Source organism: Colobus angolensis, unplaced genomic scaffold (genome assembly GCF_000951035.1).
Source record: "Colobus angolensis palliatus isolate OR3802 unplaced genomic scaffold, Cang.pa_1.0 Scaffold92, whole genome shotgun sequence".
In the NCBI taxonomy this organism is placed as follows: Eukaryota; Metazoa; Chordata; class Mammalia; order Primates; family Cercopithecidae; genus Colobus; species Colobus angolensis.
The window spans coordinates 10,366,656-10,438,744 of record NW_012123154.1 but is presented as its reverse complement, the minus strand read 5'-3'; the positions used below and the strand labels follow the sequence as shown (position 1 = coordinate 10,438,744).

Below are 72,089 nucleotides of genomic sequence, written 5' to 3'. Positions count from 1 at the left end.
TTAGTGCAAGCAAGTTTACGTTTCTCATAATATCTCTTCATTTTCTGACCCATAATTAAAGAAAGAAAGAAAGAAGTTAGCATTTTTCAACTTTCTGATAGACAATGTAAGACTGTTGGCAATGGTGTGGGAAAAGAAGCTCCCTCATATACTGTGAGAGCGTAAATTAGTGCTAAAGTTTGCTAGTAATTTGATAGTCTAACAAAAATTTAAATCACACAGCCTTTGGCATGGCAATTCCAGTGTTGGAATCCAGTCTACAGATACTTTTGCACAAATATTTATTGCAGTATCATTGGTAATAGCAGAGACAAATCTGGAAACAATCTGCATATTATTAATATAAGACTGACAAATTATAAGATAACAATATAGAATACTATATAAAATACTATGCTGTCGTTTTTTAAAATAACATAGTACTGTGCATACTTAAAAGATAACGTTATTTAAGGAAAAGAGCCAACCTTTGCTTTATGTGCGTCCTGTCATTTCACATGTGTAAAAATATGGAAATTTATAAATATTATATTTATTTATAAAATTAAATCCCATAGCGTCATATATTAATATACTTTGTATTTATTATATTATAAATAAATGTTCGTATATACAGATGCTCCTTGGCTTAAGATGGGGTTACATCCTGATAAACCCATTGTAAGTTGACAATATCATTAAGTAAAAATGCATTTACGACACCATAGCTTAGCCTATCCTACCCTAAATGTGATCGACTTACATTTGCTGAAAGTTAGGCAAATCATCCAGCAACAATGCACAGGGCAGAGCACCAGTCCTTCGCTCTTATGATAGTATGGCTCACTGGGAGCTGTGGCTTGCTACTGCTACTCAGCATACACCACATATCACTAGCCCAGGAAAACATCAAAGTTTAAAATCAAAGTACAGTTTCTACTGAATGCCTATGGCTTTTGCACCATTGTAAAGTCCAAAACTTGTTAAGCCAAACCATGGTAAGTTAGGGACTGTCTATGTGTGTATGTATACACGCAAACAAATATGCACATTTGTTTATGCACAGAAAGGTCCCTAACATAATGCTTTACACCTTGTTCAGGTTACAACTCATGTAGCAAAATAATTATCCCAAACACTGGGGGTAAACTAGAGGGGATGTAAAGGTATCGATATGAAGCTTGGTATTTTTGAAAATCATGATATTGTCTTTATATTACAAAATTATGATTAAAACCACATAGTATTTGGGAAGATACTAAATACTGATTTAAACTTCTGAAAAGTTGTTTTTAAATATTGACGTATTTTTAAGTTTGTTATCTCCAATATAATTTTTTAGTGGGCGATTTTATTCTACAAATGGCTACATGCAATTTCTGGTCAAAACTCTTCCGAAATGATTTAATTGAAGCTAGGCACAAAAAGATAAATATCAAATGTTCTCACACATATGTCAGAGTTAAAAAAGTTAATCAAATGGAGGTAGAGAGTAGAATGGTGGTCACCAGAGGCTGGGAAGAGCAGCAGGGAGAAAGGGATAAGGAAGGGATGGCTAATGGGTACAAAAATATACTTTGATAGAAGGAATAAGATCTAGTGTTCAGTAGCACAATAGGATGATTACTATCAGCAATGAGTTATTGTACATTTCAATGTAACTAGAAGAGTTGAACTGGAATATTCCTAACACAAAGAAATTGTAAATGTTTAAGGTAATGGATGTCCCAATTACCCTGATTTGATCATTAAACATTGTATGCTTGTATTGAAACATCACAGGTACCCCATAAATATGTACATCTATCAAGTATCCATTTAACTTAAAAATAAATAAAAATGTTCTTAAAGAATTTAGCCTAATTCTTCATGGCCTCCATTGATGTAAAACTTTAATTTGCACTTATATATAAATTAAAATGTTAATTACCTTACAACTTGCAAAAATTGTAATATAGCTGAAAGTCTGTTTTTTAATTGAATGTCTTTTCCTTTTCTTTCATTGATAAATGCAATGTTAAACTGTATTAAATGAGGTGAACAGATTTCCAACATAATCAAACATTTTCATACCAAGGGTTTCACAATCTAACAAATCTCTAATTTTCTAAAAGAAATTTGCCTTTTTATAGCAGTCATCCTCAAAGTAGTCTGGATGCCCCTAAAAGGGCACATCATCTCCAAAGAGACACGATATTTATGATATAGTGTACTGGGTTAAATAGTGTCCCCATTCCCAAATTCAGGTCCTCCTGGAACCTCAGAACGTGACTTTATTTGTAATATGGATCTTTACAGATGTAATAAGGTGAAAGTGTGAGATGAGATCATCTTGGATTAGGGTGGATCCTGAATCCCATGAGTGTTCTTATAGAGTCAGAAAAGGAGAAACCATAGGGACACAGAGAAGGCAATGTGAACACAGGCAGGGACTGCAGCGGCGTGTCTACAGGGGAAGGGGTGCCAAAGATGGCCAGTGACACCTGAAGCTCAGAGAGAGCCATGGAATGACTCACACTCAGGGATGTCAGAGGGAACCAACCCTGCCCACGCCTCAGCTGTAGATTTCTGGCCTCCAGAACCATGTCAATAAGTTTCCCAGTTTGCAGTAATTTGTCATGGCAGCCCTAAAACATGAATACATATGGAGACAAAAATTGGAGGCCCCAGCATACACCAACAGCCTTCTCCCCTTCTTCCCCCGAGGCTTCTCAGGTATTTGAATCTGGAGCTTTGGGCCTCTGGAAGCTCCATGGGCCCAGGCCCACCAGGGAGTTGGAGGCCTATCTGCAGAAGCCAGTGCCAGGACCACAGAGGTCTCAGTCATGCTGCCCTCCTGCTCCTCCCCATCTTCTCTGGGCCTGCACCAGACCCCACCATTGTCAGATGTCCTCCAAAATGCCCCAGCCTGGAGGCTGCAACTTGGGAGCCTCGGGTGCCCCTTGCACTGAGGGAATAGGGACCTGTAGGGCCCTGTGACTCTTCTGTGACACTCAGTAGTTATTTATGGCATGTGGGCTTGGTGTGCCCTGCACAGAGAGAGAGAGGATCCTATTTTTACTTTATTCAGTCTTACACTGATTGAATAATTTTAACCATCACCATGTATTTCATAGCTTGAAAAAACTAGTTTATATATAATATAAAAAATTAAAAAGATATGTCACATTTCAAGGGGGAAAAATGTCTCTTTCTTCTGTATTCTCGTGTCCCCATTCCCTGACTTCCCTGGATATGCCACACCATCCTTGCTCTCCCCTTCCTCCTGGAGCCCTTGGGCTGCTGGCCCTTCCACAGCAGAGAAACTAAGCTAGAGGATGTGCTGTACTAGCAGTTTACAGTGTGGAGAAAACGGCAAGGAGTTTTGGCCAGTCTGTCTCTTTCACGCAACTAGGTGGCCAACCTTGGCCAACACTCCACTGCTCTAAGCACGTTTCCAAGTGTGGACATCGTGGGGATGATGCTACTCACCTTACAACAATGCTGTGAGAATCTGATGGCACGACACATGCACATGTGCCTGCCACAAAGGGGGAAGTTCGCGTGTGCTTACAGGACAGGCAGGGACTGGAACTCGCAAGTGGAAAGATGTCAGAAAGTAGAAGGTGCTGTCACTACACCTCTGCTTCTCCCTGGAGGTCTGCTCCCTTTATCTCTCTCTGTCCAGCAGTCCTTTGGGAATGCATGTCTCCATGGCAGAAAATGTCTGCCTCATGGCTTGCATGTTCCCATTCCAGCTTCTGAGACATTGTGTACCTGACGCATCTGAATCCTAACTCCATATTCTGGGAGAGAGAACCAGACTGGCCAAGCTTGGGTGACAACCACCAACTCATTGATCCGTACTCAGGAGGCAGGGTCCTATGCATGTTTGCCATAACCTGTCTCCAGGTGGGATGCGATCTTTGGGAAGGGGAGATGGTTTATGAACTAGGAGGCACCCCAAAACTGAGCTCTGTTACTGTGCTATCTGGTGCATGCCTAATCTGTCTGTTTTTTCCTCAGCTGTTACATAAAAGAATTGCACTATGATTGCTGAAGTTTCTTTCAATTCTAAAAGTCTATGGCCCGATGATTCAATCAGAGGAATTTTAGGAAGCATAGCTGATCAGCAGAGGCTGAAGGTTGGGAGAATAGAGATGTTAAGACCTAGCATTCTTTGAATGACACAATAGCCACCCTATGAATGACAAAGTAGCCATCCTATTCCATCTGTACATAAAATCAGTCTCTCCTGAAGAAAAACAAGCCAAAGCACATTTGCTCAAGGATCCAAATAGCCTTAGGAAATACGTAGATTATGTATCCCCAAGGTCTTCCTGTACTTCAGGGGTTGGAGCTTAGCATCTCTCAATCAACCAAATATCCATGATGTCTATTCGTGTGTGCTTAGGACTGGGCTAGGGGTAGTGGTTCAAAAGGAATTTAATTTCTATAATATAAAAATATTTACACAGTATCACTTCTTTAACAGCACTTATATTTCTAAAAACATGCACAAATCAATCTTTATAAATACGTTTATATTATATATAAACATGCTATACAATGTTTTTAATTTGTAAGGCCCATAGAAAATATCCTTTTGAAAGTAAAAGATCCTCCTGAAATTATACATAATTATTTCCTTATTCATCTCTTTTGTTTGTATGGACTTTAATACTTAAGTATCCTTAAAGCAAAGAACCCTTAGAATATGTTTTTTGGCATGAATTACTACCTCCTGATCTCCCTGGGTGATACTCACAGTAACCAGTGATGCTCTTTGAAAATCTAGGACTTGTGACTGGGCCGACAACAAAGGGAAATAGCCGTGACTGCCACTTCATAATACATCCACTTACAACCGGCCATATTTAGTTAATTACTTGTCTGCCTAAGGCTGTTACCCCATAGGGTGGCCACAGCGCATATATCATTATGCTTTGTATGAAGGCACTCACTGATGCCTCTGCTGATGGCTAGTGAACAATGGGGGCCTGAAACCTAATTGATATCAAATTAATTCGTATTACCTGGAAAAAATGAAAGAGAAAAACTTAAGGAATCAGAAAAAGTTTCTTCTCTTTTTTCTGTACTATCAAAATCAAAGAAATATAGACAGGAATAATGTTGAGGCTGTTTAACCTTGGACATAGATTTTCTTGGCTAAAGTCAGAGTCAAATGGCAGCAGGCCCAAGCCAGTCTCATCCAATTTCAAAGGCCAGATATATCATTATAATTAAGAATCAAATTAAGGCAAGTACCTCATTATTCACTCAAACATGGCCTGTTGGTTTTTTTTGTTTTGTTTTGTTTTTTAAATTTTACAAGACTAATGCTTTACTTGGACAATGATGAGTAAACTCTTGGGTTCCGTGAAATGTGCATTCAGCTGTAAGGCTCACTTCTCTAGGCAGGGGAGCCCTGACGTAAGAGTAGGGACTCGGGGTACAATTTCATTTGTTGCATTCTTGTTGTTCCTATTCACTGCCCTGCCTCTGGCTGGTCCTTACTTCTGAGGACAGTGAGTGGCTGTCTTTGTATTGAGGCTGAGGAAGAGGAGTGAAGGGTGGAAACTGAGGGGGCCTTGGGAAAATGGAGAATCAAAAAGTCAGACATTCATTATACCTCCAGCGTTTCTACAAAGAGATGAAGATGTAAAGAATCATCTGCCTACAATTTTCCATCAAATCACTTAATAAAATCAAAATCCAATTGTGCTAGGTTCTTTAAAGGTTGCTTTTAAATGTTGTTTCCTGGGCTGTTAGAAAATGAATGAAAACGGCAGCCAGAATTTCACATCAGCAGTCTCTCTCTCTCTCTCTCTCTTTCTCTCTCTGCCAAATTCAACTTGACATTTCTACATAATAGCAGTCACAGTCATATAGTCAATCCTCTAGTAATGTATATTTTAGATAATACTGTATTTCTGAGGATTTCATCTTCTAGCGCCCAATAAAGATTAAAAGGAACCTGGGGATGGGACTGAATTCTCAGGGCACGTTACACTTGAACTCTGTGGCCTGGTGCTCCCTCTGGTGGAAATTTGCCACTTTGCAAATTTCCTTCTTTCTTTTTCTTTGTTTTTTTTTTTTTCTTTTTTTTTAGTTGCAGGAGCATTTCATAGCCCAAGAAATACCTCGCAAAGCCAAGAACAATCAGGAAGTAATTTCAAAACATCCCTGCCTGGTCAAAAATGCATGTGTTCAATGACACTGAGTTGATTGTATTCACCAGAATTCTAAGAGAATCTGTGAAGAAAAAAATGACTTCATAAAGCTGCAGGAAATGGCTCGTTTATAATCGTTGATTTTTTAAAAGACTGTTCTACATGGACACGTGCAGGGGAACAACAAACACTGGGGCCCGGCGACAGGAGGGAGAGGATCAGGAAAATAACTAACGGATACTAGGCTTAATACCTGGGTACTGAAATAATCTGTACATCAAACCCCCATGACACATTTACCGCTGTAACAAACCTGCACCTCCTGCACATGTGCCCCTGAACTTAAAATAAAAGTTAAAAGTAAATAAATAAATACAACGTTAGTTCTGGTTCATAAAGGATGGGGAATTTAGATTTGAGAGTTGGAGAGGAAGAAATTTCAACCTTACCCTGGGACAGTATAGCACAGAACAGTAGGAACCGCAGAGAAAATATATGTTGAAGAGAGAATATTCTAGTTAAATGCTTTGTGCAGTTTAACATGTTGAGCAGTTCCTGGCACCCTACAAGTCTTCAGCTGGTATGTGTAGGTCCTACCATGGAAAATGGCAGAGGCTTAATTCTATGTCTCGTGTAATTTGAGGGGTTGCAATGTCCTGACCTGTGTTCTCCAATATACGTAAGTTCAACATAAGAATCCCTAATCCCAAAGGTGATGGTATTGGGAAGTGGGGTCTTTGGGAGGTAATTATGTTGTGAGAGTAGGGTCCTCATAATGGGATTAATGCCCTTATAAGAAGAGGCACCACCTCTCTCTCTCTCTCTCTCTCTCTCTCTCTCTATCTATCTATCTTCCTCTCCACCATGTAAGGGCACAGCAAAAAGGCAGTCATCAGCAAGCCAGGAAAAGGACCCTCACCCAAACCGACCATGCTAGCTGGCATCCTAATCTGGGACTTCCGGCCTCCACAACCCTCACTAAATCTTGCAGCTGTTAAAGCCACCCAGTGTGTGGTACTTTGCTGTGGCGGCTGACCTAGCCAGGGGCTGAAGAGGGTTGGCTGAAACACAGATCCAAAGGCTGAAAGGACGGGTGAATGCAGGAGACCAGTGTTACCATACAAAGCACCATGGTCCTTCATCGGAGGGATTTCAGAATCCAGAAAGCTTAAATATCTCTGGATCTGCACTATGGAAGTCACTGAGAAAAGGCAAAAGCAATGCTATAGGAATCTTTTTCACAAGAAGGTAACCACAGGAAATGACATGTATACGGCTCGCTGACAGAAGTAATGTTAATAGCGTCTGGCCACCCTGTCCTTGCACTGCATCTTAAGAGCTGCGAGGCGACACATCAGCACAACCGCGGCCAACTCCAGGCACACCAACAGGAGGTCCTGCAGTAGGTGGGCTGTGTGGGACTGGAGTAGATGGTAGAGATCAGTCGAGAGGAGCAGCAATAAGCCTCTGGGAAGCAGCCGGGTCTCAGGCCTGTGCCTGGCCTTGCTCATCTTCTAAAATCTGCCTGTCTGAGCTCTCCTGTTCTGTACCATCCTGTCATACTGGAATCTAGTCCTGCATTGCCCTCTGTCTGGGTAGTTTCTACAGGGCTTTTAAATTCCTTCAATGGCTCTATACTTAGATAGTGATGAATAGAAATGCTGCCATTCTGGTGTCTGTTACTCTTTCTTTGTTTTTATCCCTGCTGTATCTGGTAATTTTTCTATGTCTGAACACGTCACTGACACAGACAAAGACAGTAACACATTGCACAACTGAGAACTGGGAAGTAAGCAAAAAGAGAAGAAAAATGTCTCTGAGCAGCCAAAATAGATATTGCAAAGTCCATGTGTGTAAGATTGATGTGATGTTTGTATAACTCTGAAGCTGGGAACTGAGAACAATTCTAACTCCTTTTACTGCTATGACAGAAGGAAGACATTAGTGGTGTTAGAGATGAAAAACAACAGTTTTCTGGGAATCTTTTAGGGATTACTACTCCCAATTTTGTAAGTATGGACTGTCCCCAACTTACCGTGTTTCACTTTCAACTTTACAACGTTATAATGCTACTTATACAACCATTCTGCTTTTCACTTTCGGTACAGTAGTCAATAAATCCCATGAGATATCCAACAACTTAAATGTAAAATAGGCTTTGTGTTACATAATTTTGCCCAACTGCAGGCTAATGTAACTGTTCTGAGCTGGTCTAAGCTGTGATGTTCAGTAGACTAAGGGCGTTCAATGCATATTTGACTTAAGATATCTTCATCTGATGATGGGTTTATAGGAACATAGCCCTGTTGTAAGTCCCGGAGCAACTGTAGTTTTTTCTTAGGTGCATTTTCTAGTCGGCCATGTAGTATCCCTGTTACAACTTCAGAATAAGATGAAGTCTCAGGACCAGTGCTTCAGGACGACTGTAGGAAAAACTTTTAACACCCCCCTGCTCTGAATGTGTAGATTACACTGAAATCATTGTTGGTGCTACTAACTGACACTTCCCATTCTACCTTCTAGAGCCCTTGGGAGGGTTGCACTTCCCTAATTCCATGATTATTAGGTATGCCCATGTGACTTGCTCTGGTCAAAGAAATAAGAATGGAAGTAATGTGTCCCTTCCAGTCAAAAATATCAAGGCCTCAGCATAATTTGCCAAATTTCACCCCCGTGTGGTGTCAGGGATTGTTCCTGGAGGGTGTAAGTGGTATCAGTCTCCATCTCTGAGTGAAGACAACATGGGAGAGAGCTTCCCATCAATGTATCAGCATCCCTGTTGCTTATAAGACACTGAGATTCATGGATTATTTATTACCATACTATGCTTTCCTTACTGATACATACGCACACCCTAATTGTACATGGAGAAGAACTCCAATATCACTCCTCAAAGGGTGTCTTCTCTTCACATGGTCATGCAGACCTAGATTATCTAGTACACAAAATTCAGTAAATTATAAGGCCCTTACTTCTGTAGGTAGATCTACTACATATCTTAAAAGGAAACAGTTGATAGCCAAAATGAATTTATATAAACTATAACAGAAGGGAAAGAAATTATATCAATCAGGTTATTTATCAGAAGCCCACAGACCTACACACCTTAGTGGACTCTGACATTATCCACGATTTTGGTGCACTGGTCTTGAACCATCCAACCCCCCAAATTTTCCCCAAATTTCTAATGGAAGTGGTTTTACTTTGTATTCCTTTATGCCAATGATGAAATTTCAGATTCAAGAATATGTAAATATCTAATCATATTTTTGGAGATACTTTTTAAAAGGTAATTCCACATGTTAGGAGTAGAAAGGGAAGCAAATCAAACGACAGGAAAATAGCAATCTTTGCATTAATCCTAAAGTATATGTAATAAACATAAACCTAGAACTTAGATGTGCACTCTTCTGACATTTCTGAATATGTAGGAGGTGAGATGCAAGTAAAAGAAGATGATGGCATTTGCTTTGGCATGAAGTCATGGTGGGGTTTTGAGGAAATATTTTTGTATTTCTGCAGAGTTGAGGCTTTCTGAATAAATTTTACTCAAAAATTTGGATCCCAAGTGTATTAATCCGTTCTCATGCTGCTATAAAGAACTGCCCGAGACTGAATAATTTGTAAAGAAACGAGCTTTAATTGACTCACAGTTCTGCAACACTGGGGAGACCTCAGGAAACTTGAAATAATGGTGGAGGGGAAGCAAACACATTCTTCTTCACATGGTGGCAGGAAGGAGAAGAATGAGTGTTGAGTGAAGAGGGAAGCCCCTTATAAAACCATCAGATCTCACGAGAACTCACTCACTGTCATGAGAACAGCATGGGCAGCATGAGGGTAACCACCCTGTGATTAAATTACCTCCCACTAGGTTATTCCCATGACACGTGGGGATTATGGGGACTACAATTCAAGATAAAATTTGGGTGGGAACATAGCCAAACCATATCACTGAGCTAACAGTAAGTCTTGAGAAGTTAATTTATAACTCTGTAGTGAGAGGACTCCAGAGATTCTCATGGAATGTGTTTACATTTCAAGGGAAAGTGAGACCCAAGACCCTGGAGACATCTCTAGGTCATGACAGAGACACCAGGGCTTCTGAGGCCCTTGAGAGATGTCTTTCTAGTCCAAAAGGTTAAAGTGAGAGCCCAGGACCCTTCCATCCCTTCTCCAGGAAACAAACATTTCTCTCCCTCCTTTCAAGATGGAAACAGAAGGTCCTGTACATAAGCAAAGAAAATCCATTTCCCCATCCCTCACCTATGGAGCATCTTGGGCCATCGGACACCTCAGGAGTAAGCACTGGTGTGTGCAGGGGAGGGGCTGACACAATTATCATAATATAAGAAATAATAACTATTCTGCTTCTGATCCAGAACACTCCATATGTGGGTTCAGGATAAAATTATGGACGGATATGAAAAACCCAACACTCATCCTAGCAAAGCTAAGGCAAAATGTACCCAAACGCCATGCAGGGTTACTTGAGTGCTTAAGATCCTGATATGAGTGGCTGTAAATGTCCTAAACTCCTTTGGAAAGTCAAATGTTCTTTTCAAGAGTTTGTGAACTGCCTGGGTGGGACGTGGAGACAGAAACGTGGGTTATGTTCTCAGGGTGTCACTTGGCATGGGTTCCAGGCTCTACTGAAATTGCTTTCTACTCTACATACTACAGTTGTTGCTTTGTCTCCACTCTAACTTTTGCTCACATGTGAAACTGAGTCCCTACATTTTTTTATGATGTAATTTGGTTGTATTTCACTAGATAAAATTATCTTTGATGGCTGAAATGAAATACAACTGAATTTCTCTTTCACGTAAGATTTGAAGCAGGACCATTCTTAGAAGGTAACTTACAGCCTTAAATGCATATAGGAGAAATGAAGAATGGCTGAAAAGTCAATAAATTAAGCATCTTTCTTAAGTTAGAAAATAGTAAACTAAATGCAAAGAACGTAGAAGAAAAAAGCAAAAATTAATGAAACAAAAAGTAAACATAAAATGGAGAGAATAAACAAAGTCAAAATTTGATTCCTTAAAAATAAATAATATTTATATAATTCTGGCAAAGCTAATATAGGGAAAAAGAAAGAAGACAGAATTAACCAAAATTTAGAATGAAAAAGGGGTATCATTACGGTTCTTACAGATAACATAAAGTCATAAGAGGATATTGTACCCATCTTATGAAAATAACACTTTCTAATACCCTGAAGCTGAATCTAATATTGTTTCAGAGGTAATCTTATATTCTAATAATTTTAAGATTTCTTATGTGCTACTTATAATTTTTCTAGTGTAAAACTTATAAAAATATGTTTTAACAAATACAGCTTAGCTTAAAATCATCTACTATGGGGTCACAAACCATTTTTGCTCATCTACTATGGGGTCACAAACCATTTTTGCTCATTCGAGTATAAGCAATAAAACAAAATGACTATAGGAACTATTGTTGGAGGTTGTGTTTACAAAAGGTACTCGTTCACCCATAAACAACAAAGACCATCTCAATTTCCCTGTCGCCGACCTATAGGTGACTGTCCAGAGTGGGGATTATTTATGGGGATAAAATAATTTCAGTGGATTAAATTCTGGTACAAGGAAACAGAATGCATAGGTTTCATTATTAACTAAGCAAAGCATTTGAGTCAGGGGTGGATAATAATGCAGATGGGCTTAACTATAAAAACAAGAGATACAATTTGAGATTTAAAGAGAATATTCACAGATCCAAAGATAGAAAATATCATCCTGCTAATAATTTAGAAGTAAACCTGACACAATTCAACTAAAGCCCCGAATCCATGTGTCCCCCTCCATTCTCACTGTCACTGATCTTGTTTATGGCCTCATAGCTTTTACCCAGAAGTTGCCTCAAAATGTTCCACTGGCATCCACTGACTTCCAGTCTCCTACTCCCCTACTCCATCTGACATACCAAGTGCAATTGCTAAAATAAGCAGATAATATTTTCCTTGCATCAAAAATATTTTTCACAATGTCTAGAAATAAAGGCCAAACTCCTTAGCATTGCATTTATGACCCATCTTGATCAGTCCAAATCCTTTTTCCACTGCATAGATCCTCTACTGAAGCCGAATCTTTTTACCATTCCCCAAACATGCTCCACACATTCTCCCCTTTGGAACTTTGCTGTTGTCCCCTGTGCCTAGAAGGCCCTCATGTCATCTTTGTCTATTGAAATGTCCCAATCCTTTAATGGTCAGTTCAGATGCCTCCCTCTCTACTACCCTAACTCTCAATCAGAATTAATTTCTCCCTTTTCATTTCTATAGTCCTTTTCTTAATAGTATCAAATTTAACTTTAGATTTTTACAAGCATTATTTCTATACAATGAGATTAGGAGTGTGAGAACAAATGCTAGATTATTTAATTTTGAATCTCCCCACTGCACAAAACACATTTATTTAGGTAGATGAGTAATAAAGATTGTTGCAGCTAAAATTTAGAAGTTTTCATAGTTAATGAAATTTCACACAGTAAACTTCTAATCAGATAATAGAGCCTATCCTTCTGACTCAAGTGTAAGTGCCCTACAGACTCTTTCTGCCCAGGAGACTTGAGAGGAATAATTTCATTTAACCAGAAAGAGCCCATTCTTGCTTAGGCACCACAATTAGTGAACATGCTGCTGGTAAATTTCACCAGAATTTAGGCCTATTAATAACAACCTATATCCTGTGCATCTTGAAGTTGGAAATAGATAACCAAGTGGATTTGAGAAAAAAATAAGAAATTTATGTTTAAAATTTAAACTTAAATATACTAAACATTGAAAATAAGCATACCCAACTAATTGCATTTGAGTGTGTGTTATTTATTCAGTACATATTATCAAGCCTCTATTATAAACCAACCATTGGAGATACAGAGAGAATTAAACATAATCCTTGATCTTTGAAAACTTCATAGTGTAGAGACACCAGACAACAAAACATACACTGAAAAACTGTCTCACAAAAACTGTGTGGAAGTTCTGCAGTTACATAGGCAAGTTGCCTCAGGAAGGTGGTAAAGATTTGACAAAATATCACATTAGAATTCATGATCATGAAAGATGAATACATGCTTACTGAGTATAAAGAGGGCAAGAAAGTTCCATGCAAAGGAAACAGTAATGAAGTGTAAAATGACATGGCATATTTGCAAATCCATCAGTGGCTTCGAACAGCCAAAGCACATGGGAAGGGAATGAGGTAAAGGTGGTAAAACAAAAAGTGTACAGATTAAGAAGAGCTTTATGTTCCATAACCAAAGAGTTGGTTTTTATCCTCCTCCAACTGGTGGGGTTATGGTCAGAGCAGCAACACCATAGTCTTTGTGCTTTTAAAAAATAGTTCTGAGAGTGATACAGAGGGCAGAGTGAAAGCAGAGGCCCCAGTTGGGAGGCAGGGTGACAACCAAAGCAGGAAGTCTGAAGATCGTAAACTGTGCCAGGGGAGGCAAGAGTGAAGAGGAGAGTACAGATCGAACAGAGATTTTGGATGAAAAATGGAAGATTTGGTAAACAATAAACTGTAAGGTTAAAGGCAAAAGAGGAATTTAAAATGACCCTGATTTCTAGCTGAAGCTAGATGCTGATATAATAAATTATAGAATGAAAAAGAAGTGGGTTTGCAGGACAAAAACAGAGGATTAGTTGGAGACACAAATGTTTTTGAGACATCCAAATGAAAATATCAGTTGAAAAGACAATTGGAAATGTAGATGTGGGGTAACAGAGGGACATGGGTATTGGAAGAAGAGATTTGGGAATCTTAGATACAGTCCATTCTCATTATTCGCAGATTCCATATTTGCATATTCACCTACTCACAAAATGTATTTGTAACCCCCAAACCAACACTTGCAGTGTTTTGTGATCAAACCCAGACACAAAGGAGCAAAATATTTCTGTTGCCCCACAAGCACGTTCCCAGCTGAACTCAAACAAGGTGACACTCTGCCTTTTTATTTCAGCTTTTATACTTTAAATAAGTGTCCTTGCACAGGCTATTTAGCGCCATGTTTTTCACATGTTTGTGCTTTTTGTTGGTTATGTTGCTGTTTGAGATGGCCCCCAAGGGTAGTGCTGAAGTACTGTCTGGTGTTCCTAAGTACAGGAGGCTGTGATGTGCCTTATGGAGAAAATGCATGTGTTAGATAAACTTCCTTCAAGCAGGAGTTATAGTGTTTGGTGGCTGTGAGTTCAATGTGAGTGGATCAATGATCATATTAAACATGGGGTCTTCAACAGAAATAGACATAAAACAAGGTTATGCATTGATCAGTTGATGAAAATGTAAGAAGTTCACAGGAACCTACCCTCTATTTCCCCTAGCAGCAATGATTCAGTATTCAATAACTCAGTGTTCTCGATGACTTTAAAGAACATAACTACTGTAAACAATGAGAATTGACTGTGTGTAAAGAGTAGGTATGAGAGCAGAAGATATTCAATAGCGAAGGCATATACACAGTGAGCAAATAAGAGTGGCAAAGGCAGAGCCCTAAAGAGCATCATTATTTAGAGGATGGATAGAAGATAAAATGTTAGGAGAAGCTCAAAAGGAATGGTCAGGTAGGTAAGAAGAGCAATATTAAGAAGTATCATGAGGAAATTTCAAGAAAGGTACAATCACAGGAGTCAGAGGCTGCAAAAAGCTCCCAGGAGACACAGAGATGGTATGTTTTAACCAAAAAAAAAACAAAAAACAAAACAAAAAAAGCACATGCTTTTGAGTGTAATGCACCTGAATTTAGAATTTAGTTCTGCTACTTAATAGCTGAGTGACATAAGGAAATCCATCTTATTTCTCTGTTCCTCAACTACTTCTGTAAGATGGAGACAATACCTATCCCAGAAAGTTGTTGTAGATTACATGAAATAATGTGCAATCCATGAAAATTACCAACTGTAAATATCCTATTTCTAGTTTTAGAATGAGATAAAAGTGTTTTAAAGGATGAAACAAGGCCATTATGTATTACAGTGACCTCCGATCTTGGTCTCAGTGATGTCCAGCATATGTAAAATTACACAAATGTGAGTTTCATTCAGGTTGTGAAGTCGGAGCTGGATGTGGTTTAGAAGTGCAAGATAAATAGGCCTGCATTTTATACTGTCTGTCCTGTCTGTATCTAATGAAGATATCTATTGATAGATCCTATTTCTTGACTTTCCATGAATGGAAAATAGGCTTTGGAGATAGTCAAATGTGGTTTGAGTTATGGATCTGATGTGGTTTGGATCTGTGCCCCTACCCAAATCTCAGGTTGAAATGTAATCCCCAGTGCTAGCGGTGGGCCCTGGTGGGAGGTGATTGGACAACAGGGGCTGTTTCTAATGGTTGAGCACCATCCCCCCAGTGCTGTTCTTGTGATAGAGTTCTCACAAGATCTGATCGTTCAAAAGTGTATATAGCACCTCCCCGCACTTCCTCCTGCTCCAGACATGTAAGATGTACCTACCTGCTTCTCTTCCCCTTTGCCTTCTGCCATGATTATAACTTTCCTGAGGCCTCTAGAAGCCAAGCAGAAGCTGGTCTGCTTCCTCTATAGCCTGCAGAACGATAAGCCAATTAAACCCCTTTTCTTTATAAATTATCCAGTCTCAGGTATTTCTTTAAAGCAGCACAAGAACGGACCAATACAGGATCCCTACCACTTTCATTCATTCACTTATGCAAATAGTTATTAAAAGTACATATTATGGTTCCAGGTTCTATGTTAAGGCACTAGAGATGAAGTCCTGGCCCACATATTCCATGAACTTAGTCTAATGGAAGGAGAAAATAAGTATAATAAAATGTTTAACATTAAGTTTCCAGTTTAAGCACCCCATAATATATACGATAGGTCAAAATGGGTGTGAGAAAGATGCTCCTGGAGAATGTTTCATAGACGATGAATGTCATGATTTTTGAACCTCCTCACCCACTTTGAGAATAGAAAACAGAGAATCAAGGAGAGTGAGGTATGTGGTCATAGTTCTTTGAAGAAGAATGGGGAAAGATGTCACTTGCACCCTAAGCCAAAAGAAAGGACATTTCAAGGGGACCACTTGAATGTCTGTTGATATTTTTGTTCACATTAACAAGATACACATAAGATGCAAGTGAAACACAAACATCCACAGTAACTCAACGATGTGAGCAACTTCTTCCAGAATCAGCTAGTAATTTTCAAATACTAGAGGAAAACTTACATTTTTTTTCTTTTGCTATTCACAGCATAACAGCTGCAGGCACAGCATACTTTTAAGTCTTATCTGCCTTGTAAACATTTTCTCCAACAGATCCTTAAATCTACAGTGGACAATCAACAAAACAAGAAATTGAACTTTTATTTATAGCACTTACCAATTTCTGAGGTGGGAATACTTACACCATGGTAGACTTCAAGCTACTAACATGTTGTCACTGAATGTGAATTGGGAAGAGGTGTGCAATAGCATCTTCACCATATAAATCCAATAGATGCAAATCCCCTCAGGAGCATAGATAATAGCAAAATGTATTCAAATAACTAGGAAATGATGAGATTTGAATATTTATTGCATGAGTTTTTAGTATAATTTAGTTGTAAATTTACATTATTTAATTTTTAATAATCCCTGTTTAACAACTGCCTTGCAAAATTCCTAAAAATTTCACATTAGGCTCTCATAAGGCAGTGCACGGCAACTTCTGCACACCATTGACATTAAGTTCATTGAATATGTAGCCTTCACTGTCCTATTTGTCACTCTGAAACTAGTAAAATATGGATTTTCTTCACTAACTATGAAATTGGTGGTAACTTTTGGGACAGCATCTCCTTTTCCTTTAATCCAGTGGATAGTTTTTAGTCCTAATCTTTCTTGATTATCTGTAGTAAATGACATCATTGGTCTTCCTGTTGAAACTGCCTCATCATGAGTTTTTCCAGTCTCTTGTGTTCCTCTCACCTCTCTATTACTCAGGGCTACATTGAAAGCTTTCCTTTTCCCACTGAGTTCTTCAATGTTGGTGTTTCTGAGTGTTCTTAATCCTCGTATCTTCTCACATTTCACGCTGCTCCTACGAAGCCTTATCTACTCTGCTATCATTTACATACAGTCAACACCCAAAACTGTATCTCCAAACCAAAATTCTTGCCTAATCTTCTAATCTTTAGACCCACATTTGCAATTGCTCCATGATGCATTTTCACCAGAGTGTTTCACATACATTTTGAACTCAAAATGTCCATAACAAACTCGTTTATTTCCTTTGAAATTTGCTTTCCCCTTTCAACTCAATAATTTACAAGTAGCACCATTTACCAAATCACCTAGCCAAATCCCCAGATGTCATTTTTTATTCCTCTTTTTTTCATGTATTCCACATTGAAGACTCCAGTTCCTGTTGGTTCCGATGTTAATATTTCTACCAAGTATTGCTTCTTTCTGTTCTCACTGCCACTGATAAAACTTGAGTCCTAATTACTTTTCATTGTTGTAATAATCTATTCCCTAACTTCAACTCATCATACACACTGATGCATCTGTAATCTTTGTAAATCACAAATCCTTTAATGGCTCCCAGTTGCCTTAGAGCAGTGGCTCTCAAACATAGCTGCACAACAGAATCAGCTGAGCAAGGATTTTGTTCAATCAAGTTTATAAATGAATAATTTACATATAATAAAATGCATGCATTTTAAGTGTATACAGTGTGTTTTTAACAAACATATTAATATATACCTGTGTAATTACCACCACAATCAAGTTATAAAACACTTCTGTCACCTCAAAAAGTTCCTACATGTCCTACAATTGGGGAATTGAATCCTTACCCCAAAAGACAGTCAGCCCCAAGCTACCACCAGCTTTTAGTCATTAAAGGTGTTGCCTGTTCTAAAATTTCATGTAAATTGAATCAGACAATATTTACCCTTTTGCACCTGACTTTTTTTTTTTACCCAAGATAGTATCTTTGAGATTCATTCAAGACATGTGGATCCGTAATTTCTTCCTTTTTACTATTGAGTTGTATTTCATTGTATGAATTTTCAAAATTGTATCCATTCATTGGCTGAAGGGGTGGCCTGCCCCTCCACACCTGTGGGTGTTTCTCGTTAGGTGGAATGAGAGACTTGAGAAAAGAAATAAGACACAGAGACAAAGTATAGAGAAAGAAAAGTGGGGTCCAGGGGACCAGCGGTCAGCATACAGAGGACCCACACTGGCACCAGTCTCTGAGTTCCCTTAGTATTTATTGATAATTATCTTTACCATAAAAAAGATAAGGGAGTGGCTGGACAACGGGATCATTGTAGGGAGGAAATCAGCAATAAGACATATGAACAAAAATCCCTGTGACATGAATAAGTTTAAAGGAAAATGCTGTGCCTTGAGATGCATATGCAAACTCTCCATAAACCTTTTAGCAGCATTGCTCCAGCAAGTCCCACCTTATTCCTAAAGGCGGTTTTCTCCTTGCTCAGTAAATAAAGCATACAATCGGGTTTTACACGGAGATGTTCCACTGCCCAGGGACAGGCAGGAGACAAATGCTTTTCTCTTACTTGAGATTAAGAGAATGGTGATGACCTTTAACCAGCAAGCAGCCTTTAGGTACTTGTTTAACAAAGCACATCCTGCACAGCCCAAAATCCATTAAGCCTTGAGTTACCACAGCACATGTCTCTTGCAGGGACAAGGTTTGGGGTAGGGTCACAGATTAACAGCATCTCAAATACAGAACCAAATGGAGTCTCTCATGTCTACTTCCTTCTATATAGACACAGTAACAGGCTGATCTCTCTTTCTTTTCCCCACAATTGGTTGATGGACATTTGGATTGTTTCCCATTTGCAGGCTATTACAGATAAAGCTTCTATGAACATTTGGGTAGAAATAGTTTATAAATGTATACTTTCATCCCTCTTGGGTCAATATTTAGGAGTAGAAGTGCTGGTTCTTACGATAACGGAATACTAAACACTAGAAGAAACTGACAACCTGTTTTCCAAAGTGGCTGTACCATTCTAGGACCCACTAGCAGTGTATGAGAGTTCCATGCAGAAAGCCAGGGCAACAGCTACTCGGCAGGCTGAGGTGGGAGGATTGCTCAAACTAGAGAGGTTGAGGCTGCAGTGAGTTGTGATTGCACCACTGTACTCCAGCCTGGGCAACAGAGAGAAACCCTGCCTCAAAAATAAATAATAAAAACAAAAAGCCTAGGTAAACATAGTCACCTTGTTAGTTTTCCCTGTTTCCGATATCAAAGACCTCTACTACCTGTTGCTCAATGCCTTAAAACTGTTGCTTTTTGTTGTTAAGAGTGCGAGGACAAGTCCAATACCAGGTATACTGTCATTGCCAGCAGCAAAATCCACTTTGTGAACATCTTAAGAAATATGATGCTTCAGTCCCACTCTATACCAATTATTAATAAATCTGAGTACCTAGAGATAGGAGAGAAGAAGTGATCCTAAAGTACAAGAATGTTAGAGAATCACTGGTTCACAGGATTCCATCCCCAACCTAAGGCAAGATCTTTCAGAATCTGTCTCAAGCCTCCAGTCTAGATCTGTCTCTTCCCCACCATTCCATAACCATCTTTTGTCATTTCTAAGTTGCAACCATATAGCAGTTTGCTGACATGAATATAATATGTCAAATTTCAGTGTCTTTGTAAATATCTTCGCCTTTACCAAGACTCTTTCTGGTCTAATACTTCTACTGGAAGTACTTTCCTTCAAGACTCAGCTAAAATGTCTTTGGCTCTATGAGGCATTTCTTGCTAAAGAGCCAGAGATTTCTAGGGCAGAATCTGTTGCTAGAAGAGTATTAGGTGCTAAAAGAGTCTGATGCCTGGCACTGCCATTTACTACAGGGTGAAGTTAGTCTTTATCATCTGGTTTCCTCAGGTATAACAAGATAATATAACTACCTAGTAGAGGGATAAATGAAATTACACAGGGAATGTACAGCTAGGGGGAGAAAAATTTCTCCTTTACTCTCTCAGAGTCTCCAGCTGGGTCCAAGAATTAAACAGACACAAAACAAATTAACAGGGAAAAAAGCATACAAATTTTATTTAATAAAACTTTACGTATAAGTGGGTGTCCACACAGGAAAATAAAGACCCAAAGAGGTGGCTAGGCCTAAGTGCTTATATACTGGGTTGAACAAAGAGAGGAAATTGTGGAAGAGTATCTAGGAAGATACACAATATCTGTACAGATGTCTCTCCACCTCCACTCCCCTTGTATGGTGATGAGTATCTTTCCTCTCGGTACAGGGAGGGCAACTATTACATGGTAGTTTCTTTTCCTGCTCTCAGGAAGAAAAGGTCACAGTGCTCTTCTTGCACCTGCTGTTTATCAAATGCCTTTTTTTTCAAGACGGAGTCTCTCTTGCGACACCCAGGTTGAAGTGCAATGGTGCATCTTTGCTTACTGCAACCTCCGCTTCCCGGGTTCAAGCGATTCTCCTGTCTCAGCGTCCCGAGTAGCTGGGACTATAGGCACGCACCACCACTCCAGGCTAATTTTTGTATTTTTAGTAAAGACAGGGTTTCACCACGTTGGCCAGGCTGGTCTGGAACTCCTGACCTCAAGTGATCCGTCTGCCTCGGTCTCCCAAAAAGCTAGGATTACAGGCGTCAGCCACCGTACCCAGTCTCAAATGCCTTTATATATCAAAACGATCAGTATGCCAAAGCTCGGGTGGCAAGCTGTCAACTCCAGTACCTAGCATGGTGCACACAGCGGACACCAACAGAGAATATCCCCTCACGTGGCTCACATTTCCTTTGTTAACTCTCCCAGCAAAGCTCTACTGCACGCTGCATCTTACCCGTTTACATTTCTCTTTTCCCTCCTAGACTGAGTTTCATAATCACTGGGACTGTTTCTTTTTACTTTTGCATCCCTTGGGCATAAAAGTGCCTAGCAGGCGGGGCGCGGTGGCTCACGCCTGTAATCCCAGCACTTCGGGAGGCCAAGGTGGGCAGATCATGAGGTCAGGAGATCAAGACCATCCTGGCCAACATGGTGAAACCCGGTCTTTACTAAAAATACAAAAATTAGCCGGGAGTGGCGGCGCGCACCTGTAGTCCCAGCTACTCGGGCGGCTGAGGCAGGAGAATCGCTTGAACCCGGGAGGTGGAGGCTGCAAGTGAGCGGAAATCACGCCACTGCACTCCAGCCTGGGCGACAGAGTGAGGCTCTGTCTTAAAAAAAAAAAAAAAGAAAGAAAGAAAGTGCCTAGGATAAGAAGACCGGAGTCTAAATCAATCTCAGTTGAATGACGAGGGCTTAATAGTCTCGAGTTCTGCTTTTTTTTTTTTTCTTTTGAGACAGAGTCTCCCACTGTCGCCAGGATGGAGTGCAGTGGCGCGATCTCGGCTTACTGCAGCCTCTGACTCCCTGGTTCAAGCGATTCTCCTGCCTCAGCCTCCCAAGTAGCTGGGACTACAGGCACGCGCCGCCAAGCCCAGCTAATCTACATAGGTGTTTTTTTTTTTTTTTTTTTTAGTAGTGACGGGATTTCACCACGTTGGCCAGGATGGTCTCGATCTCCTGACCTTGTCCGCCTCGGTCTCCCAAAGTACTGGGATTACAGGCATGAGCCACCGCGCCCGGCAGAGTTTTGCTTTTAACAAATTATTCCAGGCACTTTTTACAGTGTTTTCCACTCTCAGTGCCAATTCACGCTGTGCTGACGATGTACCATCCAATCCTTGATGGGAAAGATGACAGAATCTGACCAAGACTAGAAGGAGAGGTTGCAATTTTTCATCAGATGAAAAATCCAGAGGATGTTTTCATTGTTGAGCTAAATGAACCTGCAAGTTTACGGTGCCCTCTAGGGCGGCCTACAGTGCCTTCAGGCGGGTAGCAGGAGCAACACAAAACTTAAAAGAGGTTTCCCTGCGGAGAAATTCCCCGGTCCAACTTACGTTAATGGAAAAAAGAAAACCCAACGGGTGGGTCAGCACCGGAAATGGGGGCGCCGGTTCGAGTAGCGGGGACGCGCACGCACCTTGCACGTCTCCGCCCCTCCTGCGGTTGCCAGGCAACCAGCTCCGGAAGTTGCGGGAGGTGCGTCCGCAGCGGGCGCCGCTAGCCAGCGGAAGATGGCGGAGGGCGGCGGGCCCGACTCCGGCGAGAAGGAAAGGAGGTCTTCCGGACCGCGGCCTCCGAGCGCGCGGGATTTGCAGGTGAGGTGAGCAGCTCGTGGAGGGAGCGCTGCGGTGGATGCGGGCTGGTGATGGCGCGGGCGGGGGCGAGTCGGAGGCCGCCTCTGGCCTCGGCGGAGCCTTTCGCTGACCCAATCTGGGGATGGAATCGTGATCCGGGGCCCGGTCTCGCCGAGGTCGGCGCTTAGCACTGTGATGGTCGTGGACACAAGTGCCCGAGCCTCCAGCGCTGGTGCTTCGTCTCCCTTCCACCCCAAGTACAATGTAAAAATAGCTATTCGTTTAGAATGACATTTTGCGGGTCAGTTGGTTGGTTCACGGGTTGATGCTTCCTTCTTGAGACTTACTCCAGAAGAAAGGTTGCTGTGGCCGCAGGGAAGTGGGCAATCACCTGAACAGTAATGATACGTGATTTGTTCTTTTTTGTCTTGGATGCTATTTCTGACTTGCTTACTTAAATATAAAAATGGTTCCATTTTATCAGGTGGCTTTTTCTTTTTAAGGGGTGAAGGAAAGCGATGCACGCTATGCCCATACAGCCTAGTTGTCTAAGCTATGGTCTTTAAAACATTGCACACAAGAAACAGGGAAACAAAAATTCGTAATGTTGTGTAGGACACTAGTATTAGCTAAATACTAGTGCACCAAATCCCGTTTTATCAGATACTAACGCCACTTTTCTCATTTTCGGCTTTTTTGTGTCTCATTATAAGATTATTGATATAATTTTAACAAGTAAATATCAGTAAGGAGATACTAAGGAGAATTTTGGTAGAACAGTTTTACTGTATTACCTTACAACCACACTTCATTCTAATGTGAACAAACCACCATCCATTGTAACATACTGCTGAGCTTTGGGAATGTGGAAATAAGGACATCAAATCCTTAGTCGGTGCTGAGCTCTACTGATGGCTATGTAAGTGTAAAAGACATTTCTACCTTTTGGAAACCTACAAATTTCTTTGGAGAAATAGGATATGAATACATTTAGCATAACATTTTAAGATGGAGTATGATTGGGTGCCAAAATAAGCAGTGCATAAAACGAAGAATTTGGAGACTGCAGAGATCAGTGTAAGTTTAGGAGGTGAACTCAATGTAGAATAGTTCCAGCTCACATAGTTGGTTCAGTAGTAGTAAACAGTATCAAGGGTTAGGAAGCTATTGTGTACCTCATCTTTCCTATTATAAACCCACATCACTGAGAGGGAGCATGGAGTTAGTAGTCCCACCAATTTTGGTTTGCCTCTTAGTCCTGCTACTTAGTAGTTTTGTGAACTTAGGAGAAAAGTCTTAACCTGTCTGATCCTCATATGTCTTCATTTGTAAACTGAGGAGGGTCAGGGTGCTGGTGCTGGTGTAAGGATTAAATAATGTTGTAAAGGGCCTATGCCAAATTCCTACATTATCCAGGTCAAGTTGTTGCTGGGCAAATATTTGGTTCCTTTTTCCTCAAAGGAGAAAGATGCTATAACTTTCCCTGACTAGTCACTTCTAATATCATTAAAGTTAATGCAGTGTGTAACTTAATGTCCTTTCCCTAATTTAAATCCATTTCTTCTTTTTATATGAAAAGTGAGAACAGCTTGGTTAATGACCACCTGATTCTTGGCAAATTATTTGCAGACTTAATCCAGTGGATCAAAATGTGATTAATGTTTGGAGATACTCTGGTAGATGTTGCTAATTGTGAGAATGCCTTCGTTTCCATCCTAAGTTATGATGGGGATTTTTTTTTTTCATCTTCTGTCTACTTCTGGTAGGTTAGGGCAGTAGGAAAATAACTGATTTCTTTATGAGTGTGATTTGGTGTATCAAGTACAGTATCTAAGTATTGATAATCTTTCCTTCAGAACTTAATATGAATGTGAAGAACTTGCAAAGAAACTTGAAAACAGCCAAAGGGATGACATATCAAGAAATAAAGTATGTATCAAAAGTTTAAAAGAATTAAATAATGTTCTTCCCAAATGGTATCTTGGATATTGATTATTTATAGATTATCTTGTTATGGTTAATCTAGACATGCTTATCTTAAAAGTTACCCAGTTCCTGCAGCTTTCAGTAGATATTTCTTACTTCTCTAACAGCTTGCTGTAAGAGTCTTTCAGAGTGAGTAAAGGGGCAACATATTACTAATTGGAACAAGCAGAATTACCCCTAAGTAAGTGTATCTTAGCCGCCATACAGTGTAGGGTTTCTCAGCATCTAAATCAGAAGGGAGTGTTCCAGGTACCACCAGAGAAGAGCTACAAGTTGCTTCCCAAAAGGCTTCCCAGCCTTGGGAGCCCCCAGGTTACAAACTGCACACTCGTAACTCTTTTTTTGCATATCAGAGTAGATTTTCATAGCTCCTTTCATCCACCTCAAATAAGGAAATGGTCAGTGGGAAAGTTAGAGGTGGGACTGTTAGTGGCAAAACTAAGCCCAAAACCTCATCAGTGTTAGATAGTATTTCTGAATTGCTTTCTCTTCTGGTGTCCCTCAGCTCATCCACACACAAGTTCATTAAGGTATTTAGTTGTATACTCTGTCCCAGTTTTGCTCCACATGTTATGTGTTTCTATATAGATTGGACGGGTAGGGAGTAAGAACAGCAGGGATAACTTCAGTATTACTAGGGTTAGGATTGGATTTGTTAGGATGGACTCAATAGTGGGCACTATAAAGGAGAAGAATTAAAATGCCTGATAACTGTTGCCACAAGGACCCTAATCCTATTGAATATCATTATTGTGTATTGTTGATTCTCTAGTGTGCGTCTATGACCTGGGAAGGCTTGTCAAAGATTGCTGGGCCCTACCCCAAAGTATGATTCACTGGTTCTAGAGTAGGGTTTAAGCATATGCATTTCCTACAAGGTCCCAGGTGTCTGTATAATAATCATTTATTACGGCTTCTAGAATTGGTTACTCTAAGGCTGAGAATTCCAGTACTTTTAATGCTATATACTTGATTTTCTCACCCAATTCCTTTGCTTTCAGGTTTCAAGTTCTTCACATTTCAAATTCTGGAGGAAAGATTATCAATACTTTACTTACATAGTTTACCCCCTGCATATTATTGAAACATTTTCTTAATAACATTTTGAGATTTTGTTGTTGTGTTAGTTTTGACCAGTACTTCAATTAATATTTATCAATTTAAATTATCATTTCCTTTTTTCATGTAGTATCGTCTGCTATGTTAACTAATATAAATTAAATTTCTTTGTAGTATTTACTAATGAACTTATGCCATATGGCATCAACTCCCTCTAAATACCACTCATTTTCTTCTAAGTTTTTAATGATGTACCATTAATAAGTAGGATCTTTCAGCCAAGTAGACTCTTCAATACCATTTTCCTCATATTCCTCTTTTGTTAATGTATGTTCCACATTCCATGGGGTCAGAGGCATTTTTGCTTTTTTAATTTATGTCACTAAAGAAAATTGTTATTTGATTGGAAGTATTTATTCAAATCTTGTTAAAGCAAAAAACATATAGCAAATATAACCCCAATTTAAAATCAATCTGTCTATATCTATTTCTGATTTGTTTATGTTATGTTCTTTATATAATTCAACGTGAATTTGTTGCCTTTTAGGTACAATATTAGAAACAATTTGAGAAACTTAAAATCTACTTGGGGAAATAAAACAGCAAAAGTACACAAGTAATGACAACATAATGCTTAATATGAATGTCATTGGGGTTTCACATGCTATGAGTATTTGAAAAAAGATATTAAGAAAATTAGAAAAGGTTTTGTGAAGGAGAGCTGAAATGGGCCTTTGAAATACAGATGACATTTTCACTGATGAGAATAGGAGTATCATAAAAGTAATTCATAAAGCTGACATAATCAACTCAGAAGGAAATCCATAAAATAATACTACTTTAAAGAAATTTCAGGGAGGTAAAATTTCTGAAAAGTTTTGTCCCTAGTCATCAGACTTTGTATGTGCATGTCTGTCTGTCTCTCTTCTGTCATTTGTTTGTTTTTTGTTTTGTTTTTTTTTGAGGGGATGGGATAATAAAGGACCATAAGGAGATACAACACTGTGGGAAGAAAAAAAAATCTTGGGGAAAAGGAAATACTGATAAAATCATTGCCAAACACTTAAGAATAATATCTTCTAGTGATGGAACACGTGCTTTGTGCTTTCCATACATTATTTAATCCTTCAAATGACTCTGTGGTGATTTTGTATAGGCATTTGAAGATGTGGTAACTAAGGCTGAGAGAAATTAAATAATTTGCCCAAGATCACACAGTAAGTGCCTAAGTTAGGATTTAAATTCAGTCCTTTTAGATTACCAAACACTTTTATGATTCAGATTTCTAGCAAATCTGGTACAAATATGAATGTTACTGAATGTGAGAGGGTAGGGGGAAAAAATTAGAAGTCTTTCATTTTGTTTTATTTGTGTATATTTTAAAAGTTGACTAAGAGAATTTTTAAAGAATTAATGTTGCCCCAGTGCCCTGTTCTTCTTGGAGGTAGTTTTCATATCATTTATGTGTCTAAAAGGAGCATTTTAATCTGTTTTGTTTTTGTTTTGGGTTTTTTTTTTTTTTTTTGGTTTTGGTTTGGTTTTTTTTTTTTTTTTAAAAAAAAAAAAAAAACCAAGAGATTATGGTAATGCCAATTATAATTGAATAGCCACAGGATCATTAAGGAAGGTTGTTGAGTTATCCAAAGATGTCAAAAGTCAGAAAAAATTCTATACAATACTGAAATATTGTATTACTTTTTAAAATTCCATTTCAAGAACAAATATAGTTTTATTTCATTTTGAAATAAACTATCCAGCCAATATCTAGAATGTATAATTTGGTAATACTGCTTTCTAAATAGTATATAAACCATATAAAATTTATGGTCTTGTATTGTTCAGAAACTTGTTTTCCTAAACAGGTTGAAATATATATGTTTGGTAGACTTTTAAATAGAATACTTCTGAAGTTGTTTTATGCGCTTGGAGTTTGAAAACTTGAATAGCTGAATGAAACTATTTTATGAGGTCTGATGAAAGAAGCTGACATTAGTGTGAATATCTTCAGGAATTCTTAAAAGAATTGCACCTGAATTTTAGGTTTAAATTTGAAAATGATTTGATACCTAAAACAGATTTTGACACTGTTGAATAGTTAATTGAAAATAATCAAGTAATTATTATAACTTAAAGTTATTCTAATAGATGTGGCATTTTGGTTAGTTCCGTAAAATGATGCGGTAAGTTTATCTCAGAAAGGAATCATCTGAAGCAGAAGCTTTTTTCATGAAAAGTCTTTACCACTCAATTTTAAGTTAATGTTCTATACATAACTTCTAGTTGTAGTTAAGAGGTTATTCCTAGTGTTATACTTTGTAACAAGCCTGTTATTATGTAGTTGGCCTTGGCAGAATTGTATGAAGATGAAGTGAAGTGCAAATCTTCCAAGTCTAATAGACCTAAAGCTGCAGTTTTCAAGAACCCACGGACACCACCTCAACGGTAAGTTTTATTTTGTTTTGTTGTAAAAAGAAATTACAATTCTTTCTAAAATTTTACTAACTTCAAATTGTTTTAAATGGCCTTTTTCAAGGTTTCTTCAGTAATTTTTAAAAATTATTATTCCAAGGGCAAGGCAGATTTGGATAAAAAAGAAAAGATTAATATCATTTAGGTACTATTTTAAGAACTTTTACAATCAGAAAGCTAAAAGAAACTTACGGAAAAATTACCTTAAAATACCCAATATTTTGGTAGGTATCATATTAAATTATATCCTGAATACTATTTTTCTTGGGCACAGTGGTTCTTTAATATTTTTTGAGTTGTGGGACTCATTAAGGGTCTGATGAAAGCTGTAGAATTCTCCTCTCAAAACAACTTGCCTGTACAAGTTTGTCATTCGTTTTTAAGAGTTTGTGTGTTTCTTGAAGCCACTCCATGGAGCCTCTGCAGGTCTTTTGTCCTCCATTTAAGAATCTATGATTTTTGAAGTCTGTCTCTTCCTCCTTTGGGTGATGATTCCTCCAGTGCGTGACATCCTAAATAGTATTTGTTGTTATTAAAATCCCTGAAGTATAAAAACAACCAACTATGAAGATTTAAGAGATGAGAATCAGGTGTATTTTATTGCTGTGAGTTTTCTTGTTGCCAGGAATATTTTCATTTACATCTTTTTAGTACTGTAAGTATCATCCCTGGGAAAGAAACGTCAATTTTCCCATTATATCTTATTCTCAGAAAGTCCATTTTATAAGTTTTCAATTCATCAAAAATCAAGACTAGTAAATACTGTGTTTATTTCACCTGTATTCATCAAGTTGTTAAAATGTTACATTGAACTTGTGTACACCTGTATTCTCTCTCTTTTTTACTCAACTGTTTGAAAGGAAATTGTAGCCATCATGACACTTCACTTCTAGATACTTCAGCATGCAGCTCCTAAGAAGAAGCACACACTTAAAAAATTGATAACACGGTACACCTTACAAAATTAATAATAATCGAGACGGGGAGTGTTGACTTATGCCTGTAATCCCAGCACTTTGAGAGGCCAAGGTGAGCAGATGACTTGAGGTCAGGAGTTCAAGACCAGCCTGGCCAACATGGCAAAACCCCATCTCTCCTAAAAATACAGAAATTAGCTGGGCATGGTGTTGCGGGCCTGTAATTCCAGCTACTTGGGAGGCTGAGGCACAGAAATCACCTGAACTTGGGAGGCAGAAGTTGCAGAGAGCCGAGATGGTGCCACTGTACTCCAGCCTCAATGATGGAGGAGGACTCTGTCTCAAAAAAAAAAAAAAATGAATAGCAATTCTATGATGCCATTTAATGTATAGTCTGTAGTCAGATATCTCTTATAGCTTTTTCTTTGGATTTAGGATTCAACCAAGGACATTGCATTGCATTTAATTATTCCTGTTTTGAATTTCTGAATACAGAGAATTCCCCCCACCTTTTTATTGTTGTTTTTAGCTCAGCTGCATAATCTAAAATTTATTATGTTGACTGTTTTAGAGAGTCTAGGCCAGATGTCTTATAAAATTTCTAACTTTCTAGATCACTGTTTCCTCATGATTCGATTTTTATTAGAGTTTCTGTCAAGGATGCTAGATAAGTGATATTGTCTGCTATTTATTACATGACAACAGGGGTCATAATTTCAGGGTTTTCCACCATTAGTGATATGTTCATTTGGTTAAGGTGCTGACCACCACAGCACTCCATTGTAGGATACTGTTTGTCCTTTGTAATCAGCAAGTTGGTATCTTGACACTGTTTGAACATCCTATTCTTTCATTTAATTCTTTATACATACAAAATACTGTGTTTTTAGCTGCTTCTTTAATTTGTATGTTTTCCCAAGTCTTGAAAGTACTTAATATATATCTGTGTACTTACATTTTACTCACCATTTGGCCACTGTTTCCCCAGTTTGAACATAAATTGAATGAATTAATATTCAAGTTCTTATCATAAGATTGCTGTATTAATATTTTCCTTGCTATTCAAATATAATCACTAAGATATTTCAGTGAAGGATTTTCTTTTATGCTGTCTGAAACAATGTCATCATTAATAGGTATAATTCAGTAATCCAGTTTTTAAGGATTTTGTGCCTCACATTTGATCTCTAGGATAATTTATCTATCAAAAGAACTGAGCTTCCTTAAAATATATAGGTTGAGACGTAAACTGTGTTGAATCTGTTTATAATACAATGTATAGCAAATTGTTTGCAGTCTTTTTTTCTAAGTATGATTTTTTCTAATGCTAAGTGTACACTTCCTTTGATTTCATATTCAATATCGAAATTTTCCCAGTTTCACTGTGTTTCTACGGATCTGTTTGGTACAGAAAACAGTGCTTATTTTCATGGTCCACCTCCTTTGGTCTATAGTTGAAATCAAAACAGTTATTGTCTCAGTGTCACTTTTAGCCAAGATAGTTTCATTATCTGAAACTCTGGACATAAGATGGTCTGTGTTTTTAATTTACAAGAGGAGTTACGTAATCTACAGAAAGACCCTTAGGATACAGTCTGATGCCTGTTTTGACATATTCATTCATGAAAAGTTACATATCACAATCAGAACTTAGATATGTCCTCTACAAGTCATTATATAGTAGTATCGCTTTGAGAATTAAATGAAATAAAGTGGGTAAGATGCCTAGCACAGAGTTGATACTTAGCTCGGCCTTAAGAGGATTTAAGATATTAGGAGTTAGATAAGCACAGAAGACAAGGGACAAAATTCCAGGAACAGAGAGTCACATAGTCAAAATGACCAGAGGAACCAGAAAAGGAACCAGCAGAACTTTAGTAGCTTAGTAGCAAATAAGGTTGGATAGATGGGGGTGCAGCCAGGGAGGCTTTCATAGGCACGTGACCTGTGCTATTGCACAACGCCCCATGCTTAGAAGGGCCCTGTGCTTGGAGTAATGCTTTGCTGTTACTGTTTTGAAATTCTTAATTGGTTTTGAAGAGGGGAACTTGCATTTTCACTTTGCACTGGGTGCCACAAATTATGTAGCCAGTTCTGGATACAACCTTGAAGACCAAGAAGATAAGTTGCAGCTGTGTAGAAGGCAGTGGAAAGTCAGTTCCTCTTTTAATAAAAATTTAACGACAAAACTATAGTACAGTGTGTTAAAGGCTTTGACTTGAGATAGACATATCTCAGTTATAATTTTTTTTGTTTTCATATAAGAAAATGGTTTTATTCCTAATTTTTAGTTCCCATACAGTTTACAGATACACTTTTACTCTGATAATACAGCTTTGCAAATAGCAAAGCCGTTGCTCTGACACCCATAAATACAGGTGAGGAGACAATTAACATCCACTAATGTTTCTCTGCATATTCTTTTAATGTCATTTTGTAAAAAACAGTTGCAGATAGGCTACATAATATACGTAGGCAAAAAGGCAATTAAGTGAATCTCTTGAAACACTAAATGTATAATAAACAGCGTATTATCAACATTTACATGATTCACATCAAAATGATAATATCCTAAAACGTATTCCTTTTAAAGGATAGATTTATCAATAAAATATTACATATCTTTTAATACTCTGGTACAGTACTTCATATACTGCAGGAAAATTAATTGTAGGTCTAGTCATTAGCTTAATCAGGAATTCCTTTCCCATTAGCTTTTATTAATAAAAGAATCACAATTAGGTCGTAAACAGGCAAATTATTAATTACATGATTTGAGGCTTAGAATAAAAACTGTCAAAATTAGTTTGATATACAGCAAAGTTACACGACCCACTAAAACCAACTGTTAAATAGTTTTTGCCTTGTGTGAACTGCCTGTAGTGAAAAAGGAACAAATTTTTAATGAAAGATACAATAAACTATATTTTGGAACTTTTTAAGAGGAAGAAGGAAAAATATTTCAACAAAATTAAGGGCAAATACAGATCCTAACAAAGGCATTCTGACATCAGGGAGGCCATGTGCTTGCCATATGTAAAACTTGACTCCCCCAACAACATACAGAAAATAAAAACTGCACTGGCTTTGTAGTTATGTCTACAGTCTAAGTTTCCCTTACGGGTACTAAGCTACAACAAAACACAGTTGCAAACCTTTCCACATCCCCCTGTACTAAAAATAACTCAAGGCATTATTAGTTCTTAAAATCCCCAATAAAATAACCTCTAAAAACTGTCTTGACCATTTTCATGACTGTTTCCCTGAAGCAACTGGGCTCTTTAAAGAGTGCACACACACCAAGAAAGTCCTACATGTTTTCTCATCCCCATTTAACCACATTTGAAAAGACCTTGATTTCAGTGGGAGAGATGACCGTAAGTTTCAGGAGGGCCACACACTAGACATGAAGCGCCTTTCAGTTTTATTTTTTTTTTTTTTTAAGTTATTAAGACTGTGAAATGTCTTTTTTTTAAACCCCAATACCTTGTGCCAGATAACTCTTTTACCCCAAAATATAAAATCCTATGCTTATAATTTTAAAATCCTCAGTGAGCTCTGGAATATTGTGCATATTTAATACCCACCAGCTACCTAGAAGTAGACGGCATCTGTGTATTTGTCACACCGACTTTCCAAAGAACCTGATTCACCCATCACTGATTGCTCTGGCCCTGGGCTGTCTTGACTTCTTCAGAAACCACCTCTTTGGAACTTTAATTTCCACAGCTTTTTTTTAAACCTGCACCTTGAGCTTTCTCCATCATCCCAGCCTGCCTGCCTGATGCCATCCCATGTAAAGTAACCTCATCTGAGAACTTGCAATCACCTTTGACCAAACACATGATAAGCCTTAGCAACCTAGGAACTATGATAACTCTGGCCTTGGCCTGAGTTTACATAAGAACATGATGGTTTGCTGACCTTGTGGAGGGAAATCTAAATGAAATCAATATAACAAACAAAGCTGGCCAGGATCAGTATTTCCATTCTGAGTATAAAAGCAACTGATCTCAAGAAGCAGGCAGAGATGTTAATGCAGGAGATATATTTGTACAATCAAAGTCTTGTGTACTGGTGAAGGACTTTACCCGCAAAGTCAAATTGAAACAAAACCAAAGCAAAATGGAGAATGAGTCAATGTCACAATGCAATGAAAAGAACAGGATTCAAGCTTCTTGCTGCAAGTACTGAACTGGAGTCTTTTTCTTTACAAGTTTGACTGGAAGACAGCAGTCATGATATTTCCCTAATAAGAGAATACCTTTAGGCCACACCTGTGTTCTGAAGCAATTCAAAGTTCAGTGAATATTGGGGTGCGGCGGTAGGGGCTGATACACATTTTGTCAGTGAGAATAGCAGCCAAACTAACTCAGAGTTTTAAGAGACTGAGAGACCTCAGAAAGGAACTACTACCAGGGCTGGATCTAGGCCTTCCTTTCAGGAGCCAAAGTCAGAAGAATCCAAGGAGACCGTAACTTCACGGCAAAGATGCCATAGCATTTTATTACTGTCACAAAAGTCAACCAATGATATTTTCATTGAAATATCCACACTGAATGATGATTCAACATATGAGACAAAGAGGGATGGCTTTGGAGAAGGCACTTAAGGTGGAACATTAGCAAATCTTACCATTTGGGTAAAACAAAAATGAGCTCTTTCAGCCTTGCTGGAGGCCTGTTAGGGCTGTTCTTTCTCACTGTGGCCTGACTAAAAACCAGTGGCATCAAGAAAGAGTCACATTTCGCAAGTCTGGGGGTGCCCCAGTGGATGGTGCTGCTCTCAAAAGCCCTGTGTCCCTAAACACATCCATCCTCACAAGATCAGTTTCTACAAGTGCTGGTTCCAAAAATAGGCTCAGGATTGGCAGAAATCATTCAGGAAGCTTCTTGAAGCTTTATTTCTCAGTCTGACTTTCAGCTTGTCTCAGCTACTGTAAGCAGCTTTGGCTTCCCAAGGTCACTAGCAACTTCTACTTTTGCTAATATCCTTGGTTTTCCATGTCACTGGTTGTGACTATCTGTTAGATTAGTGGCCCCCCAATTAACTGCACCTCCACTTCACACTCTTTTTTTGAATCTGGGCTGGGCATGTGACTTGTTTAGTAAGTAGAGGGCATACTCCAGCTCTCTTCTGATTAGAAAAAGTCATCATCATCATTATCATCAATAGAGGGCAGTAGAAGGGAAGCTGCGACAATTTTGGACTTCAGTCTTCAGAAGGCCTGGCCACTTCCGCTGTTGAGCTCTTGGGAGCTCTGAGGTGCATGTCAGAGGTCTAGCTACCTGCCAGCCAGGCCACTGAAAGATACTACACGAAGAAGGAGAGACACAGGACTGCAGGCAGAGAGAAGCCCAGCCATCCCAGTCTCTGGGCCAACCTGCTGACCACATGAGTGGCAGCCTGCAGGCTGGCAGAAGAACAGCCCAGCTGAGCTCAACTCAGATTGAAAACAGTTGGGGGTGCAGTTTTTTTTGTTTTTGACGCAGAGTCTCTCACTGTCGCCCAGGCCAGAGTGCAGTGGCGTGATCTCAGCTCGCTGCAAGCTCTGCCTCCTGGGTTCATGCCATTCTCCTGCCTCAGCCTCCTGAGTAGCTGGGACTACAGGCGCCCAGCTAATTTTTTCTATTTTTAATAGAGACAGCGTTTCACCGTGTTTACCAGGATGGTCTCGATCTCCTGACCTCGTGATCCACCCGCCTGAGCCTCCCAAAGTGCTGGGATTACAGGCGTGAGCCACTGCGCCCGGCCAGGAGTGGGTTTTTTTTTTTTAAGACACTAAAGTTTTAGGGTAAGTTTGTCAGCAACATTTGACAACCAAAAACACTGGTTATTCATAGATACCTTTTTTCTAAGTAGAAGACAGTTACTCAAATGCAAAGAAAATATGGCAAAAGTTTTTCCACCACAACTTTCTCAGTCAACAGCCTAACTATAATTGGTCATCGGCTGGGGAAAAAAAAAAGCCACACCTCTTAATTCATAAATATCCATGATTCTTTTTCTATGACTCTTTAATGCCAGTGCAAAGGTAGCCTAGTCAACTTCTGACAGTCTCAGGCACTGGCTTAATTCTCATTTGGCCAAAAATAGAAGCCATCAAAATGAATTATCCACTATTGGATACATGATGGTAAATGAGATTATTCTCACTTTTCTAGGACATTGTTACTTAATTTTCCCAAATCATTTCTTCTTATCCCCCACAATGAGGAAAAACAAATTAAACTGGTTAAGGTTATAAAAAGAAAAATAAAAAGCCTATTACTAGAATTTGAATCTAGTAATTCTAATTTGAATAGAATTTGAAATTGTGTGAATATAGCACACAATTTAACTGCTTCCTCAATTTAAAACAAAATTCTATAAAATGTTGTCTACATTGTGGAGATGATTTCTTCTTGTCTGAGGAAATGAGTAATTGGGAAGCAGGTATCGTTGAGTTAAAATACAGTGATCTTTAAATGGTTTCAAATTTTGCTTATCAAAAGGTAGTCAGCCACAGTGCAAGCCTTCCAAATCCAAATTCGGTCTTCACATAAACTTCCTTGCGAAAGTTTGATCTTTTTAGGGAGAGGGTGAAAGTCCACATCTATTTCTGTGCTGAAGTTTTGGCAGGTTTTCTCATCTGAAACTCTTCTGCTGTTGCGTCAGGCCCATGTTTTCATGGACTCTAGTGCTGTCTTCTCTCATTTCTCCACAGCGTGGCATTGGAGTACAAGGTGGAAGGGAGCTCTGATCTCCACTCGTCTGGTCCGCTAGAGAATACTTAATATTTGTATATTCCTGCCCTTTCTTCTTGCTTTTCTGCTCTTCAATCCTGCGCTGTAGTGTTTCAATATAATGCTGGACCGCCATATAGATAAACCGGTACTGTGCTTCTGTCTGGACCATCCCTGACCTCAGAGACCGCACCATCTGGATGGTTTTGGGAACGTCAATGTCGCAGTCAACACCTTTCTCTCTGATGATGTCAATTAGAATATCAATCACAATGTATGTCCCTGTCCAGCCAATTCCAGCACTGCAGTACACCACGACCAGCCCTGCATCCATGATGCTCTCCGGCTTATAGTGCACCTCCTCCAGGAAGTCTAGCATGCTGCCGGGGTCAATGAGCACTCCGTGGTCTGCCCAGGTCCGAAAGTGGTATTGCCAGACCGTTCTCTCCATATTCCCCTGTCCAGCCTTTGAAAGTTTAAGTTCTCTTAGCGTATATTCATGAGCGGCGCTTTTTTTAACGTTCCTAACCCGCATGATGCCATATTCTTTTAGAGCATACTCATCAGGCCAGTATTTGACACATTTACTCTTTCCTCTCTCCACTTCTTTCATTGTCATGACAATCACTCGGGAGTTTTCTTGGAACACCTTCCGCCAAAAGTCGTTCACCATGTTTTGCAGGCAGCCTTGTGTGGCAGTGTAACTCTTTGTGGGCTTTGAATTGTTACACTTGGTTTCAAATTCAGGCATGATGATATTTGCATTGATGTCATCTGAAACAGGCTCATTGGGATCACCATCATGTAGAACAATCCTTGTATGATCAAAGGGCAGGATGTTTTTATATCTGTTTTTGTTTTTGTCTTCTTGCCTTTGACCCTCTTTGGGCTGTAGAGAAGTTTGCATTCCTGTTGTTGTAGTGTCTCAAATTCTTCTCAAAAGCCTTGTTTGACTTTATCTGTGGTCTCAGCTAATTTGCTTAGTTCTCAAACTGCTTTCTATTTCAGCAGCATTTATAAGAGTCGTGGTAAGGGGCTACAACATCTGTATGTATACGAGTCGTGGAAAGGGGCTACAACATCTGTCAAAGAATCAAACCGTTGTCCTCCACCAACATCGTATTTCAGTTCCTGACAGCAGATCATAACATGGGTCACTTTAGTCTTGCCGTTATTGCTCTCCCCTTTGTCATCACCGGTGCACACAGAGAGAACAGAATCTCCAAGTTGGCTCTGGCTCGCTCGTACAAGAAAACTACCATGTTTTCCTTTTTCAGTTAATAATTTCCCTTCTTCTTTCCCAGAGAGGTGTCCATGAAACCACCTTTCAGAGGTAGGATCTGCACAGTTCAGAGGATATTTAAGCTCAATAACATCTCCATTCTTCTCTTTTAATTGCCTGTGATGTTCTATGTAATACTGGACCAACTCAGCCAAAGTGGCAAATTTCTCCCCTCCATACGGGTCATGGAAATCACCAGTGTTCTGAATCTTTTTATTTATTTGCTTGTTTATTTATTTATTTTTGAGACGGAGTCTCGCTCTGTCGCCCAGGCTGGAGTGCAGTGACACAATCTCAGCTCACTGTAAGCTCTGCCTCCTGGGTTCATGCTATTCTCCTGCCTCAGCCTCCTGAGTAGCTGGAACTACAGGCGCCTGCCACCACGCCCAGCTAATTTTTTCTATTTTTAGTACAGACGGGGTTTCACCATGTTAGCCAGGATGATCTTGATCTCCTGACCTTGTGATCCACCCACCTTGGCCTCCCAAAGTGCTGGGATTACAGGCGTGAGCCACCGCGCCTGACCCAGTGTTCTGAATCTCGATGTGGGTGACAGCTCCATTTCTTCTAACGGAAAGTGTGAAGTCTCCAGGGTTACTTTTACTAGCCCTTGCCAAAAAACTGCCATCAGCTCCTCTTGTCAACAGTAGGTTTTCTGCCTCCACCCCAGTGATATTTGAGTGAAACCATCTTTGCAATGTTGTGTTCCTCCTGCCCTCCGGCTCTGTGATGGACCCACTCCTTGCTCAGGCTCCGCTGGGCTCGGTCACATCAGGCTGGCCCGAGGGAGACCCGCTCAGGACCAGACGTGGGACAGAGCCAGCCGGCTGTGCACAGACCTCACTCCAAGCTTGGGGATCCTGGAGACTGCAGCCGCCCCCTGGGCTGACTCGCTCCTCCTCCTTGTAATTTTTTTTTTCTCTGTCTTCTAATAAGGTTTTGCCAATTGGCAAGTTATTTAAACTTCTTCAGTCTTAGTTTTCTTACCTGTAAAATAGGAATAATACCATTGTTAGGAGGGTTAACTAAACACATAGTCATCCCTTGATAAATGTTAGCTATTACTATTCATTTAGGAAAATAGGACTGGCAATACTATATAAAGTTAATGATGATGGGGAGAACAGGATAAAGAGGGAAAGAAATCAAGACAGAAACAATTGAGGTAAACTAAGGAATGAGGTAAACAATTTTGGATTCAAGGCCAAGGACGGTGGCTCATGCCTGTCATCAGCACTTAGGGAGGCAGAAGCAGTGCACATCGTTTGAGCTCACGAGTTCAAGACCAGCCTGGGCAACAGGGCTTAAACCCCATCTCTACAAAAAATAGCCAGGTGTGGTGGTGCACACCTGTAGTCCCAACTACTCGGGAGGCTGAGGTGGCAGGATAGCTTGAGTCCAAGAGGTGGAAGTTGTAGTGAGCCAAGATCACGCCACTGCACTCCAGCCTGGGCAGTAGAGTCATATGTAGTCTCAAAAAATATATAAATAAAATAAATTTTGGATTGAGGTAGTGTCAGTGGAATGGAGAGAAAAGGGTGAAATTAATGCAGGATATTTTCAAGGTGTTTATTATAGAAATGTAATGACATGGCATATAGGGAGTAAGCCAGTGGGAAAGAGAGAAAACTTAAATGTTTTAAATTTGGGATGCAGGAAAAAGTATGATTGTTAATGGGAGGGCTTATGTGTGGAAATAGCTTCAGTTTTGGAGATGAACTTGATTAAAGTAGAACTATCTGGCAGGTGCTTTTAAATTCAACACTGGACCATAAGTGAGTGGTAAAAGCATATATTTGAGAGTCATCCGTATAGAAGAGGTTATCTTTGGTGGTGGATAAATATTTTGATGATCAAATGAGCTTAAATAGAGGGGAATTGAAGTCCAGGATATAGGCATATTTATGTAAGAGGAGGAGGAAGAAATGCAATAAAATAGAGAAGGAGATGTTGGATCCCACTGGGCAAAGAAACAAGCAATTTTGGTATGATGAAAGTCCAGGAGAGAGTTCAACTATGAAACGACGGAAGGGAGAAGAAGGATAGGCTCAAGAGGATCAAATGTTTCAGAAAGTGGGTAGTAACTGAGGAAAGTCTTTTGTGTTTGGCAATGAGAAGATAACTCAGAACCTTTGAGAATTCAGTAGCAAACCTTGAGATTCAGTAGCAAAATGGGAGCAAAAATCTTACCACAGGGAGTAAATGCATGGGAAATATGGGCACCAGTCACAGTCGATATGTTTAAGGTTTGGGTAGTCATCATTAGAAGCTAAAAAGATTGAAACCGCCCAACTCTTCTGAAGTTGGGAACATTATCAGTGGGTAACCCCTATCACCATTTTCATTCAACTTGTACTGGAGGTTTTAGTCAGCACAATGAGATGAGAAAAACAAAAGTATACAGATTGGAAATAAATAAAATAAAGCTCAATGTGTGCAATGACGTAATTGCATACAAAGAAAACTATGAAAGACTCTGGTTCTTTTTCTGATTCCTCTGGTCTTTTTGATTTTTTCCTCCTATGTACCTGTTCTTCTTCACTCCTAAAATTTTGTTCCTTCTGTGTTTATCTAAGTCCTAATGTCCTAAGTCCTTTTAAGGCCCAGCCCAGTACCAATTCTGTACTAGGCATCTTTTATTCCTTTTCATTTATATTTAATTAGTTTGAATGAGTATAGAGAATTACTTCAGCAATCAGTAAATATCGTTGCCTCAAATATTCACGAAGAATTAAAGTTGAGGACTTACACTGCTGGATGCAAAGACTTATTGTAAAGCTGCAATAGTTAAGAGAGTAAGAACTGACAGTAGACCATGGACCAAAATAAGAGAACTCAGAATCATAGACACACATAAATAGCAACTTGATTTATGACACTGCAAAGCAGTGAGGGACAGAATTTCATTATGTGGTACTGGGACAAATGGACATTTATATGGAGGAAAAACAGTTCTTGTCCTCTACCTTACACCACATACAAATGTCCGTTGCATATGGGTTGTGGATCTAAATACAAAAATTAAAGCAATAAAATTTCTGGAAGAAAATAGAATATCTTTATGACCTTAGAGTAGGCAAAGATTTCAAATAATAAAAACCATTAACCATAAAGGAGATAGGAAATCATTTGCTATGACTGATTTTTACAGTAAGGTCTTTCTCACTAAGACTGAGATAAAAAGGAATGATTATTCACTTTGCCAGATTAGAGATGTGGAAAGCCTTGAAGGTGACTTCTGTTCCTCATTTCCAGGGCACTCCAGAGAGGGGAGGAGTGTTACAGCAGCAGACAGCTGCAGCAGGAAGCATTGCTTTGCTTTGCTTTTCTGTGTTTGTCGTAGCTACCTAAAATAATCTGCTTCTAACACTAAGGCTTGTCTTAAAAGCCAACTAGGGCAGTGTTCAACCTTGCTTGCTACCCTGGACCCTTGAGTGTAAGCTTGAGAGGAAGGCTTCCATAGGCTCCTGCTCTAGATAAATTTGGACCCAGTGTACTTCTCCAGAGCACTGGCAGGATGAAGCCCCACCTCCACCTTCTGCAGTTTGTAGGGTTTAGTAGGGTTCTCCTGGTGTCTTCTTGTTCTCCATCCTGATGGATCTTTTCCTTCCTTTACTGCAAAGTGAGAGCTGGTCTGTTCTTTCCTCTATCTTACTCAGTTTTGCATATATTCTAATTTAGGAGAAAGCCTTGAAGGTGAATTCCGTTCCTAGTCTCCAAGGCAGATATAATTTCCCTCGTTGTTTTGTTCTGTGTGTCAGTTCAATGTGAATTTGGGACTGAATTGGAGAGTTATAAGTATTTCAACAAATGAGGTTTGATTGTCTTCTTACCCTGGAAGTCTCCATGTTGATACTTCATTGCTTATAGTTTCTGATATTCTTGATAGAAAAAATCTTGAAAGATAAAAGTAAGTTATTAATCTTATGTGAAGGTAATTTTTGTGTTTCCTAGGACCATTTATGAAGTTGGAGTCAAAGTAGAAATTGGTCGCCAAAAAATTAGTCTAAATTATTTACTTTTAACAAACACAGGGGGTTATAAGGGAGTAGGTCTCTTTTAAATCCAGAAATCTCTGAAAAATAAATCCTCTATAGATAACCCTTTAGTTTAGAATTAGCTGTTTATACTGTCTAAAGCTAGAGATCTCATCACTAACTAGGTCTCTACTGAGTGTGGCCTTCTTAGGGAGAAGGGACTATCTTTTGATTGTTGACACTGCTTTCCCTTCTACATCAGAAGTGCTGAATTCGTGAATGAGATGTATGTGATAAACAGTTACAGAAGGCTGAGGGATCAGCAGGCAAGCCAGTTATCACACTGGAGCCTGAACTTGCCCTTAGAATCAATCTCTGCAAACTCATTAAGAAAATATGTGATCTGTTTCCTATTCTTTTCCTTAATCCCATTTTAAAAATTAAATATTCTCATAGAAGTCAAAAGAATGCCTCTTTTTAAATACTTTTATTTTCATAAGAGTATGTAGCTTTTTACTTTAGTTTATGTCTGTTATCCTAAGTTTTTATTGATGAACTGAAATGTTTAAAGGTTTTACTCAAGTGAACATGAATACAGTGGATTAAATATAGTTCGACCTTCAACTGGGAAAATTGTGAATGAACTTTTCAGAGAGGCAAGGGAACATGGGGCTGTCCCTCTGAATGAAGCCACAAGAGCTTCAGGTGATGATAAATCTAAGGTCAGTGAAACTAAATACACTGTTTTTATATTTTACCTCCTCTTTCATTTTTATATTATTTGCAAACATTGTTTTTCTAATTGTATATTTGTTTTAAATATTTGTTTCATATTTATAAAATTATTTCTATTAATGATTGAAAGTTGAGACAATTTCTTACATTTCTGAACAACTTTTTAATTTACCTTTTAATTATGAAATAATGAAATAATTAGTAGAGTCACAGGCATTTGCAAAAAGAATACAGGGAGGTTTCATGTACCTTTCACCTATTTTCCCCCAACGGTTACGTTTTACATGATTATAGTATAATATGAAAGCCAGGAATTTGGCATTTCTCTGTGTCTGTGTCCTTTTATCACAGGTGTAATCACCCAGCTGAAGCTCTCCTTCATAGCCTACCCATTTGCACTCACACCCACCCCATCTCTCCTGCCATCCCTAACCTCTAGCCAATACTGGTCAATTGGGTTTTCATCTCTATAATTGTATCATGTTAAGAATGTTACACCGGCCAGGTGTGGTGGCTCATGCCTGTAGTCCTAGCACTTTGGGAGGCCAAGGTGGGCAGATCACAGTTCAAGACCAGCGTGGCCAACATGGTGAAACTCCTGTGTCATACAAATGGAGTCATACAGTATGTGACTTTTTGGAATAGCTTTTTTCACTCAGCATAATGCCTTTGAGATCTATCAGAGTTATTGCTTATATCACAACTTTGTTCCTTTTTCCTGAGTAGCATTTTATGCTCTAGATATACCACAGTTTAACCATTCATTTATTGAGGGATATTTTAGTTTCCAGCTTTTGACTGTTACAAATAAAGCTGCTGTGAGCAATTGGGTACAGGTTTTTTTTACTGACATGTGGTTTTATTTCTCTGGGATAAATGCTCAGAAGTGCAATTGATAGGTCATACATTAAGTGTATGTTTAGTTTAAGAAACAGCCAGACTATTTTCCAGAGTGGTTGTGCCATTTTGTATTCCCACATATATGAGAGAGCAAGTTTCTCTGCATCCTTTTCAACATTTAGTATTGTCACTATTTTTAATTTTAGCCATTTTGATGGGTGTGTGGTGATAACACACTGTGGTTTTATTTGATTTCTCTAATAACTAATGATGTTAATTTGCATTTTCCTAATGGCTAGGGATGATCATCTCTTCATGTGCTTCCTTGCCATTATCTGTATTGTTCTTTTCAAGGAAATATCTCTTCACTAACTTTTCCCATTCTCTAATTGGATTATTTTGTTACTGTCGAATTTTGAGAATTCTTTGTATATTTTAATAGGTATGGGTCCTTTGTCAGTTAAATGGTTTGCAAATATTTTCTCCCAGAATGTCATTTGTATTTTTATCCTCTTAGCAGGGTTTTTCACTAGGCAAAGGAAATAAACTTGGATAAAGTCCAATTTATTCCTTTTTTTTTTTCTTTTATGGATCATGCTTTTGCTGTATTATCTAAGAACTTTTCACTTAACTGTAGGTCCCAAATATTTTCTCCCTTGTTATCTAGAAAAATGTTACAGCTTTACTTTTAAAGCTATGGTCTATTTGAATTTTTTGTATAAGGTGTGAGGTTGACACCCGAGTTTATTGTTTTGCTTATGGATATCCAGTTATGGAAGTGACTAGTTTTTTTAAATTTTTTTTTCTTTTTTAGACAGGGTCTTGCTCTGTTGCCCAGGCTGGAGTGCGGTGGCGCGATCTCCGCTCACTGCAAGCTTCACCTCCCAGGTTCACGCCATTCTCCTGCCTCAGCCTCTGGAGTAGCTGGGATTACAGGTGCCTGTCACCACACCCGGCTAATTTTTTATATTTTTAGTAGAGATGGGGTTTCACCGTGTTAGCCAGGATGGTCTCGATTTCCTGACCTCGTGATCCGCCCACCTCTACCTCCCAAAGTGCTGGGATTACTGGCATGAGCCACCTCTATACAGCTTTTATAATTGTTATCATCTGACATAATATTGATATACTAAAGACCAACAGTTACGTGTCTTTTGTGGTATAATTTCATACATTCTTGTAAGTAGCATTTCTCATCCTGGAATTTCTCCTTCAAAATCATTTGGGGAGGTTATCTAAACTACCTGATGGCTTCGGGTATTATGGTTCAATAGATTTGGGATATGCCTAGGAACGTGTCTTTTAAAAAAGCCTCTATGGTAATTTTGACATCCATTGTTGAGAACCACTGCTCTAATGAAACTTAAATTTTGGTTTTCATTTCGTTATTCGTCAATGGTTTAAAATTATCTTTTAGTCAAGTCTTATGGTAATTTTGGTTCTTGAAGGTTCCCCAATATGAGCCACTTTGGCTAATTAGAATTCATGTAGCTTTAAAATACATATCACATAATAACTTTTTGCTGAATAATCCTTTGTGAATTTTAACTCATTTGCTATGTATTTTAGTCATTTACAGGTGGAGGATACAGATTGGGTAATTCCTTTTGTAAGCGGTCTGAATATATCTATGGAGAAAATCAGCTGCAAGATGTAGGTACAATAATCAAAATGAAAAAGTATAAATAGTTGCTTCTAGTTACTAAAACTGTTGGTTTTAAAATTAAGAATTGATAATAAAAATATAATATTTTTGTTACTTTTTACAACATGGGTTAAAAGGACCAATGATGTGTGAGTTTTCAGTCTCGATTTTTATGTTTTGTGTCACAATTATGCCTTGCACTTAGAGATATGTAACTATTTGTTGAAAGAATGTGTGATTCATTGTCCATATGAATTTGCAGCCAGGCGTGGTGACGTGCATCTGGAGTCCCAACTACTCCAGAGGCTGGGGTAGGAGGATCACTTGAGCCCAGAAGTTCAAGGCCAGCCCGGAAAACATAGCCAGACCCTATCTTTTTCAAAAAAAAAAGGGTTTAAAAAAATGAACTTGGGCCAGGCGCAGTGGCTCACGCCTATAATCCTAGCACTTTGGTAGACTGAGGTGGGCAGATTGCTTGAACCCAGGAGTTCAAGACCACCCTGGGCAACATAGTGAGACCCTGGCCCTTTAAAATAAAAAATCAATTAAAAAAAGAAAAATGAAAAAATATATAGTTATTATAATAAATGACATATTTTCATAATCTAAAATGAGGTGAGGTATAAATGTAGAACACCTAAAGTCATTCTTTGTTTCTGTGGCCTTTTGAAATTTTGGAGTTTTAATTTTATTGTAGACATTTACAGTTTCTTGGAGGGTCACTGGAAATTCTGTTCCCCTTGGCATGGATATTTAAGCTCTGTAGCAAAGAAGAGTATGGGTGCAGATGAAGCCAAATGGTGGGAATTGTGGGGTGCAGCTCTTCTCATTGCTTTCATTTTCTAGTGAACCATCCACCAATAGTACTTCAAGGCCAGGGTCTAGCTGTGGGACCTTTGGTATTTGCAACCGTTGTCAGTTTGTTAAACTGAATGCAAACTAGCTAAACAAATACGTGTGGTTTCATTAATGTCTTTCACTACGAATAAAGAATAATAGAAATAACTCCGTATTTTAAATTAAGTAAATACATTTTGCAATATCACATTTGGAACTTAAAATTGTTTGGGGGAGATGTATTCTTATATATATGTGAATATATATACATTTTTTTTCTTTCTATGCCCAAAAGGTTCAGATTTTGCTTAAACTGTGGAGCAATGGTTTCAGTTTAGATGATGGAGAATTGAGACCTTACAATGAACCAACAAATGCTCAATTTCTGGAATCTGTTAAGAGAGGGTAAGATGTATTATTTGTATTCTATTTGTTACACAGAGTGGGACTTATTTTCTTAACAGACTATTAATTTTTAGTGCACTATGGGTTTTCAAGAAGTAGTTCCTGGAATATATTAAATAAGTGGTTGCTGGGGGTGTAGGTATTCTTAAGTTTTATAAAAGATATACTGCTATCTGTAAGTCACTGGTTCTTAACTTTGTGGGCCAGGGGCATTGGACATTGGCCCATTTTAAAATCTGAGGAAACTATGAACCCAGCTCCAAGAAGAAACATCTTAATGTGATAATCAGTGAATTAATTAGTATGTAGCTACCCACCCACTAAGCCACTGTCCTGCTTACTGTTGACAGGGTGACTCTGATTGCATGTATGCCTGAAATTCAGCAACTTATGTTAGAAATCTTTTAATGTGGCATTACTGCTGGCAGAAGATTTCAAAAGGTTAGTTTGAAGTTACAATTTGTGAAAGTGAACTCAGATATTCAGTGCTCTGACCCATCCAAAGAACATTGTAACTTACCAGCTCTTCTTGCTAAAGGAAGAGGAATCAAGTGATTTTGCTATGATGATAAAAGGTTTTCTGTGTTACGATTAAACTAGCTGAAAGTGGGGTTATTTCTAAGTAGATATACAACTAAAGACATAAAGTTGAACATAAACTGGGAAATTAAGTTGTAGGAAAGGATCAGAATTATACTGTATATAACCAGAGTTATATATACTGGATTATACTCCATAAAGGAATAGCAGGTGGAGCATTTCCAAATGTTGAAATATGTCCGGGATGAGTGGCTGACATGGAGTGGAGGTTAAATTCACTGGAGTTGAAGTAGTAGAGGAACGCTAAAGGAAAGATATTTTAGAAGACTAATTAGCATGAATTTTGAATTTAAATTTTATACAGATACTGTCAGGATACCAAACAAAGGCAACAAATGCCGTAAGAAGTATGCTGAAGTCATTGGGAAAGGTGGGAAGCTGTCCTAGGACGCACTATATGGGGGTGGCAAATACAGGATATAATGGTGTAAGTCAATGCTGTGGACTTGGAGACCTGCAGAATCACTGAGAAGAGCTGCGAGCAACTAGGTGGGGGAAGTTTTGATTGGCCAAGTGAAGACCAACATAACTATAGAAATTGATACTAATTTCAAGATAGTGGAAACAACATATTGAGAATGAATGTTCTATTAAATAGATAAAAACTAATTTATTGTTAAATGAAAATAAACCATAAACTTTGTAGGCTAATGTTTAAACAAATGTGGTATATTAAAAGAATTTTAAAATTTGAGCCATACCATATCTGCAAATATAAATTATGATCAGAAGAGTTTTAGAAAAGACTCCTTAAAGAAAATGAGTACTGTCAGGTAGTGGTTCTCAGCTATGTAAGACCCATTGTCTCCTTTTTATGAGAAATGTTTTGTAAAAGCATCTACACTATCCTCAAAGAACTCATAGATAATATAATCTATGTACATGATTTTCCAAAAGAAATTAATATTCTACCTTAAATATATTGAGGAAATAATTTATTGTGAAATGATACATGTTTTAATATATAAATGCCCTGATATGACCACACAGCACACGTAAGAAGCAGTTCGTTTGTACCTGTATGCAATCTAGCACTTCCCATGTAAATGTGACAGGTATAAAAACAGAAAAATGAAGTATATGAGGTTGTCAGCTTAATTACTGCAAGTAGCTTGCATTCAAGGACTTGGTAAAGGTCCAAACAAAACAAAGTACAGTGTTCCCTCACTTCACATGGTTGTTCATTCCTGGAGATTTCAAAGTATATTAATACAATAGCCTAAAAAATGTGTTTTGCTTGTATATGAGACAGAGTTAGGTTTTAGAATCAGACAGTATTATCCACGTGACTCCCTGGAGGGCACATAATGATTCTTTGGAACCCAAGACAAGTCTTTCTCACATAAGACAGATCTCCTGTTGCAGTGCATCTGACATCCCTACCTTGACACTGAGTGACAGCAGTGCTCTCAAATCACCCCATGATGTTTAGATGGTTTAGATGTTTTGTCCTCCCCAAATCTCATATTGAAATGTGATGTCCACTGTTGGGGGTGGGCCTGTGGGAGATGTTTGGATCATGGGGCGGATCCCTCACAAATGGCTTGGTGCCATCCCCATGGTAATGAATGAGTTCTTGTTCTGGCAGTTCAAGTGAGACCTGATTGTTTAAAAGAGCCTGGAACCTCCCTTTCTCTCTTGCTTCCATTCTTGCTGTGTCATACACCAGGTCCCCCTTTGCCTTCTACCATGATTGTAAGTTCCCTGAGGCTTCACCAGCAGCAGAATCTGGTACCGTGCTACTTATACAGCCTGCAGAACCATGAGCCAAAATAAACCTTTTTGCTTTATAAATTACCCAGCCTCAAGTATTCCTTCATAGCAGTACAAACAGACTAATACAGAAAATTGGTACCAAGGAGTAGGGCATTGTTCTAAATATACCTGAAGATGTGGAAGCATATTTGAAACTGGGTAATAGGCAGTGGTTGGAAGAGTTTGGATGTCCTTGAAGAAGACAGGAAGACAAAGGAAAATTTGGTACTTCTTAGAGACTTCTCAAGTGGTTGACTAAAGTATTGATAGAAATATGGGCAGTGAAGGCCAGGCTGATGAGTTCTCAGATAGAAATGAGGAAGCTGTTGGGAACTGGAGTAAAGGTCAGCCTTGTTATGCCCTAGCAAAGGACTTGTCTGCATTGTGTCCATACCCTAAGGCTTTGTGGAAGGTTAAACTTAAGAGTGATGATCTAGGATATCTAGTGGAAGAGATTTCTTTTTTTTTCTTTTTTTTTTTTTTTTTGAGACAGAGCCTAGCTCTGTCACCCAGGCTGGAGTGCAGTGACGCGATCTTGGCTCACTGCAACCTCCACCTCCCGGGTTCAAGCAATTCTATTGCCTCAGCCTCCCAAGTAGCTGGAATTACAGGTGCTCGCCACCACACCTGGCTCATTTTTGTATTTAGTAGAGATGGGTTTCACCATCTTGGCCAGGCTGATCTTGAACTCCTGACCTTGTGATCCACCCACCTTGGCCTCCCAAAGTGCTGGGATTACAGGCGTGAGCCACCATGCCCGGCCCTGGTGGAAGAAATTTCTAAGCAGCAGAACATTCAGGAGGCTTTTTGGCAGCTTCTAACAACCTGTGGTCAGACATAGGAGCAAATAAATGGCTTAAAGTTGGAACTCATATTTAAAAGAAAAGTAGAGCCAGTTGAAGTTTGGAAAATTCTCACCCTGGCTATGTAGTAGAGAAAGAAAAAGTGTTTTCAGGAGAAGAATACAAGCAGGCTGTGGAGCAACCACTTGATAGAGAGATTTATCTCTCTATCAGAGAGATAAATGAATAGAAGAGAGCCTAGCTTAGTGCTACTAACCAAGATGATGGGAAGAAAGCCTTGAAGGCGTTTCAGAGACCTTTAAGGCAGCCCCCCATCCCCCATCACAGGCCCAGGATCCTAGGAGAAAAGTGTGGTTTGGGAGGCCAAACCCAGGGCCCAGCTGCCCTGTGCAGCCTCTGGACACTGTTCCCGGCATCCCAGCTGCTGCAGCTCCAGCTGTAGCTCCAAAAGCCCCAGGTATAGCTTGGGCCTCCATTCACTCTGAAGGGCACAAGCCACTACTGTAAGCCTTGGTGGCTTCCACATGGGGTTAAGCCTACAGGCGCACAGAATGCACAAGTGAAAGAGGCATGGGAGGCTGCACCTAGATTTCAGAGGTCCATGCCAAAGGGAAATGTGAGGTTTTAGCCCCCAGAGTCCCCAGTGGCACACTGCCTAGTGGAACTGTTGGAAGGGAGGTGCCACTTTCCAGACCCAAGAATGGTGGAGCCACCATCAACCTGAGCCTGGAAAAGCCACAGGTACTCACCTCCAACCCATGAGAGAAGCCACAGGGCCAGAGCTGCCCAAAGCCTTGGAAACCCACCTCTTGCACCAATATGCCCTGTATGTGGCACATGGAGTCAAGGATTATTTTGGAGCTTTAAGATTTAATGTCTGCCTTGCCAGATTTCAGACTTGTGTGGGGCCTGTTGCCTCTCTCTTTTGGCAGATCTCTCTTTTGGCGTGGGAATGTTTACCCAATGCCTATACCACCATTCTATCTTAGAAGTAAATAGTTTATTTTTTATCTTACAGGATTGTGGGTAGAAAGAACATGGCTTGAATCTCAGATGAGATTTTGGACTTTGGAGTTAATGCTGGAACGAGTTAAGACTTTGGGGGACTATTGAGAAGGGATGGTTGTATTTTGTGATGTGAGAAGGACATGAAATTTGGGGGACCAGTGGTGTAATGATATGGTTTGGATGTTTTGTACCCTCCAAATCTCATGTTGAAGTGTGACCTCCACTCTTGAGGTGGGGCTGGTGGGAGATTTTGGATCATGAAGGCAGATCCCTCATGAATGGCTTGCTGCCATCCCTGTGGTAATGAGTTCCCACCCCGGTAGTTCACTCAAGAGCTGGTTAATAGCCAGGAACCTCCATCTCTCTCTTGCTTCTGCTCTTGCCGTGTGATGTGCTGTGATTGTAAGTTTTTTGCCTTCCACTGTGATTGTAAGTTTCCTGAGGTCTCACAAGAAGCAGATTCTGGTACCATGTTTTCTTTTACAGCCTGTAGAACCATGAGCCAAAGTAAACCTCTTTGCTTTATAAATTACCCAGCCTCGGGTATTTCCTTATAGCAATGCAAATGGACTAATACACCCAACAAGCAAAAACACCCGTATCAATTTTCAGAACTTTCTCCAAGGAGTTTATTAATAAATATCCACATTACCTTTTTATCCTCATAGGAATTTTCTGGTGCTGATTTACCTGTAAATTGCTGTCTTAAAATTTAACTTTCTAAATGCCAGAAGCTCTCCAAAATAATTATGACAACTAAAGCATCCCTGTGTTGAGAACCAGTAAGGAGTAATGTGAAGTGACCTTTAAAAAGATCTACAAGGACTAATCAGTCATCATGGAAATTTTTGTGTTATAATTTAAGCAAAAAATTCTGTTTTCCAGTGTAGCTCATGAAATAATTACAGTAATCTCAACAGTGTAGTTTAATTCTTGAAAAACTTAATGATAACTTTTTTTCCCCCTTTTTAAAAGAGAGATTCCCCTGGAGCTTCAACGCCTTGTTCATGGTGGCCAAGTGAATTTGGATATGGAGGATCATCAAGATCAAGAATACATAAAACCTAGATTGAGGTTCAAGGCTTTTAGTGGAGAAGGGCAAAAACTTGGAAGGTAAAAAATCCTAAATGAGAAAAATACCTTTGTTGAACATGAATTTTTCTTTGAGAATAAGAAAAGCAAAATGACCTATGAAGTAAAAACAAAAATATGAACCATGCACATTAGATATATAAATCTGTTAATAGTATTATTATACCATTATATCATTATGATATTAATTGTGATATTAATACTATAATTAATATTAATACTTAGATTACGGTTACCATGTTCCTGGCCCTCTAAGCCCTATACATGTGTTATCTCAGTTAATCTTTACAACTCTTTGATGTTATTACTTCATTTTGTAGATGCAGTAATTTGCCCAAGATTATTGAGCTAAGAAATGACTAGCTTGTGGGATTCAAACCCAGGCACCCTGACTCCAGAGTTTGTGTTTTTCACCACTATATTAATATGCCTCTTTCAGATTACCTGGTTTCAAAGGAGAGAATTGTAAAGGGTTGTTGATGAGATAAAATGGTGGATACCTTACATCACAACTTAAGCATGCATGTCTGCCATGAGTAGTGACCAAGCTCTTGCAGCAGGGGCAATGTGCTTAGCTTTGTGATTTTCAATAGTTTTTAAACAGCCAAACTCTTTTTTCAAGTCATGGAAGCCCAATATGTAAAATCTGAGCTCCTCTAATTGTTGGTGAAGGAAGGCATTGTGTCTGAGACATTTCCAAAGAACCTTAGGACTGAAGAGCACAATTTAAAAACCAACGCACATGGCAGAATGTGTGAGTGGTTTCCTTTATAGTAGCCATGGCTTAATGTAATCTTAGAAATTGTAGAATATGTTGGTAAAAGTTACCCTCTACTTGTCCACATATTGTTGCAGGTAATGTGGAATTGCCGCATTGGCGATGTTTCCGGTGTATGCTTTGGTGCATCCTTTGCTTCTCTTCATGTGATTCTTTCCCTTCCAAGCCCCGTTCAGTTGCCTGATGCACACTGGTTGTCTATTCTCTCCTCATATTTCAAGATAGGAAAGAATTCAATATTGCTTCTTTATACTTTGCTATCTCTAGTCTCCCTTTCTGTGTTCTCTTCTCCTGATAGAGACTGGTGCTGGGGACATAAAGGAAATACAGGAATTTATGTTGACCTGTTTTTCTTAGGACACAAACTCTTCAATTTTCATTCACAGGTTTACTTGGAAATTTTCTCCCTCGTCTCTCTTTCCTGCCAACACATGTCATGTTTTTTTTTTTTTTTTTTTTGAGATAGGGTCTTGCTCTGTTGCCCAGACTGGTGTACAGTGGTGCAGTCATAGTTCACTGCAGACTTGACCTCCTGGGCTCAAGCAAGCTTCCTACCCCACTCTCCTGACTAGCTGGGACTATAGGCACTGCTGAGCCCAGCTAATTTTTTTTCATTTTTAGATTTTGTAGAGACACGTGTCTTACAGTTTGCCGAGGCTGGTCTTGAATTCCTGGCCTCAAGCTGTTCTTCTGCTTTGGCCTGCCAAAGTGCCTGGGTTACAGGCATGAGCCACTGTGCCTGGCCAGGCTTCTCTCGAATTGTATAATACTATGTTTTTACTCCTCTTGTTGTGATCAACATATATATATTTTTTTTTTAAATTTTCTAGCACTTCCCATTTTTATTTGATATTTATTGAGATTATGATTTTTAATTAGAATGTGGATAAAATGCCTAGTCATCTCTTTGCTATATACATATTCCTTCTCTGTTATTTAAATGTATGACTAAGAATTAATGTTAGACTGCACATCCTTGTTGGTAGACCTACAGTTAATCTAGACTTGGAATTGAAGAAGGTAGCATAAAGGGAAGGCAACTGAGAAGAGCCAGTGATTATTAAACTCATGAAAATAAGGATATTATCTGATGATAGTATCTCACAAAGGCCAGTCATTTTCCTTATAAAGCAAATAGAGAAAATAACAGAAAAGAAAGGAGAAACTGATGGAAGAAAGTGACAGAGATCAGTGGTAATAATGCCATGTTGATTTACTAGCCATATTGATCAAGATTTTGATTACAGAAAACAGAATCTACTTGCCAGTAGTAATAGATTTCTTACAGGATCTTGTGTAGTTTATAGAATATCTGGAAGAGACAAGCAAACCAAGCTTTCCTTAGCCAGGAGAAACAAACACCATAGAAGAGTGTTCCAGAGAAAATACCTATGTCCCCCAGTCAGGTGCTCCGTGCCTATGAAACTAGGGACTAGATACTAGAACATTCCATCATAGAAGAAATAAATGCTTCCATCACCTTAGTAACCAGAAGAGCTACAGACTTTCCACTTTGCAGTGCTTACTTCCACCAAACAAGTATATGTTTGTTTGCTTGGTGGAAGGGTAGAATCATGAAATCCTAGCTGCCAGAGAGTCTGAGAGATGTAATCTTTAGAATTTTCAGCTTCTAATAGAAGGAGATAGCATGATGATGTGAGCCTATGTGTACACAAACCCAAATGTCGAATAAGCAAATATATTCTAAAGTGAAGAATTACATAGAACATTTTATATTAAAGATTTACATTAAGAAATATATTAAAAGTTCAATAGTTAACCTTCATTTAGAAAGTAACTTTCTAAAAGGGCTTGGTTCTCAAGAGTTCAAGACAATTATTTACTGAGCAGGAAATAAAAAGAAGCAAGTAAAACAGAAATGAAAATAATCTATTGTCTTCCATAGATGGCAGTCTGATTACACACAGAATGTTACATAGATGGAAACTAGATCTTTTTATGTGATATACAATTATGGTGCAAACCAAAATGCCATAAAAATATTACATAGTACCCTCACATAATAGAAGAAGGCAAACCATAGATGTAAAACTGCAAATTTGCAATGGTAGGACAGACTGTATTATTGAATAAAAGTTAGCTTGGTGAGCTAGAGTAGTGCCTAACAAGTAAAAGACCTACAAAATCACGGAGTCATTTTTAATAGGGAAGGACTAGTAAGTAGGCATTCTTGGTAGGCTTTTGAGCTGGCGTGTATAATGATAAAAATCATGATTTGAAGCAGATCTTTCTGCAGAACAGTCACTGCCTGTTTGTCCTACTGTTCTCTTCAAAAGATTTTGCTTAACACTCTCACTCACCTGGGATTTGTCTTCATCTGGGGCCCTAGACGCTGAGGGCTCTCTTCTCTAAAACTTCAAAGCCTTTCCTATCCCAGCGCTTCAACAGCTGTGGCCTGACTGAAGCCTGACTGGGTTGTCAGCCCGTGCGGCTCAGTACCTCTGGGGACAGTCTCAGCTGTGCTGAGCAGGCAGTGCTGTACCTCGCCAGTCTCACAGGCCTGAGCTGCTTTCCTAAACCCCCTCCTTGACCCCTGCCGCTCACTCTCAGCAAATCTCTTTGCTTCCAGCTTCATTGAGAAAATAGAACCTGACAGGAATTCACATTCTTATGGTGTTCCCCTCCAACTTTCAAGCTTATTAATGATCATTTCCATTCTCCTCTCCCTCCATAAGTTTGAAGAAGAGGGTGTTTCTCCTCCTGTCTGAGGGAATTACAACCTACATCCTTTCCTGCCATTTGCCTGGAAACCTTGTTGTACCAATTAATTTCTCTTTTCTTTCTTAAAAAATTTTCTTTTTAATGTAAAAGTTTTACTATGGCTTGATCAATTGAATGATACAGAGAAAGGTTTAAATAGCAAACAGATGTGATTTTGACAGCTAAATATTAGAATTAACATAACTTGCCTGGGCACAGTGGCTCACACCCATAATCCCAGCACTTTGGGATGCCGAGGCGGGCAGATGACTTGAGATCAGGAATTCAAGACCAGCCTGGCCAACATGGCAAAACCCCATCTCTACTAAAAATACAAAAAAAAAAAAATTAGCCACATGTGGTGACAGGCACCTGTAATCCCAGCTACTTGGAAGGCTGAGGCAGAAGAATCATTTGGAACTCAGGAGGCAGAGGTTGCAGTGAGCTGAAATCACACAACTGCACTCCAGCCTGGGCAACAGAGCAACACTGCATCTCAGAAAAATAAAAATAAAGTAAAATAAATTAACATTACTTTTTAGGCTGGTTTTTTAATACCACACTACCAGCTTGTCCAGCTATCTATCTGTGTGGTTCTGAGCATGTCTTTTAGTCTCTCTGTAACTCAGTTTCTTTTGGATAAAATGATATGGTTGGCCTAAATTATGTTGAAAGTCCATCCATTGCAGTTCTCAAATGTTATTATTCCGTATGCAATAGTTTCATTGTGACGTACACACATTTTCTTACCTAGCTTCCCCATCCTGTATTTTCTGTTTTGAGAAAAAGCATACCTGGTCAGAATCTGCCTTAAACAGAAAGCAGTAGATTACAAAAACAACAGGGAGGCAACTTGACATGTGGAAAGAGCCCAAGATAAACCTCAACTCTCTCACTTACCAATAGGAATATTGGGGGTAACTTTTTTTCTCCCCAGAGTTGTTGTTAGGATAATTATAATGCTAATAGCCAACTTTTAGTAGTGCCAACTATATAAAAGCACCATTTGAAGTCCTTATGTGTCCTCATTAATTTCATCTTTACGACACTGCTGCTGTTGTCTCTCAGGCACAATAAGGGTAAGTGACTTGCCTGGTGTCACAGAATAAGTGCAGAGTTGGTACTGAAACCAGGTAATCCAGCTCTGGGAACCATGCTGTTAACACTGCTTTCCAGGCTGATGTAAATGAAATAATGTATGTGGCAGATGTGGTAATGGTGGTAGTGACGATGATAATGTGTATACCCGGTTATCAGTGAGGCAGAGGTAAAGAGGTCCTTTGCATTCAGTGTCTCGTGTCTTTTCTCTTGTATTTTCATCCTCCTCGTGTAAGGGACACTGGACTGTTGGCCCTCAATTCCAAATTAAAAAGAAATTCCTTAATATCTGATCATTAATTGTAAGTCATTATTTTAACCTTTTGTATATTTTTATGTATCCTCAAATCAGTTCTAAAATTAGCCTCAGGAAATAGCTAAAGAAAGTGTCAGCAGTTAGTACCAGGTAATTTTACCACTTTACTGTGTACTCTTGAAAGAGAAACTTTTTGAATGGGAGTAAGAGTCATGATGATTTAGATTGGACTAAAGCCCAAATGCTCATAGAACTTTTGTACGAGTAACATGTAGATACATGTGTGTCTTTCTTCCAGAAGAAAATAATTTATAGGAAACCATCTAAATCTCAGTGTTCAAAAGAAAAAACTTGAAGGTTATCAAAAATCCCTTAAGATGACTGAGAAAATTGGGCTAAATTTCTTTTAATTATTTAACCAAAAGAGCACTCCTCTATTTTTGACATTCACTTTCGATATATACTGGCTGATCATCCTGCTCATGTTAGAAGGGCTAAGACAGCAATGCTAGGGTCACTAGTAACCAAGTTCAAATGGTAAGATGTTCTGTCAGGCTTCATTATGAATTTATTGTTGTGTAGTAACATTTTATTCCTCACTAGTACTTAGAAGTTATTTCTGTTTCGCAAAGCAGTGCTTGAATCAGATGTGTTTAAGTAATATTAGCTAAGTTTAAATTAAGTGAATTTAGTGCTGATCATATGTACACAATAGCTGGCACCTGTTGAAACACTGTGTTCTAGGCACAATATTAAGGACTTACTGGTATAATATACCTTCATAACATAGTATTATTCCCTCATTTTATAAATGATAGAACTGGGATTCAAAATGATTGATGTACTTACTCAACTTCACACAATTGACATAGCTGGGATGTGAAACCATGTCTGTCTGTGCTCTTAGTCATTCTTTGACACTAACTCAGAGTTGCTTATACTTCTCAGTAAAACTGGTTTGCTAAATGTGATGAAATTGCAAACAGTTAAATGAGGAAAGGATACAAAGTTAAGCTTTTAAGAGAGATTAGATAAACCAAATAAGAATCATAGGATCCAAAATAACTTTAACATAATGAAAGAGGTTGAAAGAAGTATAGGAGACTCAAATGAAGCCATATTCTAAGTGTTTATCTGCCTTCTCCAGTTTGTCACATTTTACATACTCAAATTTGTGTTCTAATTTCTTTGATTCTTCTTTTTTAGCCTTACACCTGAAATAGTCAGTACACCTTCCTCTCCAGAAGAGGAGGATAAATCAATACTTAATGCAGTTGTTCTTATTGATGATTCAGTGCCAACAACAAAAATTCAGATCAGGTTGGCAGATGGGAGTCGTTTGATACAAAGATTCAATAGTACACACAGGTAAGCTTCTTTACCAACAGTGTCCTGTTTGCTGTTCTGTACACTGGGTTACTTATCTAAGTAAAACTGTATGTGACATGAGTAATGAAGAATATGATATTCTTTAGGTTTACTTTTGAAGTAACTTTTTGACAGAAGAAACGTTCTTAAAAGGACAATAGCTGTGTATAAGAAATGAAACATATGGTATTTAAACAGTCTCTCTAAACTATCCAAATACTAATGTGATCTCAGATATCATACAAAAATAAATTAAGAACTACAGTTTTACGTTGTTACTAAAACTATATGAAGTAGAATCAGATTTAATTTAACATAGTAAAACCTTTGGGGACTTCATTCATTTAAAAATTTGTGATAATGTTGATTGGGATTTTCTGTATAGCAAATACTTCATAATATAAATGTATATTGCAAATCAAGTTTAATTGTACTATTTTCAAGAACTTGAGATAGTGTTAAATTTTTCTTTAATATTGATTTGTACATCAACATTTGATTTGTCCGTTGAAGTAAGACCCTAACAGGTATATTTATGATTTCGGTTGAATTACTGGGTTGATGTGAGAGTAATTTTTTAAAATTAGGCCTACGACAACACATTTCATAGTTTTAAACTCACCTTGCCACAGGCCAATCATAGTTACCTTTTTCAGGTCATATGCTGCTAACATATTTTATACTCTGAAAAAAGTAGGACCTGTACTTTTTTTTTTTTTTTTTTTTTGGGGAGGCAGAATCTTACTCTGTCTCCCAGGCTGGAGCGCAGTGGTGGGATCTCAGCACACTACAAACTCCGCCTTCCAGATTCAAGCAATTCTCATACCTTAACCTCCTAAGTAGCTGGGATTACAGGCAGCCACCACCATGCCCAGCTAATTTTTTCTGGTTTTAGTAGAGACAGGGTTTTCACCATGTTAGCCAGGCTAGTCTCGAACTCCTGGCCTCAAGTGATCTGCCCACGTCAGCCTCCCAAAGTGCTGGAATTACAGGTGTGAGCCATCGTGCCCAGCCGGACCTGCACTTTTAAAATAACATTAGTACATTTACTTTATGCATAACTTACCTGAAGATTGTTTCCATTTTACAGGAAAAGTAAATGTTAAGTACACACTAAAGTTACTTTACATTTTAACTGAAGCCTAAGATAAATCCTTCAATTGAAATATTATACATTAAAGAAAGTTACACCTTTATATAAAGATTAAAATTTTGTGATTTTTATTATGATTCAATTTTAAGTTTACATGAAAATATGGTTTTTTATATTACAAATTATTTTTATCTCATTTCTTCAGGATCCTGGATGTCCGGAACTTTATTGTACAGTCTCGTCCTGAATTTGCAGCTCTTGACTTTATTCTTGTGACTTCATTTCCGAATAAAGAGCTAACAGATGAAAGCCTGACACTGCTAGAAGCAGATATTCTTAACACTGTGTTACTCCAGCAACTAAAATAATATTGTTCCTGTCCATGCAGTAGCATGTGGGAATAGGTGATGTGCCATATTAATAAGAACAATACTTCCAGCACTAAAAACAACCAAATTATTTTTATTATTTTTACAGATAGATTTTGGTTTTATTGTTATTCTGTCTTCCAACCTGAATATAGACAAATTTGGATTAGGAATAGACCTTGAGATAAGTATGCTTGAGTTTTTAGTTGAAGGACTGGCTTATGTTGATAGTTTTTGGATTTCTAGGCAAATCAGTTTGTTACATGCTTAGTGTTAATGTAACATTTGTTTGCAGAAAAAAAAAAATGAACAAAGCCCCTTTTTGATAAATGCGTTTGGTAAAATTTGCACTAAAGTTTCTTGATGCAGCATTAACCAACAGCCATTAAGAAATCTTTTGATCAAATAACGTTGAAAATTTGTCTGTAATATATACTGAAACGTGTCTATTTTGATTTTGAAATTGTTTGATCATACAATAATTATTTCTCCTATTAAGATTTTACACATCCTTTTTACTTACTGATTTAGATATATTACTAGTATCAGAAACTACAGTTTTGCCTTGTATTTTACAGAATTATGACTGTTGTGAACTTAAACAGAAACACATAAAAGGTCAGCAATTCTTTTTTTTGTTTTGTTTTTTGAGGTGGAGTTTTGCTCTCGTTGCCCAGGCTGGAGTGCAATGGCATGATCTCCACTCACCACAACCTCCACCTACCAGGTTTAAAAGATTCTCCTGCCTCAGCCTTCCGAGTAGCTGGGATTACAGGCATGCGCCACCATGCCTGGCTAATTTTTGTATTTTTAGTAGAGACAGGATTTCTCCATGTTGGTCAGGCTGGTCTCAAACTGCCAACCTCAGGTGATATACACATCTCAGCCTCCCAAAGTGCTGGGATTACAGGCATGAGCCACCACGCCCAGCCTAAATGTCAGCAATTCTTAAGAAGATATGGTAAACAGCAACAACATTTTAAAATCAAGTAATTACAGTTCCTCCCAGAGCTTGCCTTGATCACATTCATTTGTTCATTCAACACATTTTTCTAGGAAACTCACTGTATACACTAAATACTATTCTATGTGCTCAACCTAGAATGTCTTCTCCAGAACAAGACTAGTGTAGAAATATAGGAATGTAAATTCTGTCATACAAACTAGATCTAAAGAATTACCAGCATAAATGTTTACATTTCTGCTGAAGCCAGAAGCTTCTCCTTCTTCCCAGACACCATTTCGTCCTTAGTTATCACTCCTGGTTAGTTTTTCATTGCCACCATAACAAGTTACAAAATGTGGCTTCAAATAGCACAAATTTATCATCTTAACAATTCTTTAGGTTAGGAGTCCAAATGGGTTTCACGGTGCTGAGATCCATTTGTTGGCAGGGTTGCATTCCTTTAGGAGGCTCTATAGGAGAATCATTTCCTTGTCGTTCCACCTTCTAGAGGACATCTGCATTCCTTGGCTTGTGGCCTCCTTCCATCTTAAAAACCAGCACTGTTTCATCTCTATGACCCTTCTGTTATCACATCTCTCTGACACCAGCCTGGAGAGATTCTCTGCAGGACTCATTATTAAATTAGGCCCACTGGATAATCTAGGCTTATCTCCTCATCTTGAAATCCATAGTAACCTTAATTACATCTGCAAAATCTCTTTTACCATCTAAAGTTACATATAGGTTTGGAGATTAGGACATTAACATTTTATGTAGAACATTATTCTTGAGTACTACAGTTCGCCCTCGTCCCCAGCTCCACCTCTGTGTTAAAGATTCAGATTTATGACAAATTTACCTCACTCGTAGGTGCTCAAAAGTCACAAACCATTATTACAGCATCAACTCTAAATCCAAAATCTTACCTGAGTCTCATCAACTCAAAAGTCTCAAATCTCACATTAAAGCCATCTAAGTTTGAGAGGATCGGGGTGTGATTTCTGGGGCATAATTCCTCTCCATCTGTGCACTTGTGAACCTAGAAAACAAGTTTTCTGCTCCCAAGTATGCTGGCATGACAGGCGTACAGTAACAGTTATACACGTTCCTGTTCAAAAAGCAGAAATTGGGATGAATAAAGGAGCCATGAGCACCAATCAATTTACAAAACCAGCCAGACACCCTCTAAGTTTCAAGGTCTGGGAGTAATCTTCAGCTCACTGCTCAGTTCTCTGGGCTTGTGACTGTCTCAGAGTCATCTTTTTCACAAAAGGTAGCACTCTCGTTTGCAACTGTGTATCAGCTTCTCAGTTTCTTTTATATTCTCTAAAGCTTTCTGTTAAAAATGGTGGTGCTTCTACTGCTATAACGTTGTCAAACTTGTGGGTCTCTTACATATGTCATGGGTATGCACTCATTTAGATAGGAGGCTCCTCACATATCTTTCCTGGAAAATCCTGTCTCTATTTTTGGCTTTTTGTGAAATAGCTAAGAGGATCTATGATTCACACTCTTAATGTCTTCAAAGAGCCTTTTGTGTGACCTGATACTCAGACCTTTTGATGTTTCTGAAGTATTAGCAAAAGGTTATACAGCCATACCCTCATCACTTTCTCTAGAGAAGACTGACCTAAATCTCTTAGTTTTAGTGGCTTTTGCCATTTGAACAGGCCACGAATTTCCCAAATCATCAAGTCCTGGTTTCTTTATATTTAACATTCTTCCCTTAATTTATCTACCTCCTTCCACATTTTACTATAATCAGCAAGAAGACAGCAGGCTGTACCTTCCACAGCTTGCTTGGAAATATCTTTGGCTAAATACTGAAGTCATCACTTAAAAGTTCTGCTTTACACGTAACTGCAGGACACAATTCAGCTTAGCTTTTTGCCGCTATGTAATGACCCCTTTTCTCCAGTTTTCCAATAACATATTCCTCATTTTCTACCAACAGTCTATTCATGATGATTTAGATACTGTATGGAAATCGAGGTATTGTCTATTATACTCCTTTCTTCCTTCAAGGCCACCCTAGCATTAACATTCCACATTTCTACTAACAGTCTGTTTAAGGCAATTTAGCTTCTTTCTGGCATGCTTCTCAGAATTCTTCCAGCCTCTACCTACTGCCCAATTCCAGAGCCACTTTTCCATTTTTAGGTATTTGTTACAGCAGCACCCCAAGTACCTAAAAAAGTCTTTTATGCCTGCTTCACTGCCAGATGACTTGAATATGCTACTAGATTTGGAATTCACCTTTCCAGGGTCACTGCTTATTTCAAAGAGGTGAATTTACCTGTGCTAGGGTTTTCATACTGGGAGTGCTACCAGAACTACCACAGGATGAAAGTGGTGAGCCCACCACTGCAGAGATGTTTTCTCAGTGCCATAATTGAGAGGAATTCTTCTCTAAATAAGCTCTACTCTTTTCACTCATTGAAAACAACTTGGATAATGTATAACAGCCAGCCCCGTTTCAAAAAGATTACCAGGGGTAAAACAACTTTTTCATGGGTCAAAATCATCTTCCGAAGAAAATGATTTCTTAAAACAATTGAACATTGTAAATCAAAGAGCATTGTCCTGTTTTGGATTAACAAAACAGGAAAAATAACTAAACCTTGTAAAATTATTTGAAGTGTTCTTGTTTTTATCAGTTGAGTGCCTATAGATGCACATACAAAAACAACTGCCATTTTTGTATATAATAGTCTTCCAAAATAGAGATTTACGTTAGGAGAGAATTAAACATCCAGGAGGGATGAACAGTATTTCATGTGTGCTATGTAGTGTTTTGCTTCATTGAGAGTCATTTTCATGAATTATTTTTACTACTGCAGTCATCTTAAATTTATAATCATCTCAAAAAAGATGTCACAACAGACAACCATGTGTGAGGTCATTTTGCATGATGTATGTAATCAGAAAGTTTGAAATGTCTGCTTACTAATAAAGAGTGTTTTCACTGAAACTCATTGGAAAGATTTTTCAAATTTTCTTTGATTTGTAGTTTTGAGTGGCTGAATAGATTGTTTTAACATGAATAACATTTTCTGTGGTTTAATTTCCCTTGGTGCACCTTTTTCAGGGACAGAGAAGGAACTGGTGAATTTCCTGTTTCTGTTTCTGTTTTTATTCTACAAATAAAAAGGCTCAGCTGCTTCTTTTTTGCCACAATGAATTTCTGAAAACCTTGTCACCACTGTGAAAGGAAGGTACATCTTGGGACGCCAGAATCACTCAGCTAAAGGGAAAAGTCAAGCTGGGAACTGCTTAGCGCACACCTGCCTCCTATTCATTCTGTTCAGTTATCCCTTTGCTCACTGAGATACGGGCCTGATTACCTCCTTTGGAAAGGCTAATCAGAAACTCAAAAGAATGCAACCGTTTGTCTCTTATCTACCTATGCCCTGGAAGCCCTCTCCCACACTTCGAGTTGTCCTGCCTCTCCATGTTGATCCAGTGTTCGCCTTACATGTATTAATTGATGTCTCATATCTCCCTAAAATGTCTAAAACCAAGCTGTGCCCCGACCACCTTGGGCTCATGTCATCAGGACCTGCTGAGGCTGTGTCACACTTGCACATCCTTAACCTTGGCAAAAGAAACTTCCTAAATTGAGACCTGTCTCAGGTATTTGGGGTTCATGCAACGTATATTGTTAAAAAGTGCATCACGTTGAAGCGGCCTTGTCTGGGGTTACACCCGAGGTTCGTTGTCTCACAGCCACAGAGATTAAAGATGCGGACACACAGAGTGAGGTTAAGAGCTGAAGTTTAATAGGCGAAAGTAAGAGCTCTCTGCTACCAAGAGGGGTCCTGGAAAAACTGGTTGCTGATCCGCAGTGAAATGCAGGGGGTTTTATAAATGAGCTAGTGGGGAGGTAGTGTCTGATGTACCTAGGGTACGAACAACCGGTTAGGAACAGGTGTGCAATCTGCATAGGGTGTACATCTCTGGCAGTCGCCACCCCAATCTTTTATTCTGGAGGTGGGTTCTCCGCCTGAGCTTCTCCATGTTGCCCATTTCTTTCTTACTGTACGCGTGCTAACAAGAAAGGGAAGATGGAGTTTCCATGGTGAGCCTGTCTGGCCCCCAGGTAACCCTTTTCTATTGGTGCAGCTGCAGGCATCCTCCCATGCAAGCTTCCAGCTTCCTTACCTATGTTTGCAGCTCAATCTTTCAAGCTGCTCTTTGTTAGAAAAGAAATGATTTCGGCCGGGTGCGGTGGCTCACGCCTGTAATCCCAGCACTTTGGGAGGCCGAGGCGGGCAGATCACGAGGTTAGGAGATCGAGACCATCCTGGCTAACATGGTGAAACCCCGTCTCTACTAAAAAATACAAAAAACTAGCCAGGCATGGCGGCGGGCACCTGTAGTCCCAGCTACTCGGGAGGCTGAGGCAGGAGAATCACTTGAACCCAGGAGGCGGAGGTTGCAGTGAGCCGAGATTGTACCATTGTATTCCAGCCTGGGCAACAAGAGCGAAACTCCATCTCAAAAAAAAAAAAAAAAAAAAAAAGGATTTCTAGGGCTGCTTCTTGTTAGAAGGGAAGTTCCATCAAGGACTCTTTTGCCCTCACTATCTGCCTAAATAATTTATTTCTATATCCTCTATTAGTGTTTGCCCCTTAAGAATGTCCCTGATCAATGACGTGAATGTATATGTGGCCAATATTGTCATGAGGGCTAATAATTTCTATAATCATCTGTAAAGTTTTTAATTAAAGTATCTTTTAACTCAGTTTATAAAAGAACCCTAGTGCACATGTGTAACCGTGTGTGTGTGTGTGTGTGTGTTTCATAGCCCATGAAAATAGCATGTGTGTCCTAGAACTAATAACTAGCTCTAATCCACTTAGCTTAACAGTTTTGCCTCTTAGGAATTTATAGCTATGACCTGGGGATCTGTGCAGGGGAAAATGCTCTTTTAGAAAGTTTGAACTTGATGATTCATTTTCCTTTAGATAAATGTTTTTATATAAAACAGAGACATTCAGAATCATCCTTGGCAGTGGCTACCTAAAAATTTCCTTTGAGTCCTATAGTTTGATTTCATGTGGCTTCACTGGCACAGTTCCAAGTGCAGCTACTCAAAGGAAAGCTACAGGGAAAGCGAATGTTGGTAAACCACTGTTTTGTTGATTGTATCACAATACTTCTTGCTTTCTGTGGAGGGTGTTAACAGTTAACTAACTTATTAGCATGGACTTAAAGACTTCACACATACTTACCAATACAGTGCTTTCTGATGGCTTATCATTATTATTGAATTAAGGTGTGTGTGGTAATCAGGCAACATTAAAAGAGGGCTAAGAAATTAAAGGCTTTTCCTCACAAAATTCTCTTTACTGTCCTTTACCGCCTTCAGTTTACACTGGCTTGGAAATAGCGTTTAAAACTGCTCACAATTAGTGTCAATATTTAAGCCAGTGCCTTTTCTCACTTTAATCTTGGAGATAGAAGAATATTTAAAATGAGTACGTGTCCTTTCTGTTTTATGCCTTTGTATTGATTTTTGGTTTGTGTTTTTCTTACATTGTGTATCTTTCAACGTACTTTTTAGAACATTCTTAATTATAAAAGGTCTTTCCTCATAGTTTCTGTGTTTAACGTCTGCCCTATTTTGTTCTTCAGTTTTATCTTTGTGGGAAAGGCTTGTTTAAAAACACATTTTATCATTTTCATCAGGAATGGTAAAAGCTATAATGTTTAGTTTCCTATAAGCATCTATGTTGATTAAAATGTAGCAACTGTAAATACTACAGATATTCAGATCATCAGTAGACCTGAAAGTGAAAGCATGAACTAGTTGATACAAGTGGAGGTCCTGCTCCCCCTAGCCTGGACTTTGTGACTGTATGTGGGCTTTTGAGAAAGAGGGTAGTAGGATGAAGTGACATCTTGTAGAAAGAAATGCTCATCCTTTCTAGAAACTAACAGGTTCAATATTCCAGGGGATGAGGTGGTCATTTTTATTAATACAGTAAAATAACATGCAAATACCATGTTTTACACATGTACTTATAAAATACATAATATTGAGGCTAGGAGGGTTTTCTTTTCCCCCTTGAAAGCCTATTATAAGTATTTGTGATGTGAGTAGATGTTAGTATCTAGAATATTGTGTACATTGGTATTCTATGGCAACCCAAACTAATCTAACTTTATATTATTTAATATTAAGCATGTGTGTGGTACATTTGCGATAAAGAGTACATGATTTTGGGGTTTTGTTTTGCTTTTGTTTTTTTGTTTGAGATGGAGTCTTATTCTGTTGCTCAGGCTGGAGTCCAGTGGCATGATCTCTGCTCACTGCAACCTCGGCCTCCTGGGTTCAAGCGATTCTCCTGCCTCAGCCTCCCAAGTAGCTGGAATTACAAACATGCACCACCACGCCCTTCTAATTTTTTTTGTATTTTAGTAGAGACGGGTTTTCACCATGTTGGCCAGGCTGGTCTTCAACTCCTGACCTCAAGTGATCCGCCCACCTTAGCCTCCCAAAGTGCTGGGATTACAGGTGTGAGCCCCTGTGCCTGGCCAGGAGTACATAACTTAGAGATGACTACTTGGACTTATCACTTATTGAGGGCCTACCAAGAACACAGTCCTGTATTTGCAGGCAGCACGTTACTTAGGGTAAATGACACTCTGTTACACAGTTTGTCCTTCTGACCTCAGCTTAATAAATGTAATTTATTCAGAAAGGCCTTCCCTGATGCCTCAATCTAAAGTCATCTCTTTTCTCTCTCAGTTACTTTTTACACTGTTTACCATAGCATTAGCAATACCTGATATTTTCTTGTTAACTTGTTTGACTAACATGCTCCTTTCCCATTCCCTCAGACTCTCCACTGTGTGTCCTTAGAGCCTAGAATAATATCTTACATATAGGAATCACTCAGTAAATAGTTAATTAGTAATAAATCAGTGAATGAAGAATAGAACCCTCTGGACCTTGAGAAAATATATACATTAATGTTTTTTTAAACGAGAGAGTAGTGCCAACAAAGTTGATGCTGATGATAGAAAACGTATGTTGGCTGGGCACAAGGGCTCACGCCTGTAATCCCAGCAGTTTGGGAGGCCGAGGCAGGAGGATTGCTTGAGGCCAGGAGTTCAAGACCAGCCTAGACAACATAGCAAAACCATGTCTCTACCAAGTATTTTTAAAAATTAGCAGGGTGTGGTGACACATGCCTCCAGTTCCAGCTATTCAGGAGGCTGAGGTGGGAGGATAGCTTGAACTCGGGAGGCTGAGTCTGCAGTGAGCCAGTTTCATGCCACTGCACTGCCTCCTGGGTGACAGAGCAAGACCCTGTCTTAAAAAACTTTATATATACACACACACATAAAAAACATACTATATATTATATATATATATGTTTTTATTGGGTTTTAAAGGGAGGACAAAGGCATTTTAGAAGAGGTGTTGGTTCATTTCTGGGTGTTGGTAATATCTATATAGCTTTAAGTGAAGTGTCCTTGGCAATTCCCTATGGTAGAACTGGGAAGAAAAAGCCAAAGGAATGCCCATATAAGAACCCACAGTGTATGAAATACCTATGATTTTCTTAATTCCAATAGTAGTAACTGCTGTGATTCTAGAAGTCTAGAGATAAGGAAGAACACTGCTATGAAGACATTATAGAAAACCCTCAAGCTGTTCAGTAACTTTTTTTTTTTTTTTTTTTTTTTACTATGAAACAACCAAAGTTTCCTGGCCACTTGTCATGCAATCTGATTGCTTACAGTATGATTATTATAGGTTTTATTTTTATATATAAGCTCTCTCTATATAATGCAGGCTATATAATACAAGTCTTTGTAACATACATTTTTCAATTTATTTTTATTAAGTTTCACGTATTCCAACATTTTCAGGCTTTGAATGCAATATCACATCATCATTTATTTGTTACCTGACTACTGACACCCACAAAATGTGAAAGAGGAGTTAATGAGATTCTAAATCTGTGCCATAATTTTTTAAATAAAAAACTGCAGAGAATTAGATGACACTAGAGACTTTAATTATGTGGCACTCATGCCTCTGAAATCAAACAAGTTCAAGTAGCTGTTGACTTTGGCTACCCACTGAATTTGGCTAAACTTACAAAGAAAATTCTCACTTGTCATTATACATTGTTTTTGTTCTCTAAATTAACTCACTTATGCAATCTTCCACGCAAGCAAAGGCAGTAGAAATGACCTAGAGTTACAGATTTCCAAATAACCTTTATAAACAGACAAGGATATCTGCAAACATGCATGAGTTTCGATGTTCTTTCTGGAATTATTTTTCAGAAAAAAAAGATATAAATTCCTCCGGATAGTTCTTAAAAGCACCCTTTTATGCATGTTATTCAACCAGTAATTACTTAATTTCCATAGGTTTTTATTACTTATAAATAAAAATCTTAAGTATATTTCACATTAAAAATGGCACTAAAGTTTACAAGAGATCAGGAGTTCTCTATATTTAATTCTTAAAATGAGAAATTATTACCCACAAACATCTCAATCCTTTTGTTTTGGATGTAATGAAAAGAGCAAAAAGAAGCCTTGATGGGTTTCCAGGTCATGTTCCTGCTACAGTGAGTGCATGGCATATATTATTAACATGATCCGACCTTCTCAGATGCAAAGGATCACTGGGTGACTCACAAACTCTACTTTTTTCTTTCTATAGATTATTTTTAAATTAGGAGGAGCTACCTTAATCTATTAGTGAAAATAATGAAATTATAAAAGATGTTTGCATTTCTAAAAGTTTTTAAATTTAAGACAAGTTATTATTTTATACCTGCAAACAGATCCCCTAATTCCACTTTTTACCACATTTGATGGTTCACCATTCAAAGCTAAGATTTTACTTAGATAATTGCATTTAAGTATATGTAAAAACATGTTTATTTCCTCATTATTCTTCCTGCTGTAACCAAGTTGGTGTTTACTTTTACTCATTGTAAATAAGCCAAAATATTTAAAAATCTTCATACTATATGTAAATAGAGTGGAGTAGTGGTGGCAGTTTTTTGTTTTATTCATATATTTCTAAATCTCCAACCAACTTTCAATAAACTTTCATAAACTTTCCATATAAACTTCCAAACACTCCATAAACTTTCACTTCCATTCCTCTTGGGTTCTTTTTTCTCATTGTTCTCCATATACTTCTAAATATTACTTCCAAAACTTTCTGACTCACTGGGAACTTTCCTTGGAACATTGAGTTCTCCTTGTAGCAGGACAAGCCACAGACAAAACTCCTCAGACACCGAGTTAAAGAAGGAAGGGGTTTCTTTGGCCGGGGGCATCGGCAAGACTCCTGTCTCAAGAGCCGAGCTCCCTGAGTGAGAAATTCCTGTCCCTTTTAAGGGCTCACAACTCTAAGGGAGTGCATGTGAGAGGGTCATGATTGATTGAGCAAGCAGGGGGCATGTGACTAGGGGCTGCATACACCAGTGATTAGATCAGCACAAAACAAGATAGGGATTTTCACAGTGCATTTGTATACAGTGTCTGTAATCTATAGATAACATAACTGATTAGGTCTGGGGTCGATCTTTAACTACCAGGCCCAGGGTGCGGCGCCGGGCTGTGTGCCTGTGAATTTCATTTCTGCTTTTAGTTTTTACTTCATCTTTCTTTGGAGGCAGAAATTGGGCATAAGACTATATGAGGGGTGGTCTCCTGCCTTATCCTGAGAGTAGCATGTCAGGAGAAGTACCAAGTGTGAATGGAATCTTGCCAGTGGCAGGGCAGAGGTAGGGCACCGTCAGCTCTAACAAGGCTCACTGGAGAATTAGAAAAGCAAAGCCCTATAACACAGACAGCTTTCATCAGGACTATCTTTGTATAAAATAACATTGATATTGGTGCCAATTCAACTGCAAAATAAAATAGTTGTTTTTTGATGATTCCCTATCAAGTCCCTTTAAGTGCAGTCTGAATGACTTAACTATAAAAATCAGTGTACATTAATCACTTTGGGTCATCTGATTTGTAAATGGAGATGTATCTATAAATACCAGCAATGTGAAATCCTATATAAACATAAATCCTGAAATATCTCTACTATGTCAGCACTTAAGTTTGTAAAGCTCTTTGCTCCTATACAAAATTCATTATTTCAAAAATATGACTTCCACGAGAACCCACGGATATAAGCAGAATAAATCTTATCCCCATTATTTTCATGGGTAGAAGGTAAGTGACATGAAGAATCATATTGTGAGTAGAGACAAAGTATCTCCTTCTGGTTGGCATAGTTCAGTTTCCATTGTCCTACAGTTTCGGGTAACTAGCATTGTTCTTATTTCTTAATAGTAATTAGCAGTGTAGATACAGAGATATTGAAATATTCATTTTGTATATTATTATAAAGGAGTAAGTAGTTTTCCAAAGGATATTCAGCAAATATGGTGAGTATTCAGCATATTAAGTAATTTTCTGAAGGCTATCCAGCAAATATAATTTTTGTCCTCACTTCCAAGAGCATCGTCAGGTGAAATGTTAATGCATGAAGATTTGGTAGTTTGGGTTCTATTTAACTTTCTTGTATGGAGTGTTCTAATGTGTTTTAGTGTTTTGATATATTTTCCTTGAATGTTTGCTGCTTTTGTTTTGTTTTTCAAACCTATCGCAGAAACTTTATTACATCAAAAATGATGTGGCAGAAAAAGCAGAATATTTGAAAGGCACTGGCCCTAATTCTATAAGAAATTATGTTTTTCTTTAACTGGAGGTAGGAATATCAGATTCTTTTTTTTACATTGATCTAGTGCAAGAATCTGGTATTCTTATTCAATTGTAAGCCAGAAAAGAGAAGACTGCATCAGATATCACTGGTTGGCAGCAATTAGAAATATCAAGAGTACTATTGTTTATTACATTTTCACTTCTTTGACAAAGTGACTTGGATCTGGTGCAACAACCCAGGCTGTAAGACAAGGAACTGTGTGCTTTCCACCTACTGACAGGTATGTATGGGCGAGGAGCCACATCAGGTAACAATGAGCGATGAACTATGGTTTTCTTTTCCCCCCAACATGTCATTATCTGGCAATAAATACTTAAGGTCATAGAGCCTGTTAATCTTTACAAAATCAAGGTGCTACTGTAGTTACCTTTTGACAAGTTAACATCAGGTCATCAGGGTATGGGAATTTGGTTACTTATTCTTGTCTCCACCAGGGGGTGTATAGGCCCTGGGAAAGAATCCATGCCAGTATCTTTCCCTTAGCTGTGTTAATAAAATGAAGGGAGAGGATCAAAGTTATCTGTTCAAATAAGAATTAGAAATTACCCAGACATCAGTATCATGTAGTCATGGTTTCTGTGATCTCCTGCAGTATAGGTGAGGAATACTTGACTGAATATGATTGGCATTTTCAGAAATGTAATATAGCTAATGTCAAAACATAAAAATATTGAGGGTGTCAGTGTAGTAGGCCAAACTTAGCACCCCTAATGGTAGAACAACCAGGTGTTATCCATCTCCTCATGAATTGCCTATGGTGTATACACATTACCTATGATGCACTTTCAACTCAAACACTTAACTTGAATCAAGATTTTAGATGTAACTTTCAGTTTATAGGAAACATATAGAAGAAGAAACAGTTGCCACAACGAAACAATTAGACAAATTCAGGTGAAACACTTTATAGAACAGATCAGTCTCACTGAAAAAAAAGAGACTCTTCTACGTTGGAGAGGTCAGTAGTGTGGCTTGGACAGGATCCTAGTTTGTATGGACCAGCTGTAAATGATATTTGGAAGGCGGTTTGTGAAATATGGCCAGGGTATATTAAAAAATTATGATTAATTTTTGTGAAATACAATAATATTTTGGCTACGCAGGAAATGTTTCTTAAAATACATACTAAAGTTAAAAAGTCTTCAAAAGTGTAAATGGTGATGGAGTATAGGCTTTGGAGACAGGCCTGGTTTGACACCTGACTTCATTTACCAGCTAGTGACGTTTGGTGAAGGCATTCAAACTCTATGCCTTAGTAACTGTCATGCCTCTGAGCCCAAGCCAAGCTACCATATCCCCTGTGACCTGCACGTATACATCCAGATGGCCTGAAGCAAGTGAAGAATCACAAAAGAAGTGAAAATGGCCGGTTCTGATGACATTCCACCATTGTGATTTGTTCCTGCCCCACCTTAACTGAGCGATTAACCTTGTGAAATTCCTTCTCCTGGCTCAGAAGCTCCCCCACTGAGCTCCTTGTGAACTTCGTCCTTGCCTGTAAGAGAGAAAAACCCCCTTTGACTGTAATTTTCCACTACCCACCCAAATCCTATAAAACGGCCCCGCTCTATCTCCCTTCACCGACTCTCTTTTTGGACTCAGGCCGCCTGCACCAAGGTGAAATAAACAGCCTTGTTGCTCACACAAAGCCTGTTTGGTGGTCTCTTCACATGGACGCGGGTGACAGTAACCTTATCTGGCAGTACCTACCCTTGATAGATAATGGAACTTACATGACAAAATGCATATGATGTATTCTAACATTGAACTACTGCGCTTCTTTGCCCACTAACATACTGCTGGTTGGCCTATCTACTTTTTTTCTATTCTTTTTTTTCTTTTTGAGACGGAGTCTTGCTCTGTCGCACAGGCTAGAGTGCAGTGGCACGATGCCTCAGTCTCCTGAGTAGCTGTGATTACAGGCGCCTGCCACTGCACATGGCTAATTTTTGTGTTTTTAGTAGAGACAATCTATTTTCTGTTCCTCTCTGTTTCAAGCTTTCACTGGATTTCGCTCTTATTTCCACTCTTGATTCTTTTGATCTCTTTGTATGCTATGAGAACTCAGTGTGAAGTTATCCTTTGTTATTTGTGTTTGCGCCACTGAGTACCCCATTACATAATTATTCACTCTCTTAGGCCTTCTTATCTCTAAAAAGTTCAACAATCTCTCCCTCTTTGTCTTTTATAGCTCTTAATTTAGGACAATACCTTTTTTCTTATTGACTCTTCATAATCTTCTTTAG

The 72,089-nt window shown here is 38.7% G+C and overlaps 1 protein-coding gene and 1 pseudogene across 1 annotated transcript; one reads left to right on the top strand and one right to left on the bottom strand.

The window, feature by feature from the left end:
* Window positions 1-22,130: 22,130 nt before the first annotated feature.
* On the top strand, window positions 22,131-62,051 carry UBXN2B (UBX domain protein 2B). Its single transcript, XM_011931958.1, has 8 exons — window positions 22,131-22,336; window positions 27,699-27,802; window positions 41,302-41,452; window positions 43,875-43,958; window positions 45,083-45,192; window positions 50,334-50,471; window positions 56,510-56,671; window positions 57,970-62,051. The coding sequence occupies exons 1-8, from the start codon at window positions 22,253-22,255 to the stop codon at window positions 58,130-58,132; spliced, it is 996 nt and encodes a 331-aa protein (XP_011787348.1). The 5' UTR covers window positions 22,131-22,252; the 3' UTR covers window positions 58,133-62,051.
* On the bottom strand, window positions 35,374-39,013 carry LOC105504494 (annotated as a pseudogene).
* Window positions 62,052-72,089: the final 10,038 nt, after the last annotated feature.

What these genes read in the sequence shown, in the direction of transcription:
- UBXN2B (XM_011931958.1), top strand. Translation starts at nt 22,253, where the DNA reads ATGGCGGAGGGCGGCGGGCCCGACTCCGGCGAGAAGGAAAGGAGGTCT. An exon ending in CCACGGACACCACCTCAACG is followed by an intron (nt 27,803 to 41,301) that starts GTAAGTTTTATT and finishes AAATGTTTAAAG; the next exon opens with GTTTTACTCAAGTGAACATG. An exon ending in GAGAAAATCAGCTGCAAGAT is followed by an intron (nt 43,959 to 45,082) that starts GTAGGTACAATA and finishes TATGCCCAAAAG; the next exon opens with GTTCAGATTTTGCTTAAACT.